The sequence below is a fragment of the Echinops telfairi genome, unplaced genomic scaffold (genome assembly GCF_000313985.2).
Source record: "Echinops telfairi isolate 266 unplaced genomic scaffold, ASM31398v2 ScPeMD7_23;HRSCAF=83, whole genome shotgun sequence".
Classification (NCBI taxonomy): Eukaryota; Metazoa; Chordata; class Mammalia; order Afrosoricida; family Tenrecidae; genus Echinops; species Echinops telfairi.
The window spans coordinates 46,456,776-46,528,864 of NW_022103920.1; the positions used below are offsets into that span (position 1 = coordinate 46,456,776).

The 72,089-nt window shown below is 37.2% G+C and overlaps 1 protein-coding gene across 2 annotated transcripts; it reads right to left on the minus strand.

Annotated features, from left to right (window-relative positions):
* Positions 1-9,243: 9,243 nt before the first annotated feature.
* On the minus strand, positions 9,244-45,115 carry GNAT3 (G protein subunit alpha transducin 3). Of its 2 annotated transcripts, XM_045288863.1 has the most exons (9): positions 45,035-45,089; positions 44,220-44,288; positions 42,176-42,218; positions 38,129-38,270; positions 31,641-31,798; positions 26,251-26,379; positions 12,013-12,142; positions 11,745-11,898; positions 9,244-9,537 (listed from the first exon to the last, which is right to left on the minus strand). In XM_045288863.1, the coding sequence occupies exons 3-9, from the start codon at positions 42,178-42,180 to the stop codon at positions 9,347-9,349; spliced, it is 909 nt and encodes a 302-aa protein (XP_045144798.1). In that variant the 5' UTR covers positions 42,181-42,218; positions 44,220-44,288; positions 45,035-45,089; the 3' UTR covers positions 9,244-9,346. The 2 variants fall into 2 exon arrangements, with proteins under 2 accessions (XP_045144798.1, XP_045144799.1); XM_045288864.1 differs by lacking the exon at positions 44,220-44,288 and having other exon boundaries at positions 45,035-45,115.
* Positions 45,116-72,089: the final 26,974 nt, after the last annotated feature.

Genomic DNA, 72,089 nt, shown 5'->3' on the forward strand with positions numbered 1-72,089 from the left:
TGAGGTTAAGCATTTTAACTTCCGCAACCTAAATGTTTCAGGATAATATTTTTTTAAACTACAAATGAATTTTAAATTTCTTAATATTTCAAATGATCAAATAATTAGTTTCTCTTTATTGAAATGAAATTGATTGTAGATCCTTTTGTTGAAATGATTTCTTTGAAAGCAGAATGTGAATTATATGAGTTATAATACAATTGCAAAAAAAAAAAAAAAACCCTAAGAAAAGGAAAACCAAACTGTATTGTTTAAAATACCAATCCCAGCTCACTCCACCACACCCTCTCACCGACCTGATACTTTCTGTCTGGGCAGCTTGCTCATGATGCCCGTCCTCTGCTACCTGATTGTCCTTTGTTACACAGCAGCAAGCACACCTATTTCATTTTCTGTAGTATTGGCTCCAGCTGAACACCCCTATCAATCCCTACTGTCTGTCACCATGCCGACTTCCATTCATTTACCTCACCTTTTTCAGACATAACGTGCCCTTTTTATGTCTGAATCCTTTCACGCTATATTCATCTAAGTTTCCATATTGATCTAAATGGAGAAATTCTATATCACTTTTTCCTTAAGATAGAAGTTTTAGTAGTCTCCAATACACCTTGGGTATTTTCTACTGATTAGCCAGGATTCTGGTGGCACAATGGTTAATGTAATCAGCTGCTAACTGAAAGGTGGGGGGATCAAACCCAGGAGGCGCTCTGTGGAGAAGAACGAAACAAAACCAAAACCCTGGTGATCTGTTCCCATAAAGACTATATCCAGGGAAACCCTATGGAGCAGTTTTATTTTTTATATAGGAGTCCTATGAAATAGAATTAGAATTGATAATGTGGAACAAACTACCATAGCCAGACCAGGACTACATATTGTTGTCGTATCTTTTTAAATACTTTTTGCCTTCTCCATGTATGATGTTCTTGATGTCCCTGGTTGCTATGTCTTTAATCATTAGTGGTCAATGTGTCACATGTGTCCTTGAGATGTTCTCTGTATTTAACTGGGTTATACAAGGTCATATTTTAGTTCTTGGGAACTTTAAAAAATTTTCTTCAACTTGAATTTACATATGTGAAATTGATAGTCCGTTCCACAATCAGTTACTGACCTTATTTGGTTGTTGATATTGAGCTTCTCCATCATCTGTGCTCACAGTTATAATTGATGTGGTTCCTGTTTATTCTGTGTGGCTAGATCCCTGTGGTTAGTTTCGGTTCATGTGAGTGAAAGAAGAAATTTGCAGTGAAGAAGTTGTTGGTTTTGTAAAGTTCTATTATGTCATCTCTAGCTTCATTTCTACTATCAAAGTGATATTTTCCAACTATCTTATTCCTCTTTGTTTCAAATTATCTTATTCAAATCACAAATAATTGTCCATGCATCTTGATGGCATCGCTAACTTTAGTGGTTGGTGCATTAATCTGAATAATAGTATTCGTTGAATTTCCTTGTAAATGTAAAGATGTTCTACTATCACAGACAGAACTTTACTTTAAAGCAGATTATGAAAGGTTCTTTTTGATGACAATTTCTACATCATTCCTTTAAAATTGTTCATTTATGGTATAGTAAACCTTATCTTTGCCTGACTCAAACTGGTTAATACAAATCCATTTTGGCCCACTATTGACTAAGCTGTTGATCTTTATGTGTTCTTTGTTATTGTTTATGGGTTCCCATTTTCTTAGATTCATACTTTATACTTTTCACTTTCAGATTATTAATTGGTGTTGGCAGCTGTCAGAGAGAGTGCAGAGAGATTAACTTTTCAGTGTGGAAGGCATACAAAATACGACTGGGAAAGAGCAACTCCCCAGAGTGGATTTGACCTCAATGACCTCATTGGAGTAAATCTTTGGGACCTTTATTTGCCCATGAGGCACTACTCAAAATGATAAGAAACAGTTGCAAATATCAATTGAGAGTCAATGAGCTAGGAAAGCTTTATCATCACTATTTTATGATTACAAATCTAAAGTTCAGAGTTTGTCACACAATCAGCAAGTAAGTAGCAGAGCTGAGGTTTCCACCTAGGAATTTGGACTCCAGATTATGCCTTTGAAAGTGGTGGTATTTTCGATCGCCTCATGAGTGTGAAAGCTGGACACTGAATAAGGAAGACCAGAGAAGAATAGATGCATTTGAATTCTGTTCTGCTAAATCATAAAAATATTGAAAGTATCGTGGACTGCCAAAAGAACAAACCAATCTGTCGTAAAAGAAGGAGCTTCTTCCCTTTTTGCTTTTAAAGGGAAGAGCTTTAGTTTTTAGGGTTCATTGTTATTGTTGTTTATCCCTTGAACTTCATATTAACCACTGACACATCTACCGGTCATCGCTATAACAACGAACAAAAGGAAACCCTGTGCCTAACTGAAGTGTGGAGTGTTATCGCCTTTGCAATATAACCCCCAATGCTTATTAACATTGCTATTCTACATTAAGCAAATGATCAAATGGATTAAATACACAATCCCTTAGAAGTTAATTTAGACTATGATATAGTTAAACTATTCATTATGATTTAGGATGTTTTAAGTTTTATGGAAACACGTCCTCATAGTCTAAAATACGGCATTTAGTTATGTATATATGGTAAAAACTAAACAAAGTCCTCACAATGTATCGTTTCTTCTTTTAGAACTAGCACGCCTGAACAGAGTTTTCTCTTTAAAATCCATACTCAGCTATATTTTTTGTGTTTCTTGCCAGGCCTTGTTGGAATAGTAGTAAATATGGCCATAAAGGAGTTACTTGATGAAGTGATTTAAAACTGCAGCATGTTTCCAGTATAACTCTAATATCCTCAGGCAGCTGAATATTACAGATTCATGTCACAATTAGTATGTAGATGCTTGCTTTGCCAACCTGCTGGATTCAGAGCACTTGTAAAATGCCAAGACCAAAGAAATAATATAAAGAGACATCTGTTGAGCCTCTCCTGGGATGGGGTTTGGATAAAGGCCTTTCAGGGAGCAAGAATATTTAGGTTAAAAAAATAGTCAAAAGGAAAATACTATTTCCATTAGGTAAATATTACATAGTATTTTGCATCTCATTTTATGTTCATCAGAAAATAAATTGTGTTCATTTACTATTTACGTTTTGTATGGATTAAATAGATTGCAAGCTAGTTTCAATATGACCCAGTCATTATGTTTGCAGGGGGGTTTGCCTCCACTAATTCCTTCAAAAATTGAAATGGGAGCTGTCTATGTTTTAGGCATTGAAGTATAAGAGAGCCCAGACTGAGTATGTGAGTAGTAAAAATGCATGTTCTTTTTTTATCATTAAAGTTGCATGAATTGACTGAGAAATGAGTTACAAATTCCAACTGATTGGATGTAAAGTTATGGTCTTAAATATATGAAGTTCACAGTAGGCTTCATTAGTTAGTACAGTAAACAAAACATAATATTTAACGAGGGTGTTTTTGATCTTTATGAAGCACAGATGACATAATTGATTAAATTTATTAACTTGACTTAATTCTTTGCAACAAGAAAGAAAAGCCTCCTGAAAGTTACTAGATTTTAAGAATTTATAAATGTAAGGAAAATAATAAGATAATTAAAAATAATAGTGATGTTCCTAAGTTATACACACATACACAAAAATTTGTGATTGCTGGGAATGAAAAAGATTCAGAAACCTAAATTAAATAAAGGTGTACATTGAAGTCATATTGAATTTGGCTTGTATTAGTTCTCTTATTATGAACATACATAGCTCTGGTAGTGCTACATGTAAGGTGGCTCTAACCCACCAGCCATTCAACTGGAGAAAGAGGAGACTATCACTGCTGATGAGACTATCAGTCTCAAAAAAAACTCTCTGAGTGCCCTGACCAATACTTTTCTGTTGCCATCCACCTCCCTAGATATTTCCACTACTGTCTTAAAATAATTATATCCTACTAAAAGTATAACAAGATAGTATGTACATTTAATTTTATGATTATGAAGTAGTACCTCTTTTCTGTTTAGAAAAGAAAAAAGTTGTGATAAAAGAATAAGCAATTGTGTCTGATTTTAATAGTCTACATGAAGGTTGCATACATTTTTATTAAAAAAAAAACCCCTCTACCTATATTTTCAAAAAGTGGAGTTGATTATACTATCCTGCTGTAGACATACTTGGGGAGCACATAAAAATGAGAATACCAATATTACTGATTGTTTTTAGAATCGAGTAGAGGCCAATAAAGTGGAACATTTGTAGCTGTACCATAATGAATAATTTGACTCTAAGGGAAATAAAATGTATTATTTTGCTGGTATTTTATCTCACAAATCTTTTGCTTTATGTAAACATAAACATTCACCTAAATACTTTTAAAATGCAATTCAGGGGTTTAAAATAATTGTAGGGCCTATCACCCTTTTTTGGACATTTTTTGATGGGGTGTTTTCTATGATGATCTTGTATATTCTAAATGTTCTGATTCTAGTCTAGTAGACAATAGTCTAGTTCTTTTCTACTGTGTAAGGCTTTTAATGTACCAAAATATAAGCATTGTCCATTGATGTTGATATTATAATAGTTTTTAATATTTGACCATTTTCTTTGTGAGAAAACAAAGTCAGATAATTTTGAAAAAATGCTTCCATCATGTGTATGCTTGGGTTTGTTTGAGTTTGACCACTTTAGAAAATGTGACTCTTTCAAATAAAATACATGCTTTGCTTGAGTGTACCTCATATCTTTCCTTACCTGAAAGATGTAGCAATGACAGGGCCATTACTGTCTTCATAGGTAAATTAGGGTGTTAGGAGTTCCTTTTTCTTATACATGACTCTATTTGTTACTTAACTAGTGTAACAAATGCAGTTTAAATTAAAATTGTACTTTTACTAAACAAGAAAAGAAAATAAATATACTATTGCTAATGAAATATAAATTGGCAGCAGCAGTAATGTTGAAAAAAAAAAGTCAGGACACTCATTTTCTTCTTTATTTGAAAGAGTGGTAATTGAGGAAAACAATTAAACAGCAGGCTTAATATTATAGCAGACTGGAATTTTACTTCGCTTTAATGAAGAGAATACAAATTACTAAATCACCAACTCATTATTATTGACAAAACATAAAAATTGTCAGATATCAGACATTGTTTCTCCTTTTCGGTGTAAGCTAATTGGGACCCAGGCACAGTATAGATAAGTGAAAAGTCATGCTGTATCAAATTAATAACTGTTTAGATTTAAACTAAAGATTGGAAATGACAAAAATAACATGCTAAATTAAGTCTGTATATCTAAATAACATATGCTATATATACTCATTTGAGGCTCTTTCATTAGCCATGATAATTATTATTTTTACTGAAATGTTGGGTAATACAATTATTAGACTATTATCATATACTACTGAGACAGAAGTACACATGAAAGAAAGAGGAGGCTTTCTGCCCTGTAACGATTGATGGTCTCTGAAAACCACACTTCGGTTCTATTCTATGGGCTTCCTATGAGTCAGCATCGACTCTATGCCAGTGCATGAAAGGTACAAAAAGAATTATAATTCTCAACAAGATTCTACTATCTGTTTTTGCAACATCATTGGTCGTCCGAATTTAATATGCTTTAATGTGTGATTAAAACACATGATGCAAGTGTGCCCCACGTAGCAATAGCCTAGGTTTGTAGTTTGTTAGCAAAGGTCTACATGGAAAGGGAAAACTTTGCTTTAGTAACAGGTGAATGCTTCCTCCATCAAGAGTTGTCTGTTTAACTCTGGTTGGAGCAAAGGGTGAAGGATCTTGTTGGGATATTGAACTTTGTGCATAGAGGTCAGAGTACTCTCAGAAAGTCCTTGAGAGAAAGACACGGCGGTCTATTGCGACAAACTCCGCCACCTACGACCCCATCCAACAGTCTCCGCTGACACAAAGGGGCCACCTCGAGTTGGTGCCAACTCAATTAATGGCAGATGGCTAGTTTGTTTGGTTGATTGACTTTTAACCTTTTGTTTAAAGGTTAGTTTAAGAGGCGAAGAATTTACAATTTTAACCAGGTTCTTAAAATTATTTTAATTTTACTTCTCAAGACTTTAAATGCTTAACTATGCTTCTGAAGTGGTATAGCATATTAAAAATACATACTCCAACCAAAAGAGATTTTGATTCTCATATGCTTAGTATTGTCTGAGTAATTTTCTGTAGATATTTAAAAATACATTTCGGGATTAAATAGGATACTCTATCAAGTAAGAGGATTTATACTAGGATAGGCCCATGTCCTGAAAAACTGACGACCATTATTTATGTATTTGTTTTTATTTAAAGTATTTTGGATGTCTACAATGCATATGTGAGAATGTTATATCTCTTTTTTATAGAGTTTTGGTAGATTACTTAGTCCACATGTTTCTTCATTTCAGTCACTCTCAAGGTATTAGACATATCTAAACTAGTCAGTTCATGCTTCTGGAAAAACTGTGAGCACCCGTTTTTAATAATCCCTGAGTAGACATAAAACCACATCAGGGAACCGAGGTAACAACGCCTTGTGTGCAATGTAGCAAGCCTTCGGCGCGAGTAAGTAAGGAGCGCTGAACCTGAAGGCCAGCGTGCTTGCGAAGAGTCCGGTTCACGAAGAGAAGCCCCAGATAAGAGAATGAGGAGCACGTCAGTATAATGATGCTCCAGCATTAAAAGGCAAAGCTAAGCCTGGGTCTGTGATGCTGTGATTGCAAGAGCACCGGGTTCCCTTCAGGGATCAAATATCTCAATGAGACATATATTTCAGTTCTTTTGTCTTCCACTTGGCTCTTCTCAGGCTGCAGTAAAACTTCCCCAATATTTAGCTAGTTGCTTTCTTTGACCAGCCCCAAATTCTGTGCATTTACATTTTTATATTTTTAAATAGGAAATTAAAATATTTAAATGATGACTCTAATTCAAGAAACAACGTCAACACCTATTTTATTTCTCTTTCTGGAACACTCATTGTTGAGACTCTGAACTACATTTTTGTTGTGAAGGAAAGGTTTATAAGTTTGATCAGAAGAGTGGAAGAAATTTAACTTTTAAATATTTTCAACTGACCTCTATGTTTAATGTGTGTTATTTTGACTTTTAGAGATAATAAAATCTCAAAAGTAAATATTTATTCTTGTCAATTGTTACAAAAATATGATCCAATTATGCATGTCATAAAGACAACTTGAACCTTTTCTGACTCTTGCTCTTTCCATCTGTGTTTCTAAAACGTTAAGGCAGAGTCAGAGTGAAAGTCTAATAATAGTAGTAGTAATATTTCAAGACATTTTTGTTTCCCTTTCTGAAAAAAATGGTCTTCGCATGAACGGCTCCACTAAATGGCTCCAGAATTAAAGGACCATTAGAGAAAACAAACATGAAATACAAGATACGATTATAGTATTTTTTTCTTAATTTAAAATCGTGACATTGAAAATCTTCTAGCAAAATGATAGGTTCGCATCAACAGATATTGGGTGTTTGCCAGATAAAGTTATTTGATGCCTGATCTCAATAATTTATTATGCTTTCTTGTGCCTATGGTATGTATCTCTGAAACCCCAGACCGAGCACAGTTCCAGCAAGCTGATCCCTACTCATTGCAAGCCTGTAGGGCCGAGTAGCCTGTCCCACAGGCTTCCGAGGCTGCCATCTTCACAGAACAACGGTAGCACCTCTTCCTAGTGCAGAACAACTTGTGGGTTCAAATGATGGGCATTTCCATTAGCAGCTCACCGTTCCAGCCCTGCCCCACCAGGTTCCTTGGTCATTTTAGGTGCCTTCATCATTTATATTCTTTCCCCAAAGGTCAAATTCATTTTCAATATTTTATTTGACTCCTGATACTGCTCTTCTGTTTTTGAAAATAAACCAAAAGGATTCTTGTGAAGGTTGTCTATTGAGTTAGGAAGACCGTTGTTATAGGAAAGTGTCCCAGGTCCACGAAGTAGCAACACTGAGGGCAACTAAATCTACTGCAGCAGAGGAGTGAATTGTTTGTCGATGTTCCCTGTATCTGACTGATCCTGTTAGTACATTATTTACTCTCTTTTCAGAGTAGTTAAAATATCATGCACTCATATAATATTATGACTTATATGTCAGTTTCTGCCAGTGTCCAGAATAAACACTACTGCGGCATGTATGAAAAGCATATTTTTAAATGGTATATACTTTTTAAAAGATAGATACTATATTTTCAGTTCACTAATGATATTATTAAGTATGTAGGGCACACGTTAGCATTTGAAATGTAGGCTTTGATTATTAGCATGCAGCATATTTTTAATATTTTGCAATATTAAAATATGTAACAGTGCTGATACCTTAAGTCATTTCTGTCTTTTGCAGTCTACATCCAGTAGCCCACATTATCATCAATTGCTATTTTATTTCATACTAATCTAAAATAAAATGTAGGAATTGATATTTTATTGAGGACTCTTGTTAAGCCCTCATAGCTCTTTGTGTCCATACAAGCTGGATCAGTAGGGGTGGTGTGAGAGATGGGGATTTTCCCCAGTAGGGTTGGCTGTTCCATTTACCTTCCTGCATCTGACTGCTGGGGCAAAGTTCTAGGCATCCTTAACTTCTGCAAAAGCCAACCATTGGAAAAATAATAAAATTCTGTAGGATTCACATACCTTAGTAAATACTCAGATAAGGTCAAGTTTGAATGTTCCTCTTTCTTCAACTAGAATAGCACAGGAAGGGATATTATGGAAATCCTCAACTCTAAGGGAGAAACCCAGCTTTAAGGAATTTTTTAAAGGAAAAACTTACAGTCGATAATATAGTTGCACTTCTTTCGCATGCCTAATTCCTCATGAACAAACAATGACAAGTTAAACATTTCTTTTACAGTTAAGCTGAATAGAGAGGTGACTGATAAATCAGATACCCTGTGATTGATTTTTAAATCGTCTCTATGGTACAAGGATGATTACATTATCAGTAAAAATTAATTTTAAACATATAGTCAATGGAAACAATATGAAAATTGTTGAACTTTCAATCCTTCTGTGATTAAGAATAGATTACAATCTAGAAATTTACTTCCAAGCAAATACCATGTGATTGATACACCAGAACTGGGACTCCAGAGTTCCAAAATATGTAAGTTCGTATACTCGAAATAATGAAAGATACTCCTTAACTTAATGTTCAAGAATATTCTAAATGTATTCAGGTACAGATGACACTGCATTAAAGACATTTAAAAAATGTTTTGCTTTATAATCCTATGTATACATCTATGTCTGCTAATAATTATTCAAACCAAACCCATCACACGGAACCTTTCACTGTTTGTAACTTGGAAAGCATGCACAAGCATAAATGGAAAAGAAAAAATAATTAGAAAAGTCCACAGTCCTTCAGATTTTCTTTGATTATTATATCTGTAACTGCATCAAACACAAACTTGACATTTTGGGTATCTGTTGCGCAGGTCATGTGGGAATAAATTTCTTTATCTTCTTTTTTTAAATTCAGGTCTAGAAATTGATTCTTGATGTAGTTCCCTGCATCTTCAAATGTATTAGGCCCTTGTTAAATAGAATTTCAAAAATTAAGGAAATATACATTATTTGTAGTTTACAAAGAACAAAATCATAAATATTACCAGTCATAAATTTTAAGGATTTCCACGCCTTCATTCTGTATGGTGCTGTTCACAGCAAGGACAAACTACCAGAAGTGGTGTCTACATTGTGCTGAAAACCATCCTTAACCTAAGAGGTGACACATGCCTCAAAAAACTTACAATACAGTTGATGTACTAACAAGTTTGTCCAATATTGATAAGTAATATAAGTCTAATATATGTCAGATGCTCTCTGTGTGACTATCTGTATACTTGTGCTTTAATGTGTACTGGAAAAGGAAGATAAATACTATTATTAATGAATATGCTTAAAAACATGTTGCCATTCAGTTTATTCTAATATATAGGGACCCTATAGGACAAAGGGTATATTAAAATTATGTATTGTGTTGCTAACTTCAAGGTCAGCCGTTCAAAATTACTAGTCACTCCACAGGAGATAGGCTTTCTACTCCTGTAAACAGTTGTAATAAGGGAAGGTTTACTTTGTTCTATTGGGTCATCATGAGGCAGAATTGCCTTGATGGCAGTACATTTTTATGCACTGCCTTATAGCATTTTCAAGGCTACAACTCCTATGGTGGTTGGCTCCCACGTGCCTCTCTCTCCCACAGAGCACCCAGTTCACAGCCAAGCATTTCGCTGCTCCACCACCAGGGCTCCTGGATGCACATTAGCAGGTGATATCTGAGTGAAATCTTGGTGGAGAGCTGGGAAGGGGGAGATACACGATCTTAGTGAGAATTAAAATGTAGGAATGCCTACACCAATAGACCTGAGGATAGATTTGGGGAGGGAATGTGAGCTTTGGAGAAACTGGCTGGATGGAAATGACAGATTTTCCCAGGAAAATTTGGGAAAATCAAGTAAAACAGGTGAAGTCAACCTGTTATGGATCATGTGGTTGATGGATCTGATGTGAGATATGGAATATTGTTGAGAGTTGCTCCTGGTAGAAATTTTCACGAGCAGTAAAATGACAAAGGCTGTGCCTGAGAAAGTTTCATCTTGTAGAAGGACACCCAGAGTGTCAATTTGGAGTAAAACACAAATAAAACATGCGAGCAAACAAACACAACACAAATAAAAATGCCCGATGGTTGTGTTCATTGGAAAATATGCCGAGTGAAAGTTTCACACAGCCTGGAGCAGTGGAGTGAAGGTTTTCTAAGGATGAATGACACCCTGCCCTACATCTTGCAACAACTAGAATTCTCTGAGGACATTTTTAATAGTAGATTACCCTAAAATATTAGTCTATCTTTACTGTGCAATATTCAGCTTAATTCATGTTTATATTTAACTAACTGTTAAATAAGTGTATGGATAGATGGCACATAATTATAGGAAAATATATAGAAGCACAAATAATATATTAACTAACATAATATATATTTTGACAGAACAGTCTGTCCCTAATAACATTTGTGCTACCTCATGTACCTGAGTGGTAAAATCGGGTTTGAATTTTCATTTAAATAATCATACTTTTATGTTACACAATTTCATTCACATAATTTTATTAATTGGATTTGCATTTAGATCATAATGTAAATCAAAACAGCTATGTACCATAAAAATATTTTATGTAAAAAGTTGTCCCTGAAGTTAAAAAATAAATCCTTCTATATAACCTTGCCACTTATGGTCTCTGGCTAACAAGATCAGCACAGAAACCTGAGGCCCCGGGAAGCCAGCAAATGAAGCAAGACCTTGATCCTCATGGCGTCTCTCTGACTCCTCTCTGCAAAGTGAATTTAGCCTTTGAAGAGACACTAAGTTCTACACTAGTAAAGTACACTAAGTGTAACTAGTGTACACTAAGTTCTACACTAGTAAAGCCACCTAAATGCCAAGATTGAATTTGAATTTCTATTATAATGTTTAAGGTAATTTGGTTTTCTGCTTCATTTGATATGTAAAATCACAACGTTCTAATTGCTTCCTTGTTTATTCATTAGGGCTTGGCTTAATTGGAAATTGCCCAATTGCTACCTTATTGTAAACTTCTTCCACCCTGAGTCACACGAATGACTCAAAAATGACCACAAGTCTTATCTTCCTCATAGTAAATGTCAAGATACAGATAAGAAAATATATGCTTATAAAATAATTTATTGTTAGGGAGCTTAAGAGATGGTATCTTACCAGTGTACTCAGGAAAGCAGATACTAAGATGCACCTTCGTCACTTTTTCTTGAAACAGATCTTTTTTATTGAGAAACAGGACGATGGAGGTGGTGGCAAAATACTTGTGATTACATATACTGTTGAAAAGGTGGAGGCTTTCATGCATTCTGTTCTGTTAGGTGTACAGATATGTAGAGTTATTATTTATTAAATATTACTGTTAGGCATCGTAAAGCATGGAGTTGTGGAAAGTGGCACAGAGTTGAGATTTTACTTTGAGACTTACCACTTCTTCATCTTCCACGAGGACCATGTCGTAGGCACTGAGGGCAGCGCAGAAGATAATGCAGGTGACTCCTTCAAAGCAGTGGATCCATTTCTTTCTCTCTGATCTCTGTCCACCGACATCAAACATCCTTCAACAGGAAACAATGCCAGAATTGTACATTGACACTAAACTTTAGTGTTATCCATAGATGCCCTTGTATCTTAAAAATAACTCATTTGATTTTTACTGAGTATAACATAAACGGTGTTTGGTTCATTTGTTTAACTCAGGCACTTCTGCAAAAGAATCTCTCTCTCTCTCTCTCTCTCCTTTTCTTTTCCAGATGACTCCAAAAATTCAAACCTATGCCTGACTCACAGTGTCCATCTAGAACTGGCTGAGTGAGTCCCCATGGTTGTAAAGACGCATCCCTCCCTCTACCTCACCCTTGGGGAGCAGCTAGCAGATGGTTTCAAATTGCTGACCATTTGGGCAGATTCAGCAGATTAGGGCTTAACCACTTGCTCAACAGGAATACTTCATGCAAACTAGAGTGAAATAATTCACACAGGGACCCTAAACAACTGATTTATTCAAATTAGTTTAGAATTTCAGTAAGTAATGTATTAAGAGTTTGCAGTTGGTTTATACATACTTGAGTTAGGAAAACATGGAAGAAAACTGGAAGTCTTATGACTTTGATACGGTGATTCTTACATGTCATCTTTCTTAACCTTTTCAATAATTGTTCATTCAAACAACTGTCAACTTGCTATATTAAAGAGTTTTCTTTCTGGTAGAAATAAAAAAGCACGAAAGCTACTTGGATAATATATACTAAATATTCTATTATACAACGTTTCAGAGACAGCAACCTTTACCTTGAAACTGTGATCAAAGAATGTTCTCTAGGGGAGTGAGGGCCCATGCAGAGGTAAAGTCTATATGTAATGAACTATACAATGGTGTGTTTGAAAGATCTAATGACAGATGCAGGAAGTGGAAGGGATGTTCTTTGTAGACCTTACCAAGTTTGGGATAATGACCACATAACCTTCACGAATCCTGAGGCCAGACTGCATCAAGAGGCATTTCCCCTTTTCTCCATCGCTCCCTTATTCTAGGTCTCCCAGCATGCAAACCTTCTGGACAGGGCTATGGAGGCCCTGGGTCCCCTTTGTCCAATTGGTCCATTTCCTATGTGAGCTGTTGAAGCTGAGGGGAGATGAGCTTTGTGTGAAATGAAGCCTACCCTTTCTTCTTTGTCCTAATTAATGTGTAATAAAGCTTGTGGTCTCACTACTAGGACATGTGTGTTATTGTTAAGAATTCGGAGACCTCAACGAGCTCCTGTTTTCCTTGTTGGATCACTGCCATGAGAGCATGTGAAAGCCCGAGGCAGCACAGAGGAAGACCGGGTGTTGTCTGAGCAAATTTGAAAGTGATTGGGAAGAGGCATCTGAAAACCTGACCCACCCTTCGTTTTCTGTATTTGGTAAGAAGCACCATGATTTATGCAGTCGTTCAAGAACGGAACCAGGATATATGCTTAATACTTCACCTTCCCTTATGACCAAGCTTCCACTTTCTCATCTTTCACATCCTAGCCCCACTTCACTTTCAGTCACATCTGCCCATTTCCTTTAGAGGGCGAAGTGCACTCAACAACTGAATTGTTTGTTTTTATGTGTTTAATATCTATCATGTCCTTAATAGTTTAGATCCACCCATTTTTGAATAACACTCAAACGCATATCTCTTCAACTCAATGAAGCTTTGCAACACACTTCTGGGAATGTTATGCTCCCTAAAACACCAGCTTCTAAGTCATCAAGCACTTCAAGGAAAGTTAGGAAAACTTCAACGATTAGTCAACAAAAGGGAAGACCATCAACTGCAATCAACGATGCGAATGGTTGAAGTCTAGAAACAGGTGGAAGATGACCGTCGAGGTACCATTGAGACCTGCTGAATCTGGGAATCGCTTGTGGCTGTGCAGTTTCAATTTTAAGGCAAATTCTTGGCCTCAGCATGGTTTTGACTTGATGGGTGCCAAAAGCATTGTGGGAAGATCTGGTAGCTCAAAGGCCCGATCTTCCCATCAGCCTTTCAGTTTGACCAAAGCTGATGAAGATGTTGCCCTGCACTGAGTCAGAACATTTAAAAGGAGTATTATGTGAATCTTTAAAGATACAAAACTGCCATTTTGATATGATATAAATCAAAGAATGCAGGGTTCTTTGTGGAAGGGACTGAGAGTTGGAAACACCAGTGTCAGAAGGCTAGATCCCTTAGGGAAACCAGGGTGTGGACATGACTATGTCAATAAAGAGCTTCATAGTTTAATAGTTTTGTTTGATAAAGGTTTATGTGATTGTACAGCAATACTTTTTGTCTTACTCTTGTATTAGGTAACAATTTGGGGTCCACTTTTAATTTAGATTAGTTTAAGTCCTTCATGCAATAAATTGAAAATAGCCATACCAAAACAAATAGTCATGTGATTTGGAAATTAAAATCTAATGTCAATAAAGAATATTATATGCACTGTTATTGAGTGCTACTGATGACTAAAGCTTTCTGCAGTTAGATATGAAAAAATTATAGAGGGACCAGAGTTTTGACTTTAAGATTAAACAAAGACCTTGAAAACTACCCAGTAGGTATAATTTCAAAAATACTCAAAGTTCCTATGGAAACAATGAAAATAAATGTGTGTCTATACTTTGCAATTTATTTTGTTTGTTTTTTTAATCTGGAAAAGCAACTTGAAACAGTGGGAAAATACAGTTGTATCTCTTCCTACCTTGAGGTCATCTAAACTATGAAACATGGGAGAAATTGATTTCAGATCCTAACATTGATTCTCTGTAATTCCCACATCACTAGTTACACGGGTATCGCCTTTATTTAATACACAGCTACGTGGTTCGAAACTACTCACGAGCGCCTTCCAAATAAAGCCTGACCATCAACTTCTGCAGGATCACTGCCGTGACAAAGCTTCAGGAGAACAGTTCTGGTTGCCATGAGTCAGAGGCAGCAGATAACAATTGTTTATGTAGTTACTTAACTTTAGTACAAGGTTTACTATCTTCTGATCCTGTAAGCACAACAATGAACTCATATACCTTGCCATAAACATTTACCGAAGACATAGGTAAAGTGATTATTCCCGTTTTTTCTGATCTGACCTTTAGCAACGTGCACAAGCCTTATTTACTCAACTAATATTTGTTGAAGCTGATATGTAAGAGCACCATACAGCTTTGGCTGACAGCTGTGCTTTGAAAGTTGATAAGTATGTATACATCCACTTGCTAAGACTAGAGGTACTTATGATACATTAACTTGAGGATTTGGGTGTGTTGGAGGTGAAGAATCAGTAGGTTGAGGCTCTTGAATGCCTTTGACCTTCTCAAATTAAGACCATCCTCTGTCCTAACATGCACTAGATTTTTACATCTAATAATGTCTATCGTTCTTGTCTTGCTCCAATTCCCTTGTGTTTTGATATAGGCACTCTATCCTGGGACACTAACCAAACCTGCTGTCATGACAAAGGTACTTAGATGGAAGGAATATTTTACTCAGAAAGCACAATGCTCTGACAATAATATAATAATCAAAATACTGGACACATTGGCTAAATTTTCTCCATTAGATTGGCTTTAGCATTGCTTTTCCGCCTTCTTTTCAGCTACTTCTGGTCCCTGTTTTGCTCTACTATCTGCCTGCCCAATCCCTCTCACTGTATTTTCACTTAGACTTCCTTCCTCTAATCATGTTCATTAATTTCAATCAGATTATATTCAAATCTTGAATTTCTGAGCAATTTCTTCTGATTAAGTTGACTTTGTATATTTGATCAAGTTTCCTGAGCGGTGGCCCAAAATTTTACCTTAGAAAGGATAATTTCATGTATTTCATAGTAAACATTTTTCAAACTGTGATTTGGGGGTGGGATTACAGAGGATTCCAAGATAAAAAATAGTCATGACTGCTTTCAGGATGTGAGTATTCCCAATGTCTGGACTCTGTGGAAGTTACAACACCTCAGGAGAAAGGGACGGGGAACTTCATATACGTCCTACATATTTATTTTCTGCAACATATGGTCTTCATTGGCATTCCTGAGAATTAAAGCACCTGAAAATGTCTGAGCTAAAAACGCGGAAGAGCAGACCTATCTGCCCCCTTGATGACGTCTTCCTCACTTTCTCTGACAATGGATCTTCCCTGCGGGCTGCATGGATTGTAAAACCCACAGGTGAGGGACAGGTGTTGTCCTCAGGTAAAACGTACCGCTGTGAGAACTCACAGGGCTGGGGTGACGGAATACCGCACACTCATAGAGCAAGGATAAGTGAAGCTCTGGTCCAGCCAATGCAAGGAAATACATTCTTGTCTATGACTCTGTCTGCGCCTCAGAACAATTCTTGGGTAAAAAGGACACATAAAATTACAATCATTTTATAAAGTAAAGAAACTCAACCTTTGATAGAGTAAGTGGCTTCTCCCAAACTCAGTAAGAGATAGAACATATGTAATATAAACCCTTAGCCCCATGCTTTTTCATCTTATCGTGCAGTTGCCTACAACAAGATTAAATTTAGTTCTCTTTTCAGAAAGGGAAGACAAAGATTATTGAGACTATGGTATTATTCAAATTGATAAAATGTCTTTTAAAAGTCTATCTTAGATTGACCTCAAATAAATTTGTCATTTTATGGCTCATTTGATAATGTTGTTGTTGTTCTAGTTTTTTTTTCTCCTAATGCAGATTGACATGAGATATGGGTCCAAGGGGCATTGAACACGTCTTTAATGCCTCCTGCTATTATTGACCTAATTAGCTAAGCAGACTGACGTCAGTTTGTGTTTATAGATTCTCTTGGTTATTATGTGAGCTATAAGAAAAATTAGATTTTATTTGGTGTTGCATAATACATGATTTTTTTTCATAAACCTCTTTTCATATTTTAGCTATTCCTCTAAATTTTATTTCAGGATGGATACTATAAATTATTACAATAGATTAAAACAACTTGGAGATTCTCACAATAGAATAGTAATTTACTATATGTCTGACTAAAAAAATGGTCTCTTGTATTAAGAGACGATGAAAGCAAGAAAACAACAACAACAACAATACAGAGCTCCTTCTTCTGCATTTTGTGGCAGAGAACACTAGCAATCCGACAAGCACGTGTCCTTGCTGCATGGACACTCAGCTTGGTAAAACCTGTGCAGAACAATGAGGAGAATCAACAAGGTGGGTTCTGAATATTCTGGATTCCTTGCATAGTGAAGTAAGCAAAGCCTTAATCGTGTTAAATGGAACTAGATGTAATAATGCTAAATTGAATTGATTACTCTTATTTTGGGTAAAGGTTTATCTTTGAATGTGTTGTAATAACTTGTCTTTATTTTCCCCTGATATTTATGCTAGAATTTTTATGTTAAGGGAAACATTCACTTAATGTAACTAGAAATTCACTGATGAGATTTTTAGGGGGCTGTTGAACACTAGTTATTTTGCAAACGGCCTTGTGTTTATATTGAACAATCAGTTGAGTTTAATAGTTCTGCTCTAAACAGTTGGCAAAGCTCTTGACTTTTATGAGTTTATGTTAAACAGGTGGCTAAGTATTTGACGACGCAAAATTATCCACACTTCGTATCAGAATAGATGATTATGAAAGAGTTAACTGCCTTATATTATGCTTGCAGAAGCCCTATATTACTAGCTTAGCTACAGGCTGATCATGCTTCTGCAGCTAATGGATTTGTTGCGTGTGTTCATTGTTCATTATTTAAGCCTATGGCTAGCTTGGAAACAAAAATCACAATTTCTGACATCTTATACTATATAATAAAATTCAACTAGAATAATAATTTATATTGAGTATGTCACGTTGAATGGGACTTACAGATACTTGTCTGTATCAGAATTGGCATAACTTTTTTAAAAGGCCATGTACGAGAATATCCACAGGGGTGTAGGTGTCAATATAACAGACGGCCATGGACCAAAGGTATAAGCCAATCATTTCCTTGTGTCTAGTTTTGAAAACAGAGGGCATATCCTTGCAGACACAAAGGATAACACCAGTATCTCTTAATTCCTCCAGGATTATAATAAAGTAAAAACAGAAGTGGAAGGATTTACAATCTGAAGGCAGCCAGAGACCTCAAATACATATAATTGCTATTAGCATTGTATGCTTTTTACTAAACGAGATAAATAATTATCAAAAGAAAAATGTAATAGAGTGAGTCAAAAGGAATTGCTAGTAGGATTTTAGGTTATTCACATATTCATGCATTTAGGCTATTCATTACATTCCCAGTGAAGCACAGTCAGCACGGCTGACAGTCGGTGGATGGCTGCAGAGAAGGGCTCTCAGTAGTGTGAGCATCTTCATCTCCATAGGGTGCCTTTTAAAAAATGGCTAAATCAAACCAAGGGCAAGGTTACTGAGAGGAACTACTGAAACCAGAATGAAGGCTGAACATGGTAATGGGACAGGAGGAAAACGTAAGAAAATAGAGAATAGGAGTAGGAGGCAAAGGACATACATAGAAGCCTAAATACAGACGTAAATATATTTAAAATTATGGGGGAGATGGACCTATTTGCACATATTTATAGGTTTAGTAGTAGGGTGGCAGGTGGACATTGGGCCTCCTCATGCACATTCCCTTAATACAAGAGCACCTTGCTCAGCTAAACTGTCATTTCATGATACCCACCTTCCCGACATGATCACTGAAGACAGACGTGTGCATAAGCAAATGTGGTGAAGAAAGCTGATGGTGCCCAGCTATCAAAAGATATAGCGTCTGGGGTCTTAAAGGCTTGAAGTCAAACAAGCGGCCATCTAGCTTGGAAGCAACAAAGCCCACAGAGAAGAAGCACACAAGTTGTGAACATGAGGTGTTGAAGGGATCAGGTACCAGACACCAAAGAACAAAAACCATCATTGTGTGATCACCTTCCCCACATAAACGCTGAAGATGAATGTGTGCATAAGTAAGTGTGGTGAAGAAGGCTTATGGTGCCTGGCTATCGAGACCTATAGCGTCTGGGGACTCAAAGGCTTGAAAGTAAACAAGCGGCCATCTAGCCCAGAAGCAACAAAGCCCAGGTGGAAGCAGCACACCAACATGTGTGATCATGAAGTGTCGAAGGGACCAGTCTACTAGCACCAAAGGCGGGAGGGAAAAAAATCATATCATCATGAATGAGGGTAGCACATGATGGGGACCCAATGCCCATCTGTAGACAACTGGACATACCTTGCAGAGGGGTAGTGGGGAGGAGATGAGTCACTCAGGGTTCAGTATAGCAAAAATGAAACTCACAACCTTCCTCTAGTTCTTAAATGCTTCCTCCCCCAACTACCATGATCCCAATTCTACCTTGCAAACCTGGTTAGACCAGAGGATGCACAGTGGTACAGATGGGAACTGAAAACAGGGAATCTAGGACAGATGAACCCCTCAGGACCAGTGGTGACAGTGGCGATACCGGGAGGGAAGTGGGAGGAGAAAGGGGGAATCGATCACAAGGATCTACATCTAACCTCCTCTCTGGGGAATGGGCAGCAGAGGGGTGGGTGAAGGGAGACACCGGGCAGTGTAAGATAAGATATAATAATAATTTATAAATTATTAAGGGTTCATGAGTGAGTGGGGAGCAGGGAGGGAGGGGGATAGGAAAAAGGAAAATGAGGAGCTAATTCCAGGAACCCAAGAGGAAAGCAAATTTTGAGAATGATGAGGGCAACAAATGTATAAGTGTGCTTTACACAATTGATGTTGTATAGATTGTGATGAATTGTATGAGCCCCAATAAAATGATTTTTTAAAAAAAACTGGCTTCCAAGGAGATCTGCAGGACCAGTTAAGTTCAAGGCAGAGAGTCAATTTAGAAGGTTAATGCAACTCTTTGGGGTATCACAAAGGAATTGATAGATTTTTTTCAAAGGGGATAGAATGATCAATGTGGTCTATTATGAAAAAGTTTTAAGAAAACGGAAGAGCACATTGGGTGGAAAAGGGTCAGAACATTTTTTTTTCCAAATAGTTTTCTCTATCACTGGATGCATCTGTTCACTCTTAGGCAGGTAGCAAGGACTGTGCTTTGACAATTTCCGTAGGAAATCGTCCTTCACCACCCTATCTTCCTGAACTTGCTCCTTCAGGCTTCTGTTCCCAAAACTCAAAGAACACTTAAAAGGAAAATTATCTGAATCTCTTGAGGATGCCAATTTTCTTCATAACAGTACAGACTAAAATGGATGACTTGTTGAGGAGCAATCATTTTACATTTTAATTTTTTGTTTTATAAAGTTGGTATGATTATGAAGCAATACTTTTTCATTTACTTTCATAATTTATTAAAATAAATTCTATCACTAGAATAAACACTATACCAGAATTTTTTTTGTAATGTCATGACATAACCTAATCCAAGTAGATAATATAGTCTATGTACAAATATACATGAAAAATAATACAGATTAATAAGCTAATTTGAGATAATAGTTTCTGAGTGACCAAACTCACCCCTAAGTTAAATAGATTCATATTTCACACAATAACCATGGTTTACATTATTCAAATTTACAATTCAGAAACACAATTTATTTATGACATAATTCTGCTCAAATATTATTGATAGCAGCTATATTAAATATAAAGATTCTAAAGATCCATGTTGCTAACCTTTATATTTTGTATCCCATTTGTTTTTTAATACTTTTTTGTTTGGTTTGGTTTTCAAATCATGAAGTAATTAGGGAAAACAGTCATTTCTATATAATTAGCTGATAAATCCTTATAAATCTATTTCTAAATTAGTTGTCTCTGTAATGCTTTATAAACAGTAAAAGAGCTAATATTTGCATAGCATTTTAAATTTACGTAGTACTTTAAGATCTGTAAGAATAACTTCTGGGAGGGTAGAGGGAGGATGGGTTGGAAAGGGGGAACCAATTACAAGGATCTACATATAACCTCCTCCCTGGGGGACGGACAACAGAAAAGTGGGTGAGGGTGATGTCGGACAGGGCAAGATATGACAAAATGATAATTTATAAATTATCAATGGTTCATGAGAGAAGGGGGAACGGGGAGGGAGGGTAAAAATGAGGAGCTGATGCCAGGGGCTTAGGTGGAGAGCAAGTGTTTTGAGAATGATGAGGGCACTGAATGTACAAAGGCGCTTTACACAAGTGATGTATGTATGTATTGCAATAAGAGTTGTATGAACCCCTAATAAAATGATTTAAAAAATAACTTATTTTATCTATTAGTGTGACAGTTGAAGTTCAGTGATACCCAAAGATGAGACATACAGTATACTAGCAGTGAATTTTTCATTTTGGTGTTCTTACTTAAAATTCTAGAGTTGTCTACTGTAATATATGAATTAATCCTTTCATTTTCAATGTTGTAGGATATTTCTAGACTATGAATTGAAACAATGCTAATTAAAACATTTTGTTACCTATACACTTAATGAAATACAATGAAAATATATATTATTTTTATACTTTTGATTTGAAATATTCAGAAATTTACATTACAGAAGTTTGTATGCTCATGGGTAATGTTACTTCATACATAAATAAACAATAAGTGTTTATCGTTGCCAATCATTAAAGGATTGATATACCTGAATGCTGTGACTGAACTTCAAAAAAAGTGATTATTAGTAGTTTAAAAAGTATCTTAGGAAAACAGAATTATTGTATTCTTTATCTTTTCCACCAAAAAGTTTCTGAAATATTGTCTTTATGATGATTGCCATTGTTTACATGTTTACATTTCCTACACTTGAGTAAGCAGCTGTTGTTCTCTTTTTCATAGAAGACAACTTTAATAACACCACTTCTTGAGTCAGAGAGAAAGCAAACCTCTTAAGAAAACAAACGCTTTGAAGCCTGTTTTGATGGTTTAGAGGTAGTAGGTATATACTACGGAAAATGGTATATCTAAAGGAGTCTTAACTAGACAATACAATTCAATTCACAAACATCTTACTTTTTAGGTTGGCGACTGTGATAGAGAATTAGTATGGCCATTCTTAAACCTTCATTAGAGGCAGCATTGGAAAAGTAGACTAGGAGATCGCATGGCTGTATCAACTAAGATCAGCTACTCTCCGTCAGTCCCAAGGCTTGGAGATCCCTTGCATTTCAGAGGAGAACTGGCCTTTATAGGGATTTCCATGGTTGTGATATTTTGGAAATCAACCACTAAACCTACTCTGTCCGATAGGGTCACTGTGAGTCAGAATCTAATCAATAACAGTGAGTTTGGCTTTGATTGGCTGAATTCAAGCTGCTGTCTTTGGGTTAGTAATGAAGTGGCCAAGTGGTTTGTGCTCTCCAGGTGCTCCTATGGCTGAAGACGATTCTTTACAAAATCAACCACAGAACTCCAAAGGGACTGAAGAAGATAAACACACACCAAAGAAGAAAGGGAGACTCATTCTTAGGAGGCCTGTTAGGAAGACCTAACATCATTAAAGTCATATTTGTAATTTAAAAAATCTGTGCAAATGCTGTTTTACTCAGAATATAAGTACATTTAAACATTATGAATACTTATATTACCTGATAAATGAGTGAAGCAGGTGTTCCAGGAAATAAACTTGATTTCCTAAGGTTCTGCGTGATCTTTGGAAGTGATCAGGGTCCCTGGTTTGAGAACTTAGGTATGTGAAGTTTCACAGGGCACTGTGTGTATTTCTTCCCAAGTCTGTTAGGAGCCTTGGTGGCATGGTGGGATAAGATTGAACTGCTAACCCAAGGGAGTAAGATGAGGTTGTCAAGTCCTGCAAAGATTTTGTTTGGTGCCGTCAATTTAGTTCCAACATATAGTGATCCTATGTACAACGGAAGGAACACTGTCCACCCTGTACCATCCGCACAATAATTCTATGTCTGAGCCAATTGCTGTAGTCACTGTGTAAATTTATTTTTTGCTGCCTCTCTGCTTTGCCAAGCATGATGTCCTTTTCCAGGGACTGGTCTCTCCTGACAACATGTTCAAAATATGGGACAATGTCTTGGCACCCTGGCCTCTCAGGAACATTCTGGCTGTACTTTTCCCAAGATGGTTTGTTTGTTCTTTTGTCAATCCATGGTTCTTTCAATATTCTTGCCAACACCACAATTTAAATGCGTCAATTCTTCTTTGGTCTCCCTTCTTCATTGTTCAATTTTCACACGACTACATGGTGATCAAAATTACCATGGCTTATATCACTTGCTTCTTAGTTCTCAGAGGAACGTCCTTGATTTTCATCACTGTAAAGGGGTCTTGTGCAGCAGATTTGCCCAAGGCAATGAATCCTTTGATCTCTTGGCTGATGCTTCCATGCATATTGATTATGACTTCAAACAAGATGAAATCCTTAACAACTTCAATCTTTTCTCTATTCTACCACTGTAAATTGTTACAGTATTGGAAATCCACAAGGGCAGTTCTACCCTTTCTGATAGGGTCACCATGATAGGTAGGTGTATTGTGCCAACCTGGACAATAGGAACATGTGGGATTAATAAGGTTGTAGTTTGCTTGGAGGGCAAAGAGATAAATGGCTCAGCAAGGCCGGCCCTCTCTCTCTTGCTCTCTGGCGACCCAGACCAGGGTCCAGCTACTTTAGCTAGCTCTCTGCCTCCCTCAATTTGGAAGCTGCACTACTTGTGGGACATTCAACTCATGGATCATGTCACTAGAGCTTAAGGTTTCTTTGAGATTTGCTTTGCCATGCTGCTGTTGTATACATCACTTCAGCTTGAGGCTGGTGGATCCTGTCATCTTGCATTGCTTTAGTTCCATCTCCCATCCAGGCTTGCTTCCCTAAGCTCCTGAGCTGCTCACTGTTGGTGACCCACCTGCTGTTTGCTGCTTGTGGGTGAACTTTACCTGTATTGCTCTAGGGAAGATTCAGCTATCTGCGTCCTTGACCTTGGACCCAACAGCCCTAGTGAGTTGAAGGACTTCAATTATATTACCTGTTCCTCAGAAGTGAGTTGAACTGAGCCCTCTGTACTGCTGTGTGTACTAATTAGTATATTCCTTCGTTCTGTATATATCCATATATATGGATACGTGTGTGTATTATTATAAGTGTCCTGGTTTTGCTTCTATACAGAACCCTAACACCGTCACTATGTTTTGATATTGACTGGGTAGCAATGAGTTTGTTTTTCTTTATTGTTTTATCAGTACCTCTGGTCCAATAGTGTGGATTTTGGTCTTTACAATGAACTGTAATCCAAACTGAAGCCTGCATTCCTTGATATTCATCAGCAAGTACTTCAAGTTCACCTCACTTTCAGTAAGCAAGGTTATGTCATCCACTTATCAGAGCTTACTGATAAAAAACAAACTATGCCAACTCATAGTGACCCAATAGGGCAAGGTATATGCCCCTTTATGTTTCTGACACTGTCACTGCTTATGGGAGTAGAGAGCCTCATCTTCCTCCTGTCCAAAGAACATATACATAAGAAAATATATATGAGAGAGATTATTCCTGAGAATATGGTAAACTAGTTAGTGCTGTATGATATGTCCAGGGTGGTGAATTCATAGGTTTTTAATATATGACAATAATGATCAAACCTGGCTTTTTATGCAGATATTATAGGAATCATAAAATTAAGTTATAACTCTGTTAGTATTTACCTCCTCTAACCATTACAACAAATTTATCGTGAAAGTTGAGAAAAGGCAATTCTGGTCCTCACGTCCCACTACGACAGGTAACTGAGATCGTAGTCTTGGTTTAACTGGTCTTAGGGCACACACTTAGCTTAGCATGAGATGTGTTTCAATGTTTCACTGAAAAGTTTGGAGTGGAGAAAGCATACAAACGGGAAATGAACCTTGGCCAGGAATGCCTTTCTCAGGCAGAAGAAGGGCAGAGGGAAGAAGAAATTGAATGTGATCTCCCAAAGGAACATTCCAGGGACTGGATCAAAGATCAGGAGGCTTAAGAAAGTAGTTGCCAAAGAGGAACAGTATCATGTTGAAGGCAGAACTGAAGAGAAACGTTTCTTACTTTCAGGATCACCAAGAAAACATGTTATCTCAATCTTTGCAGTATCTTAAACCTGGCTTGACCTTTTAGAAAGTTAACTATTTATGGGCCTGGAATTTAAATATATGCTTTGAGAATATCTCCTCTACATTAACTTGAAAATATTTGTTTATCTACGTAATAGATATTCAGGTGATATCTTTTTCATATGAAAATATCTCCTCTACATTAACTTGAAAATATTTGTTTATATACATAATAGATATTCAGGTGATATCTTTTTCATATGTAAACATTTTTATTCTACTGAAATAAATTTTCCAATAATAATTAACAGCAATGCTGTAACTTTTCCCTCACAAATTGTTTCAAATAAGCTTTGCCATTTTTCTCCATTTTTCTGTTGTTAATAACATTTCTATTGCATACATGAGTGATTTCATTAATATGTATATTGATTTTTAACAACGCTAAATTGTGCATCTTCCTCATTAGTGTTTGGTATTCCATCTTTCTCAGAATCTATAAAGAGAGGCATTTAATTGTCAAAAGAACATTTTTTCTAGCCTTATAGTATGGATTTTCTTTTCTTAGTGCAGTAAATGAATGACTTTTAAATAGAATTTCTATTAGGGCTTGAGTATGCTACAGCATTGAACATAATTGATTCATTTTCATACCCCATACAACTTAGAAAATATGCCTTTTACTTCCAGTAAATGGTATAATATTCAAATAATTCTCTTTGAAATGATTTGCACTTTTGAATTAAAGAAACAAATTTAATAAAAATATTTCATGCAAACAGGAGGGTAGACAGGCAAAGTAACTAGAACTTCTGGCACCTGCTGCTTAAACTTCATTAAGCACACACACACACACACACACACACACAACCAGAGTAGGATGCCAGTTTCAGGTATGAGAAATTAAATAATAGATTCCATTTGCTCAAGACCCAGCCACTTTGATTGGAGAGAAGAATCACTTCAGGCAGCCCTGAGACTCAGAACAACGAAGGTGGGAGAGGGCATGATGGGGTGGAGTTTGGGGATGGTGTAGGGCAAAAACAGTCAGTGGATAGTACTGCAAGTAAATTACTCCTAGTGAGCATGCCCAAAGGGTCCCTGTTCCTGTCAAGCATACGCTCGATGGACACATCAATTAAGAGAAAAGATATTTCATTATACCTGAAGTGCAAGTCTTTAAAGGAGAATTGAGTTTCAATGATTCCAGTCGTTTTCACTCTTGAATGCAGAACATCTTGCTCATTTGGAACATACCCGGGAGCTGTTATTCTGTCTAAATCATTAAGGTAGCTATTAGGAAACAAAGAACAATAATGCATATATGTTTTAAATTTGCATTTTAATACATCAGGATCTAGAACAAATGAAATTTTATTTGATGGTTCATTATCACTACTAGAGAACACTGGTTGTACTACTGAGTAAGCAAAGTTGGACTGCTAATCATAAGGTAACTGGTTCAAAGTCATCAGCTGCTTCTTGAGCAAAACAATCAGGCTATGACCTCCTGGGAAGATTTACAGCCTTGGAAACTCTGTGTTAGGTTGTGATGAGTCAGAAGTATTTGGATGGGGAGGGATATTTTTTTATTTGTTTGTTTTTCATTTGATCCATTATGTTAAAGTCAAGACCAGTACTTTTCAAGCTTTTTATTGGAAAGGAAACTTCTGTGGCTGGACTGAAGAACATTGTAAATGGCAATAGTCATAACAAGGAAAGTTTTGTGACAAATTTGACCATTGACTTGAGACAAGTGTACGTATATAAATTAAATAGAAAGAGCAAGATGGTCATACTTTCAGCTTGACAGAATTTGAGAGCTGAGAGCTAGAATTCAGCTATTTATTTGATATTGTTCAAATTTGAACTTGTCTAGCAGCTAATGGGGCTACTTATGACTTTGTATCTAGCACAGTGTCATAACATCAAAACTATAATCATGAAAATAATTGAACACCAATATAAAGCACTGATTTGTTTTATATGCTTACATGATTCATCTGAAACAAATTAAGAACAGGTAGGTTCCTTAAAGGGATTTTGGTCTGGGAAAAGCAAGTGATTGCACGCTAGAAACACACACATGTGTGAATAGTGTGTAAAACTAAATCACAATTGTTTTATTATACAAAAGGTGAATTTTTCTAAAAAAAAACAAACCACAAATCTAAACAAGATAATAAAACAAAGCAGTATATAATGTACTAGGGGAAAATATTGGAAATTTTTCATATTTTATTTTCTCTGGTATAACTTAATCTCCTTTTATCAAATCTCTTGATTGGATCTGAATATGTGATCTGTAAAAGTTTGGTCAGTAATTCATGAAGGGGCTAAAAAACACAATCTTTGAAAAAATAATATGCCTCTCAAAATCGAGATTAAGTTCATTTTAGTGATAGCTCAATGAATAATTCTTTGAGAATAACATAAACTGGTGTACTTTCATTTGCATGCATATATCATTTCAAGCAAAGTGAGGGCATTTTCAGAGTGACAAATTTGCATTTAAATGCTTGATTTATTAAACAAATATAGAATTTGAGTGTTCAAGCCTACAGCCTACAACTTAGATAAAATGAAAAGCCTTTTAACAAGTATGGCACAAATCATTAAACATTATTTGGATTTTTTTCTGCTCATGTGAAGATGGTATTATTTTTACGGAAGTCTATACTATTTCTTAAAACCCTAAAGCACTGCCATTGAGATGATTCTGATGCATAACAACACTAGACAAGGTTTCAAGGTTAGAAATCTGTATGAGAGTGGATAAGCTCATCTTTCTCTGGCAGTGTCTGGCGATTTTAAACCAACCTTGAAGTTAGCAGTCCCTTGCTTACCCAACAGCATGAACAATTCAAAAAGCATATAGAAATGAAAGAGAGCACTAGATGACTCCAACCCTCAAACCATGAAATCTTCTAAACGCTGGCTGCCAGGACCACAGTGCTTCTCTTCAGCTTGATCTACTGACGGGTCAGAGTGGTGCCAACAATAGCAGTCCCTTCCTAACCTCTGATTAGGACCCGCAGTTTGTTAGTCTTACCTTGAATGCCAATTTTAGATTTGAGAAAAATAATAAATATCCCATTTTCAGCAAAAGAAAGAAGAAGGGTTAGAAATCTTTAGCCTGAGTCAGAGGGTCTGAGAAGCCAGAGGAGAGTAATACATGGGGTGTTCATGGCTGCAATCTTTCTAGAAACGAACAGCCACATCTTTCTCTCCTAGAGTTCATTATATTTGAACCCCTAAGCTTTCAGCTACTAGCTTAACTCAACCACTGCACGACCAGGTCCCCTCATACGAAACCTACATGGGATATCTTTCTAATTTAATTTTATATTTAGTTTTAACATCTTAAAGTAAATATTTCTACACATTTGCTCTTTATTTTTGAAGAAAGGAGTGTCTATTCAACTATTAGTGAACTTTTATTAAGCTTTTCTTTCGAAAGCCGATGAGGACAGAAAACGGTGAACACTTGGATTATATCTGTATCCTTTCTGAAACAGTGAGGAAAACGGCTTTTGTGTTGTTTACTCTCTGGCCCTGCCAGTCAGTCTTGTTAATCTAAAACTGTAACACTCTGCGTGGTTCAAAACAATGACACAATTAAGTACTGTTTGTTGTTGTCATTAGGTGTTGTCTACTCCACTCTGCCCCTCTACTTAACAGACATGATGGCTCTCCTGAATGGTCTCTCGTGACAATATGTCAAAAGTATGTAAGATGAGGTCTTGCCATCTTTGCTTCCAAGGAGGCCTCTGACCATACTTCTTTCAAGACCAGTTGGTTTGTCCTTTTAGCTGTTGGTAAATTCTTCAATTTCATCGACGTTGACTTTAGTGAGTGATGTTTAAACGTGAACAATGATTGTATTGAGTGGTCTTTCTTGTGGACATGTACATATCATGCTGTCACAGACAGCACTGCACTTTTCGATCTTGAAATGTTCTTTTTGATGATGAATGCTGTGCCAATCCTCTTGGCGTTGTTATTTCTTATACAGGAAGTCATTTGATTGTCGCATTCAAAATGTCCAATCCAAGTCACTGTTTCCTCGCGAACGTCTAGGAAAACCACTTTCCTGTTATCGCACTAGCCTGAAAATCAGTCTGGTTAATTTCAAACTCAAAAAGTAGATACAAGATAATCTTGTTTGTGATTGCTCTTGGTTTTGTTAGCTGCTATCTAGTCTACTCTGATGCAAAGTGACTTTATCTATCACACAACGAATACCTGCCGTATTGATTCCCCGTTCCATAGTTCATACACCCTATCTTCTGATTAGTCATGGGTGATTTAGTTGTTTCATCTCATCTGGAATCCTTCCCCAGCATCATTTTGATCCTGAAAGTTTAGCTCTCTCCATAGGCGACAGCGCTTCTCCAGTTTTATTTTCAGTGTTGTTCAACCTGAGAGGCTCAGCTCTGGAATGCTATCGGGCAATGTCCTGCCGGTACGCATAACTAACTCCTCAAAATGCACTGCTCCTTCCCTCTGTCCAGTCTGTCCTTGCTTCTGCCGCAGCTCTGCCACATGCTGTTTCTGCAGTGACTTTGCTGATGTTGAATTCCCAGTGAGAGAGCTCCCAGCCTCATACCAGCATGCAAGCCACCACGGTGTGACAAGCTAACAGATAACAAGGGTGCTATTGTGCAGCTGTGTTTACGTTGAAGAAAAGATATTCAGTAGAAGCTTACAGTAGAGTAGGCGATCCCAGTGTAAAATATATTTTACGAGTAGAACAAATAAAGTTAATCTAATGATTCTTTTGTGTACCATTTTAGTCTATTCCACTTAACATGAGATTGGGAAGTAAAGGGTTATTTCATCTGTTTATTTTTACAATGTGGTATTTAAATACTTTTTATTACCATAAAACAAATCATTTGTCAAGCGTAATGAGGCCATCATTTTTAATACAGTTCTCTTCATCTTTAGGGGAATTCCATATTTATAAAGAAATGTCTATCCAAAGTAAAGTGTATTAATTGCAGTTCATGTTTATTTGCCCTTTCTTCCTCCGTTTCCAGAATTTCACTCAGTATCTTCTGATAATGTCCCATATTTCGGCTTCTCATAATTGCACCTGCCTGTGCATGATTGTAACTTAGAGGGACAGTGAGACAGAGGCGAGCCCTCCACAAGATGCCCGACACAGCGGCTGCAGCAATGGGCTCCAATGCCGCAGCCGCTGAGGAGAGGGTCCAGGACGGGGCGGTGTTTCCCTGCGGTACAAAGGCCCTCAACAGCACCTAACAGCAAGAACATATCTATTGTTTTTACAGGGAAACAAAAAATCAAAACAAAAGCAGTGCTTCACTAAGCAAATAGAGAACTTTTTGTTATTAGAATGTGGTTACACAGTGAGGCATTTATGAAAATAACTGCTTCCCAGTGTTAATGTTTGAAACAGAGAGTGTTTTCGATAGCCCCTAACAGTGAGGTATGAATTCCAACTGGATTTTCTCCCCTAGGGCCTTCTGTTTAGCAGCGCACGCTGATGTCCGCTCTCTTGTCAGAGACACGAGCAGCACTTTCCTCCAAAGGCTACTCACTTTTTGGAATTTGGCTTTAAAATAAAAATGAATGATTAACCATTGAAGATCCCAACATTTATATTCTTTTTCTTCTATGGTATTTATGTTCATCATAGATTAAAAATCCACAGAATTATGTAATTTTTCATTGTTTTTTCTCCATTAATCTTTCATCTGCTTAACTTTTATAATCATTCTTTTTAAGAAAATTAAAGGTTGATTAAGATATGTTGGTGATTTTCCATGGGATTGTTATTTATATATTTTTATACACTCATATGTGTGAATCAATATATAAAATTTATAATTCAACTAGATTTACATATGCATATATATACTTGCAGGCATGTAACCATAGGATAGGTTAAAATCACTTTTAAAATGGAATTTAAAAATAAATTTGGGAAAAGATTTTGTGTCACCCTAATTTTTCTGTGACTGGTGAGTGCTACCCAGACAATATTTGCTGTTGGAGTTATACAATTGTCCTTGAGACTCAGAAATAATTCCATACTGTAAGTATTTTATTATAGGGCAATACATTACTTTCTTTTTAAATTCTGGTTTGTTCCCATTAAGCCAATGGAGCCAAAGCATATGTTGTGAATACGGGGATTTTTTTTGTTTTCGTTTTAAGATTAGCTTTCTTTAGGATGAGTATAAATGAAATAAATAGCCCTAAGCCTCCTTATTTATATATATCACCAATCTATGTCTATGTGTCTATCACCAATCATGCAGAATGATTGATTCTTTTAAATCTGGAGAAGATAATTACACATATCCTTTCAGGAAAATGGCTGCAAAATTAGATATTAAGAATGCTCTCTGTTTGTATTTATTTATGTTCCTTTGTTCTTTTTGGTGCTTAGATGTGTCCTTATTTGTGTAGTATAATAAAATATATGAACAAGAACTTATGGTTAGCAATGCAGCATATGTGGCATTATAACTTTTGTTTTCAAATGTGCCAACGACAGCCCTGGTGAACATGTATTTACTTACTATGCTGCTGAATCATTGAGCTGGTATTCAGATGCCCTTTCAAAGCAGGCCTGGATTCCTGGATCTCCCCACAGCCGTTTTATGATCTCTGCAAGTTGAGGCGTCATGCCACCATCTTCCAGGGTATTTGCCAAAGCACAAAGTTGTCTCTGGTCTTCCTAAAGCAATGTTTGAGTGAGAAGGATAAAAAAGTATTCAGCATATAATATACTTTTTAAAAGTTTAGAATATTTTAATTGAATGTTCGTTGTCTAACTTTTCTGGTATTGATTTACTTGAACATCATTTCAAAATACTTTGTGATAAATAAACTAGAATTCCTAATAATGACTAGCTGATATCTAGAAGTGTTTTCCCTTGAAAAAAAATTAAGATGAAGCAAAGCGAAATTAGAAATTTGTGTATATATCACTGAATTCTGAGCTTGATATGAAAGAGAGTAGCAAGGCTTTGGTCCATATAACTAATAACTATTGTCAGAGAGTGAGCATTCTGGAGTACAGCATTTATAAACCTGATCTAATTTAGCATTTTGTCTTCTTTTGAACATAGCCACCAAATGAAAGATGGTACTGTCTCTTAGCTCAGTCTTTTCGATGTCTGAAAGCGTGAAGACCATGCTTGCTTTTGGAATCTGAGAAGGTCAAATAGATGCCTGTGTCAAACCTGGCTGGTTTCCAAAAAAAGGGAATCATTTTGGCCCTAAGAGATGGTGATGACCTGATGCTATTGACTAATGACTGCTGGCGATTCAAGTAGTATGAAAATATCTTCTGATTCTTAATTTTCAAATTATGTTATATCACTTTCATTGTTGATAATAGTATAATACTAACATTGATAATTGAATTATTGGGGAGGAAAATTGAGCTTCCTCAAGATGTAATACAATAGCAATATTTTAAGAGACATAGATTTCACTCAATCCCCAAAAGTTCTGGACATATTATATCTCTTTGTACAAATTACATACCATAATATAGAGATTGTCAATATTGCCTTGCTTTACATCTCTAGCCAAAATATCTCTTCTGAACTTCCAAGTCGCATTTGCATTGCTTGCTGGAAATGTCTACCTGGATATCTTCCTGGCCCTACAGTCCCATCATTCCCAGACAATTATCAGTGTCTCCTCCATTCCTACTTGATGACCGTACTCTCTCGATTTAACTTCACATGTAGCTGTGCTGGCCTTTAACAATCTTTGATGTTTTGTTAACTATGAAAGCATCAACTTTCATTTTGTGAGGGAAAATGCTATGTCATTCAATTTGCAGTATATCCTCAGTATCCAGTAAATGTTTGCTGTATAAATAAAAGTTTAATGAAGAAATGATTTTAGAAATGCGGTGGCACTGTGGAAACTTCAATATATATATTTTAATAAGCATATATTCAAATTTACTACTGAACATTAACATCTAAAATGTACTTGAAGCTTATACTGTGCTGTGTCCTGTGACGGAGTACTTTACTGTCCATGTTTTCATGCCCTTCTTTCTCTGTAATCACCTCAGAGGACTATAAATTGATTAAGGAAAGCACTGGTATTTTTTTCACTGCAGGAACCCAAATTTAGAGCGGACAAGTAAATATTCTAATAATATTATTCTATAATTTCTTACAAGAATGTTTCTCTCTTTGAGTGGAACTCAGAGTACTTATTTACAAATATTTATATAACAATGTGTAAACATGTATAAATAAGCAAATTGAATGCTACATGGAAAGCCCTAGAGTAGCAGAACTCTCCAAATCATATATAGGCAAAGTGTTTAGCCATTAAGTTGTTGACTAAACAATTAATTAGGGAGATAACATATTCATTTAAAAAGAAAATACAAAAGCATGGATCTGGAATAACAATTGTGTGTCCCAGTTGAAATCACATTAGGGGTATGTCATACCTGACTGCCATGAAGCCCTGACTGATCATATAGACAGGGGCTTCCTGAGAAATCTGCCACAGCTGCTTAGTGCGCCTTAAATTGCTCTTTATACTATTCAACCAGGGACCTGAACAAATTACCTTTTATTCTTTACTCAGCATATGGCAATGACAGCACAGAATCAACTACTTTCACACCCTCCATATGCCAAGTCCTGTGATTTTTAACCAACCAATTTCACTTCAACAATGATTGGCATCAATGAGTTAAAAACATTAGACTGTATGGGCACAGAAAATCATTAAATAAGTAGCTAAAGTCAACTTTAGCTACTTTCAACTTTCATGACACAAATATATATGAGTTCACATGCAAATTAGAACACAAACCAATCTCAACAATTAAAATGCAGAAGGTATACACATATCAGGAAGTAGCATGGCCTCGACAAGAGGAAAGAAACGAGATCTTACTAATCATCAGAAGCATTTATTAAAGACACTCGCATAGAGAAAGGTCCTATAAAGAAAGGATTGCTGCTATATTATTAGGTACTACGGAGCCAGTTCTGACTAACAGTGACCCTACGGACAGCGGAGGACTACATCGCCTGTGGCTGCATTCACTGTGCCACTTCATCTCTGTGCAGTTCTCCTCTTCTCCCCGGAGCCCTCTCCTTGGTCCAGCACGATGTCCTTTTCCAGGAACTGATAAAATCTTGCCACACTGACTTCCAAGAAGCATTCTGGCTGTACTTCCTCTCATGTAGCTGGCAGTTCAATATTCTTCACAAGACCATAATTCAAATTCACCAATTGTTAAGTGGTCCTTGCTTATTCATTGTCCAGCTTTCACGTGAATAGGAAGAATTGAAACTCCCACATCTTGGGTCAAGTGCACCTTCGTCCTCAAAATGACAGCTTTGAAGAGATCTTGTACAGCAGATTTGCTCAATAGACTGCGTCCTTGGATTCTTGTCGACCACTTCCGTGAGCATTGTGGATCAAAGTAAAATGAAATCCTTGACAATGTCAATCTTTTCCCTATTTATCATGATGTTGCTGATTGATCCATTATGAGGATTTAGGCTTACTGTACATTTAGTTCCGATCTAAACGGAAAATTATTGTCTTTTAATTTCTTCAAGTGCTTCAAGGCGTCCTTGTTTTCAGCAAGCAAGGCTGGATCATGTGCACACTGCAGATTCTCAATTTGCCTTCCTCAACCCAAACGCTGCTGCTTTCTTCTCCGTAAAAGTCCGGCTTTCCAAGTTATTTGCTGAGATGAGTAATTACAATGTAAATAAACTATCTTGCTGCACACTCTTTCTGATTTTAAACCATGAATGATTCCTTTGTTCCCTCCTAACAAGTACCTTTTGGTCTATGGCTGGGTTCCAGGTGAACACAATAAAATGTCCTGTTCTTCACAATGTTACCCATGGCTTGTTAAGATTCACACAGTCAAATGTGTTTGCAAAGGCAAGACAGCACAAGGAAGCATATGTCTAACATTCCCTGCTTTTAGTCAAGATCAATTTGAAGTCATCAGTGATATCTCTCATCCCATGCCCTCTTCTTAAATTTCGAGAAGCTCCATGTTGGTGTACTACTGCAGCCACATTTTAATTCATGTCCACAAAAGTTCATTGTCATGTAACAGTAATGATGCATTTCTATATATTCTGCATCCTGTGGGGCTACCTTTCTTTCAAGGGGCACTGATATGGGTATTTTCCAGTTAGTTGGCCAGTTAGTGAGTGTTTCTGGTGCTGTACCGGCTGGGTGGAACATTTCACTTAGTATTTCATCCATTCCTAGAACCTTGTGTTTTGTTAATGGCTTTAGTGCAGCTTGACCTTCTTTCAATACCATTGATTCTTGTTCATATATAAGCTCTTGAAATGGTTGAGCAGTGCTTTTTGGTAAGAAGACTCTGTGTTTTCCTTCCATCTTCTTTTGAAGATGCGTTTTGCATAGTTCAATATTTAATGCATAGATCCCTTCAATATTACAACTCCAGGCTTGAATTTTTTATTCATATCATCCAGCTTCTGATATGCTGAACTTGTCCTACCTTCTTGATCTTCTAGATCCAGGACTTTTGCACACTAGCATTGGAATTTTCCTTAAACTCTTGCTGATTAAGCCTAATGGCTAACCTTTTCTGGGCCTAATTTTTCTCATCATTAAATAAGTGACATGAATCAAGTATTTTAATTAAGGGGCCATTTAATATTCTTGGTTCTTAGATAAAGCTTAAGGTCAGAGAAATAACTGAAATACCAGCAAATAAGGATGGGATCACTAAGGCGTGAACTTTAAAGAAGGATAGGAACTTGGAAATCCTCTTTTGGAAGGAGGTCTGGTGATGTAGTGGTTCATAGGTAGGGCTGCTAACTGAAAGGTGAGTGGCCTGTAATGATTTACAACCTTGAAACCCACACGAGTGATGTAGGGTTGCTAAGACTTGGAACTGATTGCAGTGAATTAGTTTTGCTTTGCTTTGTAGATGCCCTCTTTCACAGGTAAGAAGAAAACTGTTACAAGAGACATAAGAGATTCATGAGTCCACATGGTGCATTAGGAGATAGGGGTTGGAAAGAAACTGCAGGACAGCCCAGCATACCTCTGCTCTCTGCCTCCCAAATGATTTCTCCTAAGGACATGCTTGGCATTTTTATGAGAATGAGAAGTGCTAGTGCAAAAAAGGATTTATATTTTTCCTTAGTTATTTGTATGGGAAAAAAGTATTTTTCTATGATCTCCAATAGCTTCCAGTAATCATTTACATTTTAACCCTAAATTCTGGAGGGAAAGTATCATGTGAGTATTTTTCTATACCTACTGTGTTATTCTGTTTTCATCGTTCATGTACAGGGTGTCTGAAAATTATACTGGGGACACATTCATGGGCATGGTTTGTAGACAGCCGAGTGTCCCTGGAGAGAACCTATGGAAAGAGTCGGGTTCTTCTGGTGGATTGTGCATAAATTCCCTTTGCTGCATGTTAATTCTGACTTGTAGCACAAAGTAAAACTGCCACTGGGGCTTTCTCAGGCTCTTACCTGTAAGAAGAAAAGTGCTATATATATATTCCCTTGCAGCAGTTGGTAGGCTTTGTTAACTGGTCAGGGGTTGGCTGGGGGAGGAGACGTGGTGATGGCAAGAAATGAAGCACAAAAGCGAGGTGGATAGAACTTTACACATCTACCTCTCCAGCCGAAAAGAAGGTCAAGAGCAGAATCAGACCCAGCTCCTTACTAATGAAGGAGAGCAGAGAGGAGACAGCAAGTGCAGGGTGAAGAAAACCAGGATGGCCCCATTACCCACACGATTACTGACTAGAGGTTCCCAGATGAGAGCACAGCGTGAAGTTCCGGGTGCCAGGGCGCTGGGATGCACATACCTGGAGGTGCCCTGCAAAGAACTAGCCAATAGCAGTAGACCTGCCAGAAAGGCTGCCAATGGTAGGAGGTCCACCTTTCCACACTCTAATGTCCTTTCTTTACATTTTGCCAGGCCTCTCAGATTATCTAAGGGCCCCGTGGACTTCTTTTTCAAAGCACCACCTTCGATAAACTGTCTCTTTTCTGTTCAAACCTTTTCTCTGACTCTTGTCTGAATTTCATCCCTCCCCTGAAATCTTTTCTGTGGGACAAGAACCAAGAAGGGACGATGCTTAAAACATTGAGCCTGTTCCAGGGAACAGATGGATCAGGTGACCTTTCCATAGTAGCCACGTAGTTGCTCACTGCACCACGAGGGCTCTTCTGGTGCACAATTAGACTTCATGGTGTCTATATGAGGGGCAAGGGGTGTCAACTGTTCTTTGTTTAAAAACGAAGCAAAACTCAGAGCGGCTCTGTGGACTTTCTCGGACAGTCCCCGCCTCTGCTAGTCTCTGAGACTGTCGCTGTTGAAGGGAGTCCAAAGCAGGAGCAGCTGGGTGTTTCCAACTGTGCATTTGGGCGCTTGCAGCCCCAGGGATAATCACTGTGCTAAAATACTAGGTTTTCTTTGCAAACGAATGGAGTGCTATCTGTTGGCACCTGCGATGTTCTCAAAATAAGTGACTTTTTGGAAAATAAAATAATTGCAGAAATATAAAGCAGAGGAAATTTTAAAAATATATATTTGGTCATAAGCTTATGACAGCTTGGGCATGTTTAGCAGAAGCCATCTTATTTAATCAGACAAACTTGAAATATTTAAAGCAAACACATGAAAAATAAGATTTCACTGTTGCTATTTCACATTTGCAGTTATCATTTGAACATAGATGAGCATTTCATATTATTAAAAATGAAAAACTATTCATGAAATAATGAATAATTCAAGTTAGACAATAAGGGGAGAGATATAGTCACTTAGATCTTATCCACTGGGCAGTTTTGTTTAGCAAATATAAGCATGTTATTTTGATATTAGTGTTGACTGCCAGGTAAGCAATTCATGTTGATTGATTCAGATTAATCCACACATTCAGAAAGAAACTTCATTTAAAGGAAAATAGAAAAAGCATCCCCTTGAAGAATTAATAGTTTTAGGGCTCTAACTCCGATGTAGGGCATCTAATTGCCATTAGTTGCATACTTACTGCGCTTCTGGGATTTGCATAATCAATCTCAAGGGTAGCCATGGCTTTCACAATAGAGAGGATGGATTGCACAGTATTGCTGTAAACTACTGCTTTAAACTCCATGCATTCTTGTTCACTGTAGCCATTCTTATGGATGATCCTGTAATTTAAACATGGAAGGCTTTTGAGAATTGAAAGAGTGTTTGTAACACAAAAGTACATCAACAGGAATTTATTGTATAACAGCACAATATATATTAGCTGACTTATTTATCTGTACTTATATATATGTATTAAATCTGAGTTACTTTATGTCTTTGGATTTATATGATCTTTGTCTTATGAGACAAAGTTTTCTCTCTGAACCTCCATAACAAATACAAAAAAGACTAAACTTTTTTTTGTTACTAGATAAAGTACATTTTAAAAGGAAAACTCAGGGACATTTGAAGTAGAAAACTTACTATTTTTCCAAAGACTATTTTTTAGATTGTCGGGACAAAGATCTATACATTGTTTTGAAACTTTGTGTAGTGTTTACAACAAGAATCTAGAGGAAATGAAGACTTTAACAGGACATGTCCTTGCCTTTCCTATCACTTAAGATATGCTGGAAAACAGGAGGGCCTGCTTTCTATTTATGGCATTAACAAAAGCATCAGTTTAGGCAATTGCCTGCTCTTAAATCCCTTGTCACTTCTATCGGTGTACGTGCCAGTGAGCTCTCAAAGTTTAAATGACCAGACACACTATTTGGCTGAACTCTCCTCTTCCTTCCACTTATTGAAGGTTTGACTAATAGTTCTGAAGTAAGAGCTTAAAATAGGTTCACCTATTAAAAGCTAGAACTTTTGTGTTGGCTAATTACACTTTATTGCTTCTTGGTTGCATAATGTATACTGTTCAAAGCGTGATTTTCTTACTGTTTTTGAAGTATTTGGGCCTCCCATCTTTTTGCATGTCACCTTACTGGGATTTGCATTGTGTCTATAAACACAGAGCCACAGGGGTGGGGGTACAGCATGACTAGTAAAACTTTCAAAGACAAGGACTCTGAGGTTTAGAAAGTAAAAGTGGCGAGGATATGATTATTTGTTGTTCTCTCTACTACTCTGCGGCCTCCTAATAACCTTTTGGTTTCAGGTTGGGCTGCTCGCTACAGGTCAGCAGTTTCAAATGGCTGGGTGCTCCTGCTCTGGTCGAGAGTTCCACTCTCTATAACGCATAGAGACAGTGCTACCCTGTCCTACAGTGGCACCATGAGTCGGCATCAACTCAATGGTAAAGAGTTTGTTTTTGTTGTTGTTTTTGGTGCTTATTCTTTGGATCACGTTTGTTTTACTATCTGAAGCATTTACATACATAATTAAAGCAATCAACTAAACTATATATTTTAAATGTTGCTTGTTCAAACAGGGAGGGTAAAGGGAGAATGGGTAGGAAAGAAGGAACCGATCACATGGAACTGTGTGTGACCTCCTCCCTGGGGGACAGACAACCAAAAAGTGGATGAAGGGAGACGTTGGACAGGGCAAGATATGACAAAATACCAATTTATAAACTATCAAGGGTTCATGTGGGAGGGGGGAGCGGGGAGGGAGGGGAAAAATGAGGACCTAATGTCGGGGGTTTAAATGGAGAGAAAATGTTTTGAGAAATGATGTACAAATACGCTTTACACAATTGATGTGTGTATGGATTGGGATAACAGTTGTATGAGCCCCTAATAAAATGTTTAAAAAAAAAAAAAAAGATTAAGACACGAAAAAAAAATAAATAAATAAATGTTGCTTGTTCTGGGTTGGAGCTATCTAAAGATCCTGGGTGGTGCTGTCGAGTATGAGTTGGACGGCTAACTCCAAGATCAGCAGTTAAACTCCAATCCCCCCATGTGAGAAAGAGGAGGTTACCTGCCTCCATAAAGAGTTACAGCCATAGAATCCCTGTCTCTGAAACCTTATGTCAAAATTGACTCAATGGCAGTAGATTTGTTTGTTTATTTGAATATACTATAGTTGGTTAATATACTATAGTTGGTTGAGCTGGTAATACGTGGTTGTGGGTTCAAATTCGTCAGCTACTCCATAGGAAGGATGAGTTTCTCTATTCCCAAGGAAATTTACAGTCTTGGAAACTTGAAAGAGAGGTTCTGCTCTGTCCCAAGGGTTACTATGATTTGGAATGGCTTCTGTGTCTCTGGGTTTCATTTGACTTGGGTTTCGTTTAATTATACCCCTAACTCACAACTCACTGCCACCAGGTAGGTTTTGACTCGCAGTGACCCTATAGCACAGAGTAGAAGTGCTCATGTGAATTTTTAAAACTATAAATCTTCATAGGGATTGAAAGCCTCTTCTCCCTACTGAGGAATGGCTGGTGGTTTTGAACTGTTGACCTTGTGATTAGTAGTCCAATGTGAAACCCCCCACGCTAAGAAGGCTCCTGGTTATATACTACAGAGGTAGATATATCCACCCCTTGAGACAAAATGTTCAGGTTTGAAAGAAAGATCTCAGAGGCCTCAGCCTGGGGATGATATAAAAAAAGTCATTGAACTTTGACACTTTTCATGTTATCAATATGTTGAATTAGGGGAGAAGAGTACTCAGAGCAAACACTAGAGACCCCACATGAAGATGCCAAGAATCGGAGAACGAAGGAGAAAGTAAAGAACACTTTAAATCCTGCTGTTGAAAGTAAATTCCTTTGAACATATTCATCTGCTTAAGCTATTTATTCTGTCATTATTAAGATAAAAAGTGTGTGCAGATTTATCATTTTTCTAGTCAACATAAATGTTTTTCATATTCTCACTTTCTTAAACAATTTCTATACTTTTCTATGAATCTATATATGTACATAGCAGTTATTTATCTATTAGTCATATACCTGTAAACTTTTGAAGTTTTCCATTTTTGTTTAATTTTATTTGTGCTTATTTTTATTTACTGTATTTAAATTTACAATATTTATGCATTCAAATAATTATTTCAGTTTTCAATGCATTCACCCTAAGAGGTAATGGCGAGGTTAAAAGTTTGATAGAATCAAACATTATTAAAATATAAAGGAAAGTGTAATGTAATGGGTGAAAGAAACCGGAGTGGGTGCAAGGATGGACTTACAAACTCAAAAACAGAATGATCGGTGAACAAAACAAAGGAGCCCTGTTCTTTAGACACAAGAGGAGAGGACGGCATTTTGTACATAGATATAACTGAGTGAATAATAACTTGAGGGGTTTGATGAAGATAGGAGATTTTAAAAATTAGGCTTACATATTGTTTATGTTGAATGGTGCATGACTATTACTGAAAAGTGAAAACAACAATGTAGTTTGCAATCAGATCATTTCATCATTGACTGGGAACATTTCCTCATATAATATGTCCCAAAAAACAAGTTCCTTAGGTACAGAATTTGAAATTGGCTTTAAAATGATCACCATTCATATCTCACAGCAACCTGTGCTCTTAAAAATGCTCTGACCATGACCAAGACACGTCTTTCACTCGTCTATCTATGCTTACCAATCAATATTTTTGACTTTATGGTCTTCAATGATGAAAATTCCAATAACATTAAAAATATAGTTTTCTCATTAATTTTCAGAATGATCATTGGCTGACATATTTTAAATGTTTTATTGCTTATTTACCACAATATGAAAGATGTAGATCACATCCAGATATATTTGAAATATAAATACTTTGAGTTATGTCTATCTTTTTGAAAAATATAACATATTTCAGTAAGTTAAAATATTTAAATAATATATGTAAAACACAGTATATTACAATATATTTAAAACATAACTACTTTTAGTGTTTACTGAGAATAAAAAAACTTTAAAGGAATCAGAAAGTAAACTATTATAATATTATTACTTTGTTATTTTTGAGGCTAAATGACAGGGGGATGTTTGTAAAAAAAAAATGTGACCATTTTGTTGTTATCTACAGTTTAGAAAAAATTTTCAATCAATTGCCTATGATTGGTCAAAAAGTATGGTCAAATACATGGACAGATTTAAATATTAAACATTTCAAAAAGTCGTGTACCTACTTCATTTGTTTAACAATAGTGCTCTTTCCAGATTCTCCTGCTCCTGCAAGAGAGAGATGAGCGTGTTAGCACCCGATACGTGAATCTGTACATATACTAAACCTGTGACTCTCCCTCTCCCATGTGTGAAACCTTCACAGACATCTCTCCATGAAAAGAAGAAGAATGTGCCTGTCAAATCTTAAAATGCCCTGGCTGTCCACTTTCTAGGATAACAGCGGAGCATAAAACCATCTCTATATTTATATTAGATCCTGATTTAGGTCTGGATCCAAAGTAGCCAACAGATCCAATATATGGGGGAAATCCAGCATGGCCTTTGAACATGGTTTGGAAAAGTGTATCTCCTGGCTTTGCAACCCAGTGAAAATGGTGCCCAGCTTTGTAGTCTGTAGGTCACCTTCATTCACACCAGAATGAATACTTATATATTCCCTTCTATTAACTTATAAAACAAAGCCATGAAGCCATAGTAGCCTTTATTTCCAGAACCATTCGATATAAAGCTATATAGGTATTCATTACATTTTGCAAAGAAATAAAAAACTGCTGGCAGTGACGTTAGTAGCCCAATGGCATAACCATGCTTCCACCAGAGTTCATTGGTCTGGAAGTGTGATTCTTCCCTGGGGTATGAGAGGTTCTGGGCTCAAGGTTTGGAGGGGCAATGGTATTTCAGATCCCAGATGGCATAGCAAGTTAAGTAGTGGGCTTCTAACTACAAGGGCAATAGTTCAAAACCACCAAGTGGCTCCAGGAGAAAGTCCCCATGACTCTTTTTCCCATAAAGATTTACAGTCTCAGAAACTCACAAGGACAGTTCTACACTGCCTTATGGGGTCACGATGAGTTGGAATGAACTTAATGGCATTGGAGACCAAAATTGTCTTCAGTAAGTCTTTTAGCACCTTGGTTTCCTCATTTTTAAATGGAGGATACTCATTGCTCCCAAAATTATTAGATGACACTGTTGACATAGAAATGTAAAGCAATCCTATCTAAAAATCCCCACCATGTTTCCTGACATGAACAATTTTATATGCTATTGTGGACACAAAACCCTAAATGTATTTAACAAATGACACTGGAGCAAGTGGATGTTTATCTGAAAAAGAGCATCAACCATATTCTTATTATCTATCTCAAAGTTAATTTGAAATTAATATGCATATATAGTAAATTATATATAACACAAAACTTATAAGTAAAAACTAAAACTAATTTTTATAGAGGAAAATATAGATGAAAGGTATTTTCAAGCTAAGAGTAATCAAAATTACTCTTTATAACCTACGAGTAATCAAAAAGTTCTTTTCAACCTCAGAGTAAACAAAACTTGTGACAAAAAAGTGAAACAATAAATATAAAAAGTGATTATGTTCTAATTTTAAAATGTTTCCTCCTCAAAATACTTGTTTAGGAAATGAAAGGGGAAGCCAATGACTAGGAGAAAATATTTTCAACACATGTCAGACAAAGGATGGATCTCTAGATATAGAAGGAAAAATTAAAAGATGAAATGGGAAAGGAATCTCCAAAGTATACCATATGCTAAATATTTCTACTCATCTGATAGGTGTTCAATAAAACCATAATGAGATGGAATTATACATTCACTGGAGTGATGAAAAATTTAAAATTCTCACAGCACAAAGTGTGGACACAGATGTAAAACCACTTGAATCTTATTACATTATTGGTGAGGATAAAAATTATATAGTCAGCTGGGAAAATAATTAGGAAATTTCTTAAAACATTGAACACACACTCATCATAACCCTAGATATTTTCCCTAAAGGAATAAAAATGTTTGTCCTTGAAAATCTATTTGCATGAATACCAATAACAGTTTATTTGTAATAGTAACAAAATGTTAATGCCCCAAACTCCCATTAATATATAAGTGAACCAAAAAAACTACATATATTTATAAAGGAATTTTATCAGCAATAAGAAAGAATAAACTGTTGATATGTGTAACAACATAAGTTAATTAAAAATAAATATCCTCCGTGGAAAAATCAGGATGTAAAATAGTACATACCAATTCATTTATTTAGAATTCTGCAAAGATTAAACCAAAGTATACTAATGGATCACTGGTTAGCTTGGCCTGCGAGAGAAGGAAGTCATGACATGTGGAACATTCAAGGGTAAATAAAATGCTCAGTAGCTTGATCATGTTGGCAGTAACTTTTATGGGTACATAGATCTATCGAAACTCAAAATTATGCTTAAAGTGTAAGTGAGTGATTTATGTCCATTCCAGCTCATGTTGTCCCAAATCCCATCAACTTTCTCACCCTCCTTGTCCCTGTACTTTTCCCACCCCCTGTCCCTCCCCTTAGCCCTCTCTCTCCTCTCTCTATGTAACATTGTAGGTCATCATCAAGAATACAGATTACAAATTTATAATTGTGTTATGCTATCAAGAATATGTGTATATGCATTACCATTTATATTGTCTATCATGTATAGATAGTTCGCTATCATATATGTATATATATATATTTTCCCCATGAAATTTCTATTTTCATGTCTTAAACAGTAGGATACATGCAGTGAGACAATGGCACTGGAAAATTCCTGGGGGGAAAATCTAAATGATTTTGAGTACAGAGTTGACTGTCCTTTGAAAAGAAATTAAAAGTGAATGTGCCTCCTGAGAGAATTGGATTAAAGTCATTATAATATGTAGGGTAGAGGTGGAATACAAAAACACATGTTTAAATTTTCACTAATCCTGGCCATTCAAAGGATAGGGTCAATTAAGGTGCAAAGTCAGGCATTATTTTCATAATTTGAAATTTTTGATTTTACGGGTAGGAGGAAGAAGAAATAAACAAAACAGGGACTTACCTAAAGTTGCTCAAGTTTAGTAATACAACCTAGGTCATAAGATATTAAGTTAAAATCCCTAGTAGATCTCTTAAACGTTGTTGAGGGGAACTCACAACTTGGGAATTGGTATGAAATCAGTTCTCTAGATTGTACCCTCGGACTTAGCCAATCATTTACAGAGTAAAGATGACATTGAACTACCTGGAAAAAGGAAATGTCCACGTGGTTCAAAATTTTTTCTCCAAGCTTGTTTGCAAATGAATCAATATTTAGTCTCCTAATAACTGTGTCTGTGTCCCTAATAGAAAGTAAAATAAATTGATATATCACTGGGAATTTCAGACACCAGCCCCTCTAGGTTCTAATCTCTTTGAAGTCCTGCTAGTAATTTTGAACAAAATGCCAAAGAAGCATTGCTATCGAGTCACTGTCTACTCAATGCGATACTACGCAACAGGGCAGAGCTGCCACCGTACATTTCTGAGCCTGCAGTTCTTTGTGGCAGTAAAAAAGTCCATCCTTTTCCCAAAGAGTCGCTGGTGGTTTTGAATCTCTGACCTTGTGGTTCACAGCCCACCACGTGACCACTACCCCACCAGGGCTCTTTCTTTTTTTTTTATGATCTTTTAAAAAAAATCATTTTATTAGAGGCTCATACAAGTCATATCAGAATCCATACATACATCAATTGTGTAAAGCACATTTGTACATTCATTGCCCTCATCATTCTCAAAACATTTGCTCTCCACTTAAGCCCCTGGCATCAGCTCCTCATGTTTCCCCTCCTTCTTTCAAAGTAGCACAGGTGAGGAAGATTTTAGATTTTCCAGGGAAAAAGATCAAATCTAGGAGGACTAGTAGACATTTCATAGACCAGGATGGCATTCTACTGCCTTGTTTTCCTAAAACTAGTCTGATTTTGCGTGAACAAATGTATTATGACTTTAGTATGATTTTACATTCGTAAAATTGATAGGAGTTTGGTCCCTTGACATCTCAGAGAGCTTTTTTCAAATTATATTACAACCTAGATTCAATTAGAGGACCCTGACCAATTTCTCTAGAATCAGCATCAAACTTTAAAACGCTGAGTTCGCATTTCCCCATTCTATCTTCTCTTGTTGTTCTCTTTAACTTGCCTCCAAGTTCCAATTTATTTCTAGACTTTCCCATCTTCCACAAGGACAGGACTCTTTGCTTTTGTTAACTGCCATATGCCAAGTGCCTAAAACAACACCTAATTAATAGTAGAGTATCAATAAAATATATGCCTTAACTCCGAATTCAAACATTGGATTTGCTCATCGTTACCTGTGTCTTTGTCTCCCCTCTTCAAACGGTTCGGCGTGGTTTGCTATGTTGTCATAAACCCAAGTGAACAAATACAGCTATATCTAAGTGGAATTTTATTTCATAATACGTGTATTTTATCCTGGGCATATGTAAATTTACGTAGCTTCTGCCATTGCTGGCCATAGCTGCTCGCCTTATATGCTATGGGGGAAATGAGAGTAGGAACGATGGTGGCCTGCCTGGTGGTGTTCTTCTTTTGAGTAAGCCTGCAGAGTTCAGCTTCGAATGACTATCCGGTCTATAACCACTCACTCCAAATCAAACTCTCTTTCATTACAACCCTATATGCACATGACTTATAGTGACCCTATAGGACAGAGTAGAACTGCCCCTGTGGGGTTTTCTGAGATTGACAAGTGTTTACGGAAGTAGAAAGCCTCATCTTTCTCCCATGGAGCCAGCGGCAGTTTAAATCTGCTGACCTTGTGGTTATCAATGTAATGTGTAACCCTAGGCCACCAGGAGTCCCATGACCACAGAAGTTGAAATTCGATGATATAAGGCAGAACAATTTTATCATATCTCCTACATAGAGTTGCATTAATAAATCAAGCATGAAATACAAGATGGGAGATAGTCATCTAATTTAATAGAGATGACCAGACTTAAAATTAAAACATTTGAAAATAGATAACTTCACAGCAAGATGTTACCTCATCCACTTTAAGAAGCTAAATATTTCTTTGGGAGAAAGACAAAACCAGATATAAGAGCTAGCTGTGCACAACACCCTGGTTGGCTGCTTTTAGTTATGTGCTAAGCACCCCAGAATGTGCAGATATTTAAAAGAAAAGTTGTCAGTATGATTATAAAATTGTTCTTGATATGTTTTGTTAAAAAAAATCCACTGAACATTTCAAATGGTAGCATTGTTCTGGGCACAGATGATTAAATAGCTTAGATTTTCAGAATATCCCACTTCTCTACAAATCAATCTTCCTTTTTTGCTGAATGTAGAATTTCAGAGTCACTGGAGGTTTGGGAGAAAGGGACTCCCCAAGCCAATGGGAGCCCCAGTACTCTGCGTGAAGGAGTGTTTTGTGTTGCACCGTTTTCTCCAGGGTGGAGACACTTGTGGGGGAGGCCTTGGAGAAAATCCGAGACTGAGAAAAGATGCTTCATTTTTAAGTGCCAAGGATTTTTCTCTCCATAATGCTGTAACAGTCTTAGTTCTATGATGAGGCAAAGTTCATTTAGATCATTTGTATTTAAATTAATTATCTAGATACATGATACTAATTGAATATCAAGAGTTCTTCCAAATTGTTCAACCATGTGATGAATAAAGATTCACATCAAAATTTCATTACAACCGCTCAATATTTGGAGTGAATCATAGATTTATTATAAATTTAGACCCCAAAAAGACTTTTTTAGGCTATATCAGTGAGATGATGTCTATTCAGAATGGACTTCTGTTCTATTAGTTTTAAGGTAGCTGACCCTTCATGATGTGTGCTAGGAAGTCAGGGGAGTAAAACATCATGAAACTGTGGATAAAACAGTAGTATTTCCTTTAGAGGTCACTACAGGAGCTGTGGATCATCTCTGTTCTAAATAGGAAGGTACAGTACACTCATCTAAAGGGAAAAAATGGAAAAGCTAAGCTCTCCAACATGTCACTTATTATTATTTGGAACCCTATTTCAAAGAAATTTCAGAAAGATATAGTTCATTCCCATCTTCACAATGATTCTGGGTATTAGTTCACAAAGATCATTCCATTTTTGTAGGATTAGGTCATGTTACTGAGCTCAATATAGATATCAAACACCATGTTCCCATATGCTGAGGGTGTCCCAAAATAACTTCTTCCTTCCAAATTGAGTCATCACTAAAATTAATTTCTGGGGCAAGGGGTACTAAGGGAATTTTAACATTGTATAATATTATTTCTTTGAAGTAGATAATTTATCTGATGACTAAACATTCAAATTTTACTTAATCCAAACTTTAACACTAATACATTATTTTATTTTAGTAAGAATTTTCATCTGAATTTTATTTGCTAATAGGAAAATAATTTTAAAGATACATATTATCTTTACCTGTAACTAAACTTCAAATTAACATACAAGACTCGATTGTTCATTTGATATATTTTGTTCAAACATGCAAGGTGAGATTATATGCTTTGTGTATAATCACACATATAAATTTCTGTAGATGTCCTTAAAAATCATGTAACTCTCAGATACAAAGAACCTTTAGAAATCAAGCAGTTGTATAGCTCTCTTCCTTCGATGTATGAAAAACATGAGTTCAAGGATGATTTTAGTGCTCAGCCAAAGGTATAACTTGACCTTAAAACAACAAAAAAAGATGTGATTCCTGATTCCCACTTGATCCTTTCCACCTATGTCGTATTGGTTTCTTCTCAGTTTTCTATTGGTGACGTCCAGTATCCAAATGTTTTCAGCACATGAAACATCAGTTCCTAAGCGAGCTTATAGACTATTTTGAATGGGCTAATTCCAAATTAAAATGAAAGCCGGTCATTGTTATGGAAATATTGTTTTGTGGCATCTGCTTTTCACTGCCCACCACAAGATAGGAAAATAGAAAGTCAATAAACACGGGCTTGTCCTCACATTGGACTTTGACTCTCTCCCTCAATCAAATGTAATGCCTGGGAGTCGATTTCCTCTTTTTACCATGAAATGATTACTCTATACCTAAGAATATTAATTGTTAAAATCTACATAAGACAAATGTGAAAGCAGGGCACCACCTGGCAGTGTTTCCCTGTTATACCCGGGGCTATGGTTTGGAGCGGACTCAGTAGCACCGACCAACCGCCGCCACCTCCCACCGTTGAGAGCTTGAAAAGCCCGAGGACGTCGGCGAACTCGGAGACCTAGGAGCCAGGGAGTTCTCCGTGGTCTTCATATTTGAAGAATAGTCTTCTCTTTTATAAGACATTTTAAATTTAATTTCATTCCGTCATGCCTTTCTCGTGAACCTGAGTTCCAGGTGCCTTTCTCTCAGAACCGACTTGTCGTGTGACGAATAATGGCCTTTTGAACAGCAAGCGCGGAAAATCGTGCTGTAGAACCACACTGACATTCTGTTACAGCATTGCAGGGATGCTACTGTGGTCAGCCTCACTCTTGGTATATGTATCTCGATGGAAATATTTTCTTAACAGAAGTCACATCCTTTTTTATAGCTTCAGCACACTATTTGCCAATATTGAGTTTATAGCATAGTTATTACATTTTCCTTATTTCTCTTCATATCAACTCTTACCAATTGCAGTTACATATAATACAAACATAATTAACTTAAAACCTAAATGAACTCTGTTTTTGTCAAAACGCAGTTTTATAATTTGCCTGTTTTGCTCATTGAGATGGCTTGGAATCTCGGTCTTGCTGTCTCTTACCAGGCTCCATCAAATGCTCAGGTTTGCTAGTTTGCAAGACCTTCTCAAAAATGTTAAATCTCCTTAAATAATCATGATTTTCCCCTTCTACTTTCTAAGACATTTAACAATGTTCTAATTCCGATTTTAAGAAAATCTCACAAATAAAATATCCATAAAAATTAACAAATCCTACTCAAAATTATACCAAACATGCAATTTAATAATGCAACACAAATGAGAAGCAACATGACATCTTAGTCATCAGCCATAGATCCAGGAAATCTTCAAATATGTTTCAAATATAAGATGTCTTACACTTTTAAAGAAATAAAAAAGTCAAACAAATTTGTAAAATAATTTTAAACAAAATTGAAAAGTAAAGGAATAGAATGTCTAGAATTGAAAGCCATAATAAAATTTTCAGTATATCTGTTGCTTTCTCTTTTTAATGGGTGTAAGTTTCCAGAAAAGATCATCGGTTTTGCATCCAGTAGGTCATACACATTGATCTTCATCTCATTGTTTGCAATGCCCTCGCTTATCCCGCTGCCTCCCTGCTCTTCGCGTTTCTATGCCTTCTTCTTTACCAACCCTTCTAAAACTTGCCCTTAGGTAATTGCTGCCCTTTTCATTCCAGATGGTAAATCATTTTATGGTGTGCATAACTCACTCGTGATATTGTTGCCTTTATACACTGTCTATTGTTTGGCTTAACATTAAGCCAAGTGATGAGTTCGAGTTCTAGATCTGAGAGTGATTACAGTCATAGTCTTGGGATTCCAAAAAATTCTATCAAATCCATAAGCCTAGTCTCTTTTATGATTTTGAGTGTTCTAAACTTTCCTTCTACTCTACCTAAAAATCAGCAGATGTGTTTGAAGTACTGTCTCTGTGGTTATCAGCCTAAAACGTAATCCACTCTGCCACTGCGGCTCCTTCCACTCTATCCACTCTTTCACCTTCTAATGTGACCCCCTTTCAGAGCAGGTGATAGTGGTAGCGGGGGACCATTTAGTTCTTCCGGCCTCAGCATCATTCAGGCTGATGCTTGAGTGTTCCTTTAGTCCATTGGACTAAGTGTTTCCAAGTATTTTTCATTTTCATCAGGGAAAGACCAATAGTTTCACCATACATGGCTGCTTACCAACTTTTAAAGCCACCACAATCGAAGGTAGATATTTTTGTGAGCTACCATATATACTCGAATATAAGCCGAGATTTTCAGCACATTTTTAATGCAGCTTTTGTGGTAAAATTAGGCGTTTTGGCTGCTATTCGGGTCAGCTTATACTCGAGTATATACAGTATGTTGTGCCAAGTCACTGTAGTGTTAACAAAAAGTAATTTAGTGTCATTGTTCCTTCTTGAAAAAAACTAGTCGTATATGCCTTCCCAAAAGAGGAGACTGCAAAAGGCACTTTTTAAAAAAGATAGCTTAATGACCAAGATATTGCTATGAAAAAGAGATCTAAAATTTACTTGAAAATGGAACATCTTGACACTCTGCAGATGTTTTATGCATACATAGGGAGTACCACTCCCACCCACTCACCCCCTAACAAAGAAAAATCCTCCAGGGGCGGAGATAACGTTCTCAGAGTTAGTGCACTCAGTGGTGTCACCTGGGAAGGTTCTCACTGGCATAAAAGCACTTTTACTTAAACCTTGGTTTGGATTTTTGTTGTTGGTTTTTTTTTGTGTGTGGTGGCCGATTTAAGAGAATAGCATGTAGCTGAGAAATTTTGTATCCTGCTTGGGAAAAATGCCACAGAAACTGTTGCAATGTTGAACATAACTTACAAGGACAGCGCTGTGAGAAAAACTCAAGTGTATGGGTACTTTTCTTTCAATAAAGGTGAAATGTCCATTGATGACAAACCTCATTCTGGACGTCCATCAACTTCCTGAACTGACGAAAATGTCAACTCGTAGTGCATTTGGAGTTCATTCTACCAGATCAGACTGTTCATCAAGCTTTCTATTTAGATGTTCTGGAAAGATTGTATAAGTGTATGACAAAAAAGGCCTGCTTTTTGGCAGATGATGGACTGATTTTGACACCACAACAATACACCTGCTCACGCAGCCAACTCAGCGTGCCAGTTTTTAGCAAAAAATAAAAGCATGCCTCTTTTGCCCACCCACCTTACTCAGCTGGCCTCGCTGCATGTGAATTCTTTTTGTTTCCACGAATGCAAAGGGACATGAAAGGACAGTGACTAGACAATGTAGAAGAGGTAAAGAAAAAAACAAGGGAGGTACTGTCAGCCATCCAAACAGATGAGTTTGAAAAATGTTTGCAAGAATGGTAATCACAGATTTGACAAATGCATTAAGTGTAATGGAGAGTACTTTGAAGCTGATAAGGTTGTTTTTTTAAAAAATTAAATTAAATTTATAGCTTTGAAAAAAATTCTGGTTTTTTTTTTGAGGGGGGCAACCCATCGTACATCTATTTGTTGTATAGATAAATGAATAAAAGGGGACTACTAATAACTATTCAGGATGGAAAAGGTAATGTTAAATTTTAATCTAAAAGTATCCCAAAAAATCATGTCATCTTTAGCATGATGCACCTTTATCACAATGCACCTGGGTCCTTTTTAATTTACCTGCCAGTGTAGTAGGTACGTTTTACATCAAGCTCTTAGACAGTTTGAGGTAATACTATTATGATTTAAACAGCAATGGGAAGAAATATTTTGACTTTTCTTTTGATGAAGTTGCTTGATTGCCTCAACAAAGTGTCTTGAGAAGCAATAGAAAGTGTCGCATTATTATTATTTTTAATTTAAATTCATATTCAGAAGCCACACTAAACCAAACAGTGTTTATTGGTTTGTTTTTGTAGACATGTTCCAGCTGTTTATTTTTTTACACTTTATGTCAAATGCTTCTTCTTCTGATACGGCATATAGGATTTAGACATCTTCAATGTGTGTAAGACAGCATGGAAAGCTTCATGGCTTGTTTTAAAAGGAAATCATTATGACAAAAACACAACACTTGCTGGTTTAGAAAACTATGAGATGTCACTTTTTAAAATAACATGGCTACCGCAATTAATATGGTCAGTTCTAATGTGTTAATGACTGAAATAGAGTTTGTGGAATGCTGCTCAATATAGATGACAAAAGTATTTTCACCAAATATTAATCAGTACCAATTTGGATAGAGGATGGTATAAGAGTAATTCACTTGAAAAAAACATGTATACTTCATATAACCAATGTACCTTGCAGATTAATTCACACAGTAGCATAACTGAGAGTATACAATTTGTAGTTGTATGTCAAGAGGCCTTAGCTTTAAATTTATTTAAGTAAACTTAAGTTTACTGAGCCTTATGCAAACCATTTATCCTCAGAGAAAATTTCTTTAAATGAGTGTTTGATCACACACCATTTCTCTTCACATTTCAAGATTTTATCTATGCCAAGCCTTCTTGATTTTTATCCCTATAAAAGAGTTGACAGATGACATTATATCTGGAAAGTGTCCTAAAGCTTGGGAAAGGGCAGCAAAACAGAGGAAGACCCTCAACAAGATGAACTGACACAGTGACTGCAATAATGGGCTCAAGTATAACAAATGTCAGGAGGGCTCAGGACTAAGTGATGTTGTACTTGGGTGAAAATTAGTTGGAACTGATGTGACAATACCTAACATTAGCTGGCATTATTAGAAGGAAATCAATAGGAAGCAGTTGTGAGGAAAGGCTGTGGGGCACACCTCTGACCTCCTTCAGTCCCCCAAGGCTGATGGCCACAAGGCAAAGAACAGACCTGCATCAACCCTGCAACCTGCCTTAGCAATTCTGACACCACCTCTCCCCCTGCCACAGTTCACCCCACTTTGTAGTGGTGTTTGATGATTCATTACAATGGCCATGCAAAGCACAAAGCTCACAGTTATGAGGTTTATTAGTGAAGTTAACAGGTTCCAATTCATGTGAGGAAATGCTCAGAAATACAGTTGTTCAATAAAGAAATTTTTCGCTTCTGGACCTATAGGCAGGCTTCTCTCTGTTCCTAAGTCTCCTGATCTGGCTTCTCTCAAGCTTCGGAAATGTTACAAAGCTCTTTCAGGGCTGCAAATAAGTTCCCCAAAGGCACCGCATTAGATGAAAAACTTAGCTTGAAGATGCTTAGCTGGAGCTCCGTGGATCAGCAAACCCAGCTCCCCCAGATAAGATCCCAAACACAGCCAGGCTCCTGCCTAAGGATTCCGCGTTACTTGCTCAGGGAGTTGGGAAGTCCATGATGTCGTCTCATGCTCTGGCTCCTGGTTTTCCTGCTGCGATTCCTGGCCCCACCTCTGATGCCTAAACTCTCTTATGGATCCCGAAGGTCCAGTGCACAGGCTACTTCTGCTCCAAAGACGCACCTCACTTCTGGTTCTTCTCTCTCTTGCTGGTAGTGAGAGATGGCGCTTTCCTTTCTGAAATGGCTCATTTTATAGCACAATGAACTCTGGTAAGAATTACTCACAGTTGAATTACATAATCCAATTAGTATCTGCTCCCACTTTCTTGTCCAGACCCATTAAGAAAATGAACATCATTTGGTGGGAGAAACGAAAGCCGAGTTACATAATTCATTGCATGGCAACTGGTCAAAGAAGAACTTCAAGAATTAATTACCCAACGTTAAAATGTCAATTAAGCCAGAAGATGAACTAAGGAAACAGGATATTTGGAGAATTTGGAGAGGAACATAGTTGACTTGACTAACATCATTGGAGGGAGGTATATGAAACTTAAAAATTAAATATGTAAGTATGAAAAGTATATTAATATAATAGAATATTATAAACTTTTGGTCAAAAAAGGGGGAACTTTATACTAAACGAGTACCAATTCTAAGTAGTAGTCTTTTTTATAGGAGCCTGGTGGCAAAGAGGTTCCCTGTTGGGCTGTTAAGCGCAAAGTCAGCAGTTGAAAACCACCAGCCAATTGGCAGGAGAAAAATGAGGCCTTCTATTTCTGTAAGGGTTACAGTCTCAGAAACTCAGAAACAGTCTCGGAACTACCCTCAGAGGTAGTTCTACTCCACTCTGTCCTAGAAGGTCTCTCTAAGTCGGAATTGACTTGATGGCAGTGAGTTTGGGTTTTGGTTTAAGTTTTTCTACTGAAATAGCAAATATCAAGGCAGGAATTAAACCGAAGATTTCTACCAAATCTGGTTAACTAGTTATACGCGATCTAATTAACAGAATGGATATTTTTTCATATCTTGATGGAGTTTCAGCCTCAGTTTTACCTTTGAGTCCCCTTTTTAAAGTTAAAACTCTATATTAATATAATTACACCTGAGTGCGTGGGGGCAGGGAGCGTGGGTGGCACAATGACTGAGGAGCTGAGTACCAAAAGCTTGGCGGTTCCCATCCACCAGCCACTCTGGGCAAGAGGGATGTGACCGTCTGCAGCAGCCTACATCGGCACAGATCTGCGTCTTGGTTGTTGTTAAGTGCCAACAAGTGGGTTCCACTCTTAGCGACATTATACACAACAGAAGGAAACACTGCCCTGTCCTGTGCCATCCTCACAATCGTTCCTATACGTGAGTCCACTGTTGCAGCCACTATATCAATCCATCCCCTTGAGAGCCTTCCTCTTTTTGCTTCCCCTCTATTTTAGCAAACATGATCTACTTCTCCAGGGACTGGTCTCTCTTGACATGTTCCAAGTATGTGAGGTAAGTCTCACTATCCTTGCCTCTAAAGAGCATCTGGTTGTACTTCCAAGATAGATCGGTTTGCCCTTTTAGCAGTCTATGGTACTTTTAATATTCTTCAGCACTATAATTCTAATGCTTTTTCCCATTGACATCTCATGATCACATAGGCTGGTGTGCTTCTTCCATGTGGACGTCCCTGTGTTTTAGGGGGGTGTCTAAGCTTAATCAGTTCACAGTATGAAAATTAAAAAATCTACAACATAAAGTATTTTGAAATAAGGAATAAAACCAATCTGAAATTTGAAATACTGAATATAAGAGAGGAGATGTAGGAAGAATAAAATTATAACACACTTGCTGACTCCACCCTTGTGTGATAGTTTTGTTTTTCTCAACCTTAAGAAAGGTCAGTCAAACATGATTTATAAGTAAAGACTTAAAAATTGTCTTAGGAACTCTACAAAACAGAACAACGTATTCATTACATTGATTTTTTCTTAATAAAATATATTCTTTTCTGTGGCTTATTTGCAGGCTAGTTTTTGAAGTACAAGAAATCATTGTCATGAGAGCAGTTATCACACACTAGGAATGTATGAGCTACCTCTGGCGCTTCCTAGGAAGTCACCTTTCACTAAGGAAACAGATTTAGCATCTGTTCTGTAATTGTACTTAAGGTCTGAAGAGCATCTTTTTAAAAATTATGTATGCAAAGTATGATCCTTTAATTGTAAAGTAACACTTTGAAAACCCCTCAGACTCAGTGAAATCTCATGTCCAATAAGATCATTTTATCATCCATGCTGCATTAAAGAATTTGCTGTTTTGTGTTTAGGCACCTAGGAAATGACCAGATAATATGAAGATGAATATAAAAAATTGGAAATACTTAAATTTGAGATTCTAATTTTTACCAGAAACTCTGGTGGCATGCTCATTAAAAATTAGGCTTCTAACTAAAAAGTGGGCAATTATATCCAACTAGTGACTCCAATAGGAGAAAAGACATAGCCACTTGTTCCTATAAGGTTCACAACCTGGGAAATCCTATGAAATGTCCATCTCTTGGCTATGTACACACATATGTACATACATACACATATAACTGCACATATACATACATATATATAACTGCACATATATATCTGTGCCCATCTGCCCAGTGTCCAATAAGTTTACCATGACTTGGAATCAACCCCATGGCACACAATAGAGATCCAACAAGATATCCAAAGATGCCTTGCATTGGGTAAATCTACTGCATAAACCAACTTATTGGGTAAATCTACCGCATAAACCAAAACCTCACTGCCACCGAGTTGATGCCCACTCATAGCTACCCTATAGGACTGGGTAGAGTTGTCTCTGTGGGGTTCCTAGACCATAACTCTTTGCGTTCAAATAAGTACGAAACTTCAAATTGGAAAATGCTAGTAAAATCAATATTGAGAGCCAAACTAGAGTTGTTGAAAGACTTTGTTGAACGTTTTTGTACTTGACAATTGAACCGGGAAACATAAAACACAAATAGAGTTCAGAAGGAACAATCTAGAGGGGTTAAGTGTTTGGAATATAATGGAAATAGGAACAACACATTAAGACAATTGGGTTAATTTTTTATAAAGAGATGACTCAGAGGTTGCTCATATTTGTTGGGACTAAATAAATGTAAACATATTACTTAGTAATGGGACTGAATGAGTAAAATTGAGATTGTTTGAGGAAAGTAAAGAATGTAATTGTACTATTAGTGATTTTTTTCATATCCTTGGTCCAAAATATCATTATTTTTCCTCTTCTAACTCACTACTTTAATCTAAAAATAATTGGGATATTGAAAACATATGATATTATTTTGAGATGCCATTTCCACAAAGGGATTTTTTTAAATCCATGTCTTCAATCCTTACACCATTGTTCCTAGACCAAGAGCATAAAATGCTTGACTTCCCTACACACCTGTTATTTGCTTTAGTGATGCTATCATAAATTTCACTCTCGATCAAAACTTCAGGGAATACTCTGGAGTCCTAGAAAAACTGTATTTACTGATTTTGTCAGACCCTCCACCAAGTCATGAACCTTTCTACCAAGTCTTTAACCCTCAGGTGATAACTTGCAAGTCGATTTACAAGTGCAGCCACAGAACTCATGAGCAAACAGAGAGGATGTTGCCTTTTCTGTAAAAGGCAAGTGCTAGGAGTCTCTCAGCCAGTCTGTGAGATGCTGCTACTTGACAGATAATATGCACCATGAAGGAACAGTAAAAACAAAATTAGTGAACATTTTGTTCTGTGAAAGATTCACAATTTTGGAGTAAAACAAAATATATGTGTTATCATTAACTGCATGGAGAGAGCACATGGTTGATTCCATTAATGCTCTTGTTTTGTATTCTTTTGATAGGTCTTTATTTCACAATATATGTCTGTTTTCAGGGAACATTAACTGAATTGAAATAGTTAATTCGCTTATATGCCACATATTGTTCTAAACAGAAATCAAATCAGATATGTTAGTTTAGAACAACCTGTGACACAGACCATTAGAGTCTTTCCATTCATTGAGCATAAATATTGTTTTGGTCAAGCAGCATGCTGAGATTTGAGGGAATGAAAAGATAGAAGAAACACAATTCCTGCCATAAATGAATTCTATAAATCTCCCAAATGCTACAAAGGGAAAATTACTGGTGTACAGACAAGGGCGTGCATAACATTTAATAGCCAGAGTAAAATAATGAATATAATTGAGAATAACTTATCTTTGCTTCTTAAATAGAGTCTTGGTGATTTTAACAGCCAGGTAAATAAATAACATACTAAATTTGATGTCAAACAACTTAACATATTTCTATGCAAACAAACTGACATTGATCATAACTTGTTAATTAAAGATTTTGTTTTAGTATCATTCAGGAAATGATTAAGGTACAATAAACTGATAAACAGAGATGAATTTTCTCTTCATAATAATAAATCTCATTGACATTGGGAAATGGAGCCATTGAATAAATATTTGCCCATCTGCATAACAAAAAGACATGTAATAAAATAGTAAATAGAGAAATCTATTTTAAAATATTTACTGAGCACAAGTGAAGCATATCTAAGTTTCCAAATACATTTTTTCTATATGGTAATATCCCTTAAAGATACATTTTGAGAAAAGTTAATAGAAAAATCAGTCTGGGGGCGAAAAGAGAGGGGAGTTAGTTACCCAATAATAGCAACTTTACAGTTCTCGCGTCTCGCTCAGCATCTTCCTGAAGTTTTTTCTCCAGTTCTTTTGATCTTTTGGCTGACTCTTTACTCTCTGAACTAACTCCACTCCCCATCTTGTGGAATTAGGTGATCGTTAGTTTACTCGTTCACACCTATTTCAAATGGGAAGTTCCACTCTGGTGTTGGCTATGTGATGTCCAGGCAAGGCTCTGCTGAAGTAAGTACCCATCTGTTTTGACTAAAGAGATGCTTTCTAATCTGTCACCTGATCGAGCGGTAGAACCATACAGCCTTGACAGAAACTGAAGAGGAAATTCATTATGCTTTCAAATTAAATGGCCACTTCTGTCATATTTTAGAAAAGTACTTATATCATTTAAAAAATAAAGAATAGCATGAAATTATATAGGTATTGTCAGATCTATTAGATGATGAACAAAGAGACATTCAAATGGAAAGCTTATTAATAAATAATATTTTGCTGTGGTTAATGGATATTACTACCAATTAAAATATTCTGATCTTCCATTGTTTGTCTGCTAATTCCTTATAATCATTCCTGTTTCATGATCCGGATGTTTGTATTAAGTTATCCAAGCATAACTCTGTGTGCATTATGACCTAAAATTATTAGAGATGTCAGTATCTGTTTGTTCACTATAAACTCCCTTAAATATTGGAAACAGGTAAGTATAAGTCTTATATTTATACTTATTGCTTATGCTACAAACATACAATTCAACATTTTATGTATTAAAATGATTGATTTTACTCCCATACCATCCATTTCTATATCGTGTTTTTATTCCATGTGAGAAAGCCAACCCATCAACTCGATGGGGATCTACTTAGTGTAGAATATTGCCTTTAGGCAGAACATTAACTGTTTGGTGCCATTTAGCAAACAGCTTCCATGCTAGGTGGACTTTTATGGATTTGGCATGAAGGAGATAAAACACAATGTACTTTGAAATGGGGGGAAATTAGGTTCGTCTTAAATGTGAAAACAGCAAATAACTCCAAGTGCTCTACATCTTGTAAATACCCCACTGAGTATCATGTACTGCTTCAATATCTACCTGCTTGAGGGCAGAAATCTGTTGTTATTTTTTAAAAATATGAAACATAAAGCACTTAGTAGGTATTCGATCAATATTGTCCTTATAAACAGAGCTGTTTATCTATGGTGACAAGCAAGCCTTTCAAAGTGTGCTTGGGGATTTGTGAATCTGCTCAACCAGGAAATGGTAGAATGCAGTCAGTACTTCTGTCTGTCAACGGGGCTGTTCTTACGTGATATTTGAACAGGTGTATTTTTGCATATTCCTACAGCAAGGAAATAGGCCCCCAAGTTAAATACATATTCCTGCTTTGTTTACTTTTCCACACAATAATATTAGACTACAGACAGGTAAACATAGTCAAAACTTCTTGGATTCCATCCCTCCAAAGCCATGTTATGATAGCATAAGGATGTGCAAAGTGGGTATGCAAGGATTTGTGCAAATTGTGTAGTGTTGCTTTTACAATGCAAAGAGCCTGTCCCAGAGGATTGAGCCTCCCATTGCCTACTTTATTTATATTCACCCACAAACTCAGAGTCAAACCTGAAAGAAACATAAAAAGAATATAAAACTTAAATCTCATTTGAACTATTCTTTTTTGCCAATGTCAAATATAGATAGTACATGGATTATTCAAGATTCTTGTGTGTGCCATAGCCACTATTGAGTAACAGAACACTAAATATGATTTGCACTCAAGCATACACATCTTATAGCATGTTAGTGAGAATATACGGTGGATCTGAAAGGCAATACATTTTAGTAAGAGTTGCTAAGGCAGATACTGACTAAAACTGACCAACTCTTTGGGGAGTAGAAATACTGTTTACAGTTCCTGCATGCAGTATGAACTATGCACTTCCACTGGTCTATGTAACCCGAGAGGGAAGACTTCAACTCTATGAGATTAAGATGTCACTGTGCTGTGTTGTTTTCCAGGACTCAAATAATCTGGACCCAAAATTCAAGAAGTCCCTGAATGAGGGGAGAGAGGTAGGGAAAAACCAGGGATACGAGAAAGTTTCCTTTCTCAGTCCTCTCCCATGGGTGCCCAGGGCACAGCATCCCTAATGAGCTGGGGTTGTTCATGCTGCTATTTATCTACATTGCCTCACATAGTGATATAGCTTTCTTGACCTAAAGAAATGATGAAAATCAAAATAGTAAATTACACTAGAGCAGAGATCATTCCTTACTATCGTGAGTGTCCTCAGCTTTGTGTAGCCGTGTCTGTGATAGCAACCAGTAAGTGAAGGAGTTCTTGCTGGTACGTTGACAAAGATTTGGGCTCTGTGGACAGCCTGTGGAGGTTTTCTTTCCAAGTTTTCCTATCCTGGCCTCATCTGCCGAGCACACTGCAGGATTGAAAGAGGTTTGGACAAGACACAAAAAGTCCAATTTTTGTCCGAAATCGTGTTGATCCATACAATTGCAATGATTAGTCCAAATGTTTATGCTTTATCTCAGACTGAAAAAAATATTGGCAGTATATGACCTAACTACTGTTGAAGCTTCCTCCCCACTGAGGGAAAATGATAGAAAATGATAACAGAAAAGGGAAACCCATTTAGAAGCTTCTTCCTGAGACAAATGCATGGCCGTGGTGCTTGCTATTTCTCTGGAAGCAGAAATGTTCAGTTGGTAGTAAACGTGAGCAGCATCGAGAGCTCTCTGTATTGGTGTACTAAGAGAGACAGACGGCTTTGTGTGCGCGTGCACACACACGCACACACACGTGTGTACATGCCCTTTCCCACACACTGAAGCCAAGAAATATTATGTTGGAAAGTATAATCATTGGAAGGACTTTTAAGGCATAGTGATGTTTTTGGGGGTTTACCCTCGCATTGGGGTAAATTTTATTATCGTTTCTTGTTTTTGTTTTATTGGCACCCCCCTGTGTACGAGCGAAAAAGGGTTTAGAGTCAAATACAGAGAGTAAATCTTTATTTCTGAAAGACCCTGAACAAGCCTGGAGGGTATGAATAAGGTTTCTTTGAATGTTCTTAAATTTTTGACAACAAAAATTATTATGATTGGGGTGAATATTTCCAGAGCAGGTCAATTTTTCATTTGACAATTCATACAGTTGTTTTCACATCACGGAGGGCAATCTCTACAACATAGCGCTCACAAAGGGACAAATATTGTATGAGACCACTACTTCAAGAAAATCCAAGAGAACATTCAAAAACAGAAAGGAATATTATTTGATGGTTACCAGGGGTGAGAGCGAAGGGGAGGATAAGTGAGTAAGTGGGGGACAAGCATGTATTAATTTGGGTAACCCCGTCGTCCCCTAATGGACGTCCAGTCAATTCCAATGCTTAATGATCTTATATATCTGCTTCACTAGAGCAGATAGTCTCCTCTTTCTCCTCAGAGCAATTGGTGGTTTTGAACTGCCAATCTTAAAGTTAGCAGATGGCCTCTCAACCCTGTGTGCCAACGGGTGGGCAATAGATAGCAGAAAAGAATCATAGACAATGATATAGTGTGGAGAAATATGACCTGGTTTTATCTCATAGATAAGCAGTTCTCTGCCATACTTATACCTAAGGGGTATCAGGGAGCTTTACAAAAATAGATTCCTAGACTACCTGAGACAACAGGCCTAACATAGTCTATGTATATATGCATACATCTATGAAAGTATGAACGCACCAACACATGTATTACGCAGGTCACATTCAGCTTCTCATGGTAGTGTTGTTAGAGGCCATTGTTAGGGTCCAACTCCTAGTGACTCGGTACAATAGAATGGCCCTCTGTTTGGTCCATACCGTCCTCACAATTGTTGCAGGCATTGTGTCAGTCCATCTCCAGGAGGGTCTTCCTCTTTTTAGCTGCCAGCCCCTTTACCAAGCAGGATGTCCTTTTACAGAGACTGTTCTCTCCTGATAACATGCCCCAATATGTGACCCTGCCTCACCACCCTTTTCTCTAAGGAGCATTCTAGCGGTACTTCTTCCTTGGCAGATTTGCTTGTTCTTTTGGCAGGCCTTGGTACTTGCAGTGTTCGTCACTGACACCATCATTCAGATACATTGATTTTCTTTAGTTCTTCTTATTCAAAGCCTAACTTCCCTCTGCATCTGAAGGGATGAAAATAACACGGCTGTGGGGCAGAATGCACCTTAGTCCTCACAGTAAGATCCTTCCTTTTCAACACTTTAAAGAGGTTTTATGCAGTAGATTTGCCCGATGCAATGAGTCCTTTGATGTATTGACTGCTGCTTCCATGAGCATTGATTGTGGATTCAAGCAAGATGAAATGCTTGACAACTTTAGATTTTTTTCCAATGATCAAGAGGTTACTTATAGGTTCAGTGGAAAGGATTTTGATTCTTTACATTTTATGTTTTTAAATGGGTTCATTGGAATATATTTCCTTGTGTTATTTTAGGTCTGAGAATCTGTGGGTTCTGCAGAAGGGAAAATTATCTTTCATAACATGTGAATATTCACTCTTTTGTAATTATAATTTAACAACAGATAGCCTGAGGCAACACTTTTGCCAGCACTGCCTGGACTTCGTAATTCGTGGACCTGGGTGTTCCCTGGGGTGTTACATGGGACTGACTTCCATGAAGGTCTTCAATCTGGTGGAAATTGTCGAGACGGCTGGCTTCTGTACTATTCTTTATTTTACTCCCCTATCTTATAAGAGGTGTTGACTTCAGGCATCGGGTCCCTGGGTAGCTTGAGTCCTGGCTGCCTTAGTAATGACCTTTATCCTTCTATATCCCCATGAAATTTGAGGCAAGCCATCTCTTCTTTGCTAATGGTACTGAAATTTGCCCTTCTGGGAGGCCTGAGCACGGTCTTTCCTCAGGAGAGTCCATGCCTTTTGGGGCTTCCTAAGAGCAATCTTTGGATCTTGAGGGAATAGGAAGAAACTTGCTATTTCAAGTTAGTACATTCAGATGGTGCAATAGGCATAGAGAACTCTTTGCCTCTATGTTCAAGGCATAGGGAGCCTTTCACAGATCTTGTGTCTTAAGAGCTAATACAAACAGAGATTTTTATGCATTGGAGTTCATGTCTGCCTTTACTGGATCTGTTTACTCTTCTTTGTGGATTAGGATATAATTATGGGTAATGGTTACTGATTGTTTTGTTTTAAGCATTGAAATCCTTCTTGACAGACAGGAAAGCAGTTACGGCATTTTTCCTAATGACTTTTTCCTGTTCCAAATTCTCAGTTTCTTCTGAGATTTAAAAACATGTCTGTTGCACAGTATGGCCATTACTAACTCCCTTAAGCCTTTTCCTCCACATCTCCAGTTCAGATTGTCGCAACAGCCTCCTACTCCCATTTCCTTATGCCAGGCTCTACTCGGTCTCAGCCCAACCTGTATAATCATTCTAGGGGAAACTGCCTCACACGCAGGCTCACCAGTATGCTCTCCTTGCTGAATAAAACAGAGTTCCCTTTTTTGCTTTGCCCCCTACCACATATTCCTGATCCCATTCTTTCCAGCATCTACTTGGCATTGCCCTGCTACCTCGTTGTATATCCCACCACTTTTACAAACACCCTGAGTAGGGCTTATCTTCTTAGTCAGGCATCACTACTTAGCTTTCATCCATACCTAGTTTTCTCATTAGGAACGTCTTTCTCCTTCACTTGAATTTCCCCATAGTCCATGTTATTTAAGAAAACCAAAAACTCACTTCCATCGAGTCAGTTCTGACATATGGCCACCCAAGAGGGCAGCACTGTCCCCTGGGGGTTTTCAAAGGCTGTCACTCTGTATGGGAGTAGAAAGCCTCCTCTTTCTACAGCAGAGCAGCTGGTGGTTTTGAACTGCTGATTTTGCAGATTGCAGCCCAACACAAAACCACTACACCACCAGAGCACCTGTCTTTTAAGAAGGAGGCCCCAAATTTTATGTTTCAATGTTGCTTTATGTATTATAACCCATTGGGTGATTCTTTACTTTCCAAAATCCTAAAAGGAATTTGCTGCCAGATGTTAATTTTATCTTATTAACCGGACAAGAAGCGTTCCAGCATGCCCTGTTGTTCAATTATGTTTATATGCTCTAAGCTGCTAGTATATAGAAGACAATATTGTTTTTCAAATAACTAGTAAATAGCATGTGATAAATAAATAAATTGATAGCTCATTTGTTCTGCTTGGAAGTGCTTTTTCCTCCTCCTAAAACTATTGCAACTGTTAAATTTTAACTGTAGAATTACAGGTATTCAGCTATTGGTCTGTTAGATACATGATATCAGCAGTAAACAAATTAGTGAATGATGCTTGCTTTCATAGCTTTTCATTCTAGTGGGAGGAGGGAGGTACAGGGGTAGGGGTTCTAATTGGCAGTTAATAAGATAATTACTCAAAGCACATAGAATTATAGATGGGAAGACGTGCTAAGAGCGAAGACCAGGAAAGAAGGTCAAGAGTTTGAGGGTAGTCAGGGAGCAAAGGTTAGCATTTTTGATAACATGTCTCTGGAAGACCTCACTAAAAAGAATTGCTTTGTTTTTAACAAAAATATACATGATCTTGAAACCGGCTTTGAGACAGAAAACTGTGCACAGAATGTTATTGGAAGCTGCTCTTTGGAACATTCCACATAGGAAGCGATAGGAGACAGAGAAAGAAGTTGAATTGGCATGTAGTTTTACCAGAGAGCTCTCCAATGATGTGGGGAGCTTTGGAGCTGAGAAGGGTGAAGCAAGTAAACTGGACATTTGTATTGCTCCCATCCGTGGGGAGAAAGTGAATTTGGGTGAGGATGATGCCTTTGATCAGACTCAGCTCAGATCACACAGAAGAGGGAATGACCTCCTGATTTTAAAAGGGCCATCTGGACAGTGCACCACAGCCGTCACTACAGTGAACCTCGAACACAACCGAGATGCAGTTGCTTAATTTGGCAAATTCATCACATCTGGGAATGTCACGGGTCCTGGCTACTCTTTTTCCTGCGTTGACTTACAATCATTACTTGAATGGAACAAACTACAGCTTCTGATAATACTGGTCATCAACCTGCTTCATTGCCAAGTCTAGATTTCCCTCAACCTGGATTAGCATCTACGATCAAAAACTGTCCCTGTTTTACCTATGATGGAGGGATATGCTAGGATGTGAGGACTTTCACACTGGAGACTGAAGTATTCTCCAGGAGCCCTGATGACATCATGTATTACATGCTGGAGTGCTCACCGCTAGGGCAGCAGTTTGAACCCACCAGCTCTTCTCCAGGAGAAGGGTGAAGCTCCTGTAAATATTTACAGCTTCAGAAATTCAAATGCAGTTCTACTCTGTCTTAGGGGTCACTAGGAGTCAACACTGACTTGATCGCAATGGTTTTGAAGCAGTTTCTCAGAATGTGGACTCCATGCTAAAGCTGGAAATGTACCAACTGATACTGAGTCAGCTACTCTGTGTACAGTTTCTGAGGCGTTGGAAACATTGATGGGAGCCAGCAGCCTTATCTTTCTCTCCCAGAGCAGATGGAGGCCTTGAACCACTGGCCTTGCTGTTTGCGAGCCAATGCTTACCCAGCAGCACTACTCAGGCTCCTTATAACTGGAAAAGGTTACTGTTAAGCCTTGGTAACCTTCCTAATACTCCTGATAGTGTGGCTTAGCTATTGATGATGATCTATTCTCGACTGTCAACAAGGAGCCATAACAAACCTCTGTTCATCACAATCTTCTCAGGCTGCTACCACTCTCTCTGTCTCCTTTCCGCCAGAGATGGAATTTCTCTTGCATTCAATCAACAGCCATGTACTTTCATGCTATATTAATTTCCTCTGTCAAAGACACCACAATAGACAGAGGCACTGCAACAGGGGCTACTACTTAGTCCGGTGTGTACTCAGCCAGGATCCATCATTTTGGTAAGTGTAGTTTCTCAGATTAATTAGGTTGTGATATGGTTAAGTGAAACCAAACCAAATTCACTGCCATTGAGCCGATGCCAATTCATGGTGATCCTGTAGGCCAGGACAGACGGCCCCCATGGGTTTCTGGGACTGTGCCTCTTTACAGGAGTAAACAGCCCCTCTTTCTCCCATGATCTCTCAATTATTTATAGAGTTAATCGTGAAAAACATCTACTTTCCCCCCTAGATTTTAATATCATCTTTGATTTCTTTTCTTAGCTGAGAATCAGATGTAGAGGGGCTTCTATATTGGAATCTTCACTCAGCTCTAGCACTTATTTCCAAGAAAGCAATGTGCAATTTTCAAACTGCTGTATCTATACCCATTCCAATTATACATTCAGAAACTGAAAGAAATGACTACTGACATATCTGTCAGCTCATTGAATATACTGCCAGTTGTAAGTGGTCTGAAACTATCAAATTCCTATAAAGTAGGGCCATGATGTTATGTCTTCTTCACAAGCATCCAGTTTAACTGAGACCTCAAATGGTGTTTTGGGCAATCATCACCAATATTTTTCATGATCTTAATATTTTTTCAATTCCTTTAAGAACTTAACCTCTATTTCAGTTAGTGGATTTAGAGCCTGATAAATGACTTGGGTTGAATTAGGGCAAGAAACCATGACTGTTTTTAAGGTGTCTTACCTTACCCCCTAATAATTCTCATTGATTTTTAGAGCTGTTTCAATTAAGCAGTAGTCATTTGCTTGCATTTCTCATGTATCTTCCTCTAAGAATACTACTAGCTACTTTGGTAGGTCTCAGCATGTCAAGCTGTCCTTGAACTTTCAGAACTTGCCTCTCACTGCCATGGTATGTTTACTTTGCTTCTCATAATTGGCTGTTGGCATCCGGTCTCTATTATTTTTGAATCTGACCTTGTTGCTTTAAGGAAGTCTACATGTATGATGACATATTCTATTGTCATTCCCGGTACGTAAAGCATTCAAAGGGCGGTGACCACTGTGCTTATTGTCAAAATCTCTCATTAGTGCAGCTTTCTTTAAAACAAACAGAAAATTGTGTGGCCACAATCAGAAATTTGATGTGTTTTCTCACCTTATGTATTCTTCATTTTAACATGCCCACTTCCCAGGATTCTGAATTGTATTCTCATAAATACAATGGCCTCTATGAACACTGTGGCAATTTGATTTTAAGTCACCTTGATTCTGTGTGAACATGTCGGGGTAGAGTCCAACCTATCAATCAGCTCACAGCTTCATGATGCCTCATTGGTGGTGTTGGCTTCTCTGTAAGAAAGACAGTGATAACTTGTCTTTCCTCCTTGCTGGGACTCCATGTCTGCCTCTAAGGGTGGCCCCATGTGGTCCATTTACCTTGGGAGCCCACCTGGGAGCTATCAGCATCCTGCCACGTTTCCTTTGAACTTGGATCCATTCAACTATGCACCCACTGGCCTATGATCTCAACTCTTCCCACATTACCTTTCTTCATCATTGGCTTACAGCTACATGAACCAGCTTCACTGGACCCATGGACTTACGTTGGACTGGCCTGGGACACCGCCTTGACTTAAAATTACTTCTTGATGTAACGTTCTCTCTGATACACATGAGTGTCACTGGTTTTTGTTTTTCTCCAGATAATCCAGCCCAACAGCAACAGTTAATGCAATGTTAATGTCTAAGTATAAGATATTAATATTGTTCTTCTGATCTTTCTTGTCCAAATTCAATCCTTCTGTAGTCTTGCCCACAGTCATATCTAGCAACTCCACTTTTACGATTATTCAAGGTGTCCTTGACTCAGGCTATGATATTTTTAACCACATCATATGCATGTGAAAGTTGACATTGCATAAGGAAGATCAAGGAAAAATCAATATATTTGAATTAGGATGCTGGTATCGAAAGTACCATGACTTCCAAAAGAGCAAACAAAGATGTCTTGGAAGAAGGACAGCCAGAATGCTTCTTAGAGGCCAGTATGGGGAGGCTGTGCCTCATGTTTTTAGGACATGTTGTGAGGAGAGACCAGTCCCTGGAGAAGGACATCGTGCTTGATCAAACAGAGGGGCTGTGAGAGAGAGGAAGGCACTGCTAGAGATGGATTGAAGAGTGGCTGCAACAGAAGGCTCAAATATAAGAACAATTGAGAGCTTGGTTCAGGAACACGCGGTGTTTCATTCGGTTTTATATGTTGCCACTACCAACTCTCTGCCTCGGAGAAACGCTGCCAGCTGCAGGAACAGCCGCCTTTTGACAATCCCGCTGTAACCACTCACAGCTCAGAGTGAAGATGTGAGGTCTAAGGATAGAAGAGAAAGAACATAGTATCAATTCACATTTCACAATTATCAGTGGACATTTATTGATTACCAAACACATTGAAATTACTACAAAGCATCTGAATTTTATGTTTGGTTTATTTCTTTACTAGCTTCTGTCTGAAAAATTCCCTACTCTCTAGTATTTAATCTTACATATTCAACTAAACTGAATATTTCCCCAAAATCAACCACAATCGTTTTCTTATAGAAATCATTTTATTGGGTGCTCTTATAGCTCTTATCACAAATGTGTCAAGCACATTTGTACATATGTTGCCATTGTCATTTTCAAAATATTTTCTTTCTACTGGAGTCCATATCAGCATCTCATTTTCCCCCTCCCTCCATGAACCCTTGATAATATATATAATTGTGATCAGCTTCCCCAACTTTCCCCTTCCCCTTCTGGTATCGCCATTTTCATTAGTCCTGAGGACTTTATATGTCCTGGATTCCCTGTGTTGTGAGCATTATCTGTACCAGTGTACATGCTCTGGTCTAGCTGGATTTGCAAGATAGAAGTGATGGCATGATAGTGGGGGGAGGAAGCACCAAAGAACTAGGGGAAAGTTGTATGTTTCATCGGTGCTATTCTGCACCCTGGCTGTCTCATTAATTCTTTGTGACCCTTCTGTAAGGGAATGTCCAATTGTCTACAGATGGGCTTTGGGTCTCTACTCCACACTCCCCCTCATTCACATCGATATGATTTTTTTGTTCAGGGTCACTCTCTGAATTGTGAAATCCTGTGCAATTCCCTTAGTAAGCCTCCTTCTAGAATTCTTTGCTAATTTGGAGACTTCTAACCACTTTTCTCTCCCTAGGTTCCATGCTATCTATAGTTAATACCATTTTTTTTGTCTTCTGCCTTGACTGAATTAATTTCCTGTTACTGTTTTAAAGATAGTTGATCAAAGCTTCTGTCTCATAAACTCTGTCTATCATCCTTCTTAGGTAACTTCATTGCCTTATTGAAAACCAACTCTACAATGAAGCCATGTTTTTCTCCACCTAGACTGCACTCAGTTTGTGGTCAGCCCTATAATCCACTCAAAAACCTATTGCTATCCAGTGGATTCTCACTCCCAGCAGCCCAATATAGGGTTTCCTAGACTTTAAACCTTTATTCAAGAAGACAATGAATTTTTCTCCATTGAGTGGATCGTGGATTTGAACCGCTGCCTTTGTAAGTAGCAACCAAAAACTAAGTGAGAGTGCCCTTAGGGCTGCAGGATGGACCTGAAGTCCTCATATTTTCAATGAAATCCACTCAATTTGGCAAAACATAATTCTCCTCACTCCTCAGATTGCACAACTGAATTATTTCTGATTCTCCTTGAATTTCATGCAACCCGCATTCCTATAGTTTCCACATAAAAAATCCCTTCCACATCCTTTACCTTCTTTCTGTGTACATTACCACCTCCCTTCTCCACACTCACATTGCTTCTCTCTCAGATTACTGGGGCAGTGTCCTAGAGAATCTATTTTTTCTTGCCTTTCAACTGCACGCTTATTAAATAAATCTAATATCACTGGGCTGGGAAATTGATGTTTTCAAAGCACAAGTGATATTCCATTCCCATTTAAATTAAATGCAAACTTTTAAACTTAAACAAATTAGCCTCCACACATGTGCTTTCTGAATTTACATTTCTCACCTCTATTCAGTCTAATTTCTAATCAAGTTAGATTCCTTTCTCTGCCCCGCACATCTCGCCAATCTTCAGGCTGTGGGCTTGAAATGGTCCTCCTTTTGTTGCTGTATTGTCCTTATCCACCTCCAGTAATTTATTTCGACCCAATCCCAATGTCAGTATATCTACCGCTTTCAGTTTTCTCTGTACTTGAAAGTTTCATTTTCTGAAATATTAGAAAGAATATTGGAAACTCTTTCATAAATATCATTGGACATATACTGTCTATTATTCATATTTCTAGTTTATCTCTCAAATTAATTGATAAGATGTAAGCTCTGGAGCCAGAGAAATCTGAGTTGGAATCCTGGTTTCATTGTTAATTGTAAGAAAGTCAATTAATAATCACATAATAGTTTTATAATATTGTTGGGAGACAGAGTATAGATGTTTGCCTTCAAGGTTAAGAATATTTGAAATATAAGTAATCACAGTGTTTTACTTTTTGATTACTTTTTAAAACTTTAATAAACATTATTAGAAAAATAAAGATAAGTATTTTAGTCACCAGAGAGTATCATATTTTCCCTATAGACTTCATTGCCTTCTAGAATGTTCTATAAGAATCTATCAGTGCTGTTCTAGATAAGTTAGAAGGAAGAGGAATATAAATAAAAATTCAAGACAGGAGTTTAGTACAGTAATTCAAACGTCAGCTAATAAAAGTGACAATAGGAATGTAATGCCAAGAAAATATAATAGCAAGACTAGAAGTTCAATGGGAAAGAGAAATTAAATGCAAATTAAATTGAATGAAAATACTGCTTCTTCTGGAACAGAAGAGTCAGACCAATTTTGCCTTCGTTAGCATTGTGCCTTGGCCCCATTTTCTAAATCTCTCTGGACCTCAGCTCACCTGTGAAAAACAGGAACAACAAAATAAAATTTCTGTGAGATTTTAATTTTATGGATTCATATGACATTTTGATTTTGAATAGGAATGATGATAATATAAATTATAACCCAAGTTATTTTACTTAATGTAGTTGGAAAACCCCTTAATAAGTGCAGCTAGTTTAAAGTAATCAGTGCAGTCTTTATGGAGTGTTTATAACGCACTACATCGCTTAAATGCAGGCAAGCCAGATAACTCTGAGAATCTTCTCTCTCTTTCTTTTCTGTTAGTGATTAAAACTTGGACTCTGCTCTCTAGCTTGTCAACAGCGGCATTCTGAGAATGCCCAAGACTTAAAGAACCTTATTGTTCACTTTGTGTGCTTATGATCAACCATTGTTTCCCATGGCACTCTGAAACCTGAGTTATTATAAAATATCTGTATGTAACTCTCCAAAAAGCACATTTCAAAGTAAAAGATAGATATCACCTATATATTCTGATTTCAAGCAGGATTCCACTAAGAAAGACCATGGGCCTCCAAGCTAGTCTCCCATGCTAAAATACACCTTCTCTTTCTTCCTCGAATTGACAGCAAGTAGATTGGCTTCTCCAGGATACGAGTACTTATGAACAGTAGTG

Excerpts from the sequence above, each read along its gene's own strand:
- GNAT3 (XM_045288864.1), bottom strand. Across the intron at positions 12,143-26,250 it reads TTTAAAGACTTGCACTTCAG|GATGTTTGATGTCGGTGGAC; the intron begins GTATAATGAAAT and ends TTCCTGTTGAAG. Across the intron at positions 9,538-11,744 it reads CTGCTTTCCTGAGTACACTG|GGCCTAATACATTTGAAGAT; the intron begins GTAAGATACCAT and ends CTATTTAACAAG.